Source organism: Dryas octopetala, chromosome 3 (genome assembly GCF_963921425.1).
Source record: "Dryas octopetala chromosome 3, drDryOcto1.1, whole genome shotgun sequence".
NCBI classification, from domain to species: Eukaryota; Viridiplantae; Streptophyta; class Magnoliopsida; order Rosales; family Rosaceae; genus Dryas; species Dryas octopetala.
The window spans coordinates 13,018,915-13,079,862 of NC_141368.1; the positions used below are offsets into that span (position 1 = coordinate 13,018,915).

At 36.1% G+C, this 60,948-nt stretch overlaps 4 protein-coding genes and 2 pseudogenes across 4 annotated transcripts; 2 read left to right on the forward strand and 4 right to left on the reverse strand.

Moving 5' to 3' along the window:
* The first annotated feature begins 8,932 nt into the window (after positions 1 to 8,932).
* On the forward strand, positions 8,933 to 12,275 carry LOC147291060 (receptor kinase-like protein Xa21). The gene is made up of 2 exons (XM_086236295.1): positions 8,933 to 11,633; positions 11,766 to 12,275. The coding sequence occupies exons 1-2, from the start codon at positions 8,954 to 8,956 to the stop codon at positions 12,164 to 12,166; spliced, it is 3,081 nt and encodes a 1,026-aa protein (XP_086092421.1). The 5' UTR covers positions 8,933 to 8,953; the 3' UTR covers positions 12,167 to 12,275.
* A 1,633-nt stretch (positions 12,276 to 13,908) lies between these two features.
* Positions 13,909 to 19,267, reverse strand: LOC147291061 (TRIGALACTOSYLDIACYLGLYCEROL-like protein). Its single transcript, XM_086237325.1, has 5 exons — positions 18,958 to 19,267; positions 17,796 to 18,045; positions 16,759 to 17,140; positions 14,895 to 15,211; positions 13,909 to 14,371 (listed from the first exon to the last, which is right to left on the reverse strand). Exons 1-5 carry the CDS (start codon positions 19,227 to 19,229, stop codon positions 14,174 to 14,176), a joined length of 1,419 nt encoding a protein of 472 aa, XP_086093451.1. The 5' UTR covers positions 19,230 to 19,267; the 3' UTR covers positions 13,909 to 14,173.
* A 2,050-nt stretch (positions 19,268 to 21,317) lies between these two features.
* Positions 21,318 to 22,045, forward strand: LOC147291062 (putative invertase inhibitor pseudogene; annotated as a pseudogene).
* Positions 22,046 to 33,116: 11,071 nt separating this feature from the next.
* Positions 33,117 to 34,205, reverse strand: LOC147291063 (uncharacterized; annotated as a pseudogene).
* A 5,858-nt stretch (positions 34,206 to 40,063) lies between these two features.
* MTACP-1 (mitochondrial acyl carrier protein 1) lies at positions 40,064 to 42,070 on the reverse strand. Its single transcript, XM_086237189.1, has 2 exons — positions 41,782 to 42,070; positions 40,064 to 40,521 (listed from the first exon to the last, which is right to left on the reverse strand). The coding sequence occupies exons 1-2, from the start codon at positions 41,989 to 41,991 to the stop codon at positions 40,345 to 40,347; spliced, it is 387 nt and encodes a 128-aa protein (XP_086093315.1). The 5' UTR covers positions 41,992 to 42,070; the 3' UTR covers positions 40,064 to 40,344.
* Positions 42,071 to 47,976: 5,906 nt separating this feature from the next.
* RAB6A (Ras-related small GTP-binding family protein) lies at positions 47,977 to 53,476 on the reverse strand. The gene is made up of 6 exons (XM_086235339.1): positions 53,172 to 53,476; positions 51,561 to 51,631; positions 50,027 to 50,115; positions 49,575 to 49,686; positions 48,920 to 49,010; positions 47,977 to 48,499 (listed from the first exon to the last, which is right to left on the reverse strand). The coding sequence occupies exons 1-6, from the start codon at positions 53,286 to 53,288 to the stop codon at positions 48,353 to 48,355; spliced, it is 627 nt and encodes a 208-aa protein (XP_086091465.1). The 5' UTR covers positions 53,289 to 53,476; the 3' UTR covers positions 47,977 to 48,352.
* Between the last annotated feature and the right edge of the window lie 7,472 nt (positions 53,477 to 60,948).

Genomic DNA, 60,948 nt, shown 5'->3' on the forward strand with positions numbered 1-60,948 from the left:
CCCGAAAATACTAAACGTTAATTTGATAATTTGACCCCATATAAAAATAGTAATAGTCAAGACGAGTCCATAGGAATTTTCAGAGAATTTTTTCATATGCTGAGCTATATTTGGCAACGACGAATTTTCAAAGGTTGTCTCTGGATCAAATTAATGTTCGGTGACAAAGATGAAGGATGATATTGAGTTAAAATGCACTTTAGAGACCAAATTGATGTTTTAGTGAAAGTTAATGGACTATTTGTGATAAAAAACCTTATTTAAATTTGATATTATGACTAATGAGGGATAAATTTGTACAATTGCAATTAAAGAATTCAAAACTTGTGTCAGTTGGTTTGTTTTGGCTATAGCTATTTTCTCTCTCCTTTCTCCCAAATCTAGCTAACCAAAAAACAAATCCTAATTAGCTAATTAGATAGATAATATGTTGGCATTGATGTTTCTATGGCATTGGATTATCTCCATAACCATTGCCATAAGTCAATAGTTCACTGCGATCTGAAGCCAAGCAATGTTCTTCTCAATGATGATATGATTGGACATGTTGGTGACTTTGGGTTGGTAAGATTCCTTCCCAAAGCTTCTGAAAGTCATTCTGTTAACCAATCAAGCTCCGTCGGAGTAAAAGGAACAATTGGTTATGCTCCACCAGGTGAATAATTTCATTAACATATATTATTAATTCAATTTAATTTTTCTTGATACTTATTAATAGTTTCAAACATGAAAGTGGGGCTTTGAGCACTTGATTAAAAATTAGAATCTGGTGTTTTGAATTTTCCAATTGCAGAGTATGGAATGGGACATGAAGTCTGGACACAAGGTTATATTTTCTCGATTCCCAGTACGGATTTGTTTATATTTTTCTTCTTGTTGTGGTCCCTAGGGATTGAAGAATAAGAAGACTCCTTGCTTCTCCATTTGTGAGACTAAGTAATCATGAAGGCCATTATGAACAGCCCGAATTCTTGCTACCCTTGCCCAGTCCATAGACTAGGTTTGCTTTAGTCAGTCAGTGGGTCATCTGATGCCGTGAGTAAAGCACCAATGAGGCAATGAACCATCATGTACAGCACTTGCCACTTGGGTCTTGTTACTCATCTCATTTCTATTTTTTTTTTTTTTTTTTTTTTTGGATTTTTTTCAAATTTGGTGCCAGAATTTTAGGCTATGTCCCAAGTTAATACATAAACTTTAATTTATTCACATTGCATATCAAATCTTTTATTTTGTATCTAATAAATACCAAATTTTAATTCCGTCAGTCAAAATTCTAATTCTGTTAGTCAATTTAATACGGATAAACGATAGTACAAATTAAGTCTTTTAGAGCAATTCCAACAAGTTTACCTATATTCTTGCTAAATTTGTGCAAAAAAAAAATTAGAAATCTATACTCCTTGCTTCTCCATTTGTGAGACTAAGTAATCATGAAGGCCATTATAAACAGCCCGAATTCTTGCTACCCTTGCCCAGTCCATGGACTAAGTTTTCTTTAGTCAGTCAGTGGGTCATCTGATGCCGTGAGTAAAGCACCGATGAGGCAATGAACCATCATGTACAGCACTTGCCACTTGGGTCTTGTTACTCATCTCATTTCTAATTTTTTTTTTTTTTTGAGTTTTTTTCAAATTTGGTGCCGGAATTTAGGTTATGTCCCAAGTTGATACATAAACTTTAATTTGTCTATATTACATATCAAATCTTTTATTTTGTATCTAATAAGTATCAAATTTTAATTCCGTCTCAAAATTCTAATTCTGTTAATCAACTTAATGGAGATAAACGATAGTGCTAAGTCTTTTAGAGCAACTATAACAAGTTTACCTATATTCTAGCTAAATTTGTGCAAAAAAAATTAGAAATCTATTTTAGCTAACTATTTTTAAAATCTTACCCCAGCAATGTTTTCAAATTCAGATTTAATTAATTATTTAAAAGTTTTTTATCACCAATAGTCCATCTACTTTCACTCAAACATCAAATTGGTCCCTAAAGTACATTTCAATCAATTTAATCCTTTATATTTGCCATTGAACATCAATTTAGTCCATAAACACACTTTGAAAATTCGCCAAAAATAGCTCGGAATACGAAAAAAAATTTCAAAAATTCATACGGACTCGTCTTAACTACAACTATTTTTATATAAGGTCAAATTATAAATTGATTTTCCAGAAAATTAGAAATTCCCAAACTAATTCCTCGAAAATACTAAACGTTAATTTGATAATTTGACCCTATATAAAAATAGTAATAGTCAAGACGAGTCCATAGGAATTTTCAGAGAATTTTTTCATATGCTGAGCTATATTTGGCGACGGCGAATTTTCAAAGTTTGTCTCGGGACCAAATTAATGTTCGGTGACAAAGATGAGGGATGATATTGAGTGAAAATGTACTTTAAAGACCAAATTGATGTTTTAGTGAAAGTTAATGGACTATTTGTGATAAAAAGCCTTATTTAAATTTGATATTATGACTGTTTGTCTCGGGACCAAATTAATGTTCGGCGAATTTTGGCTATAGCTATTTTCTCTCTCCTCTCACCCAAATCTAGCTAACCAAAAAACAAATCCTAATTAGCTAAGTAGATAGATACTATGTTGGAGAATGATTTCAGAAGAAAATCAACTAATATAAATAGGGAGGGAGAGATAACTAAGTTGTTGGAGATGCTTTTACAAGTTAAAAAAATAATAATAATAAAAATCAGAGTAATAAAAAAAAAATATAAAACAAAAAAGGAAGAAGAAAAGAAAAAGAATAAAACAATAAAAAAAGAAGATGAGGTGGGTACGGGTTGGGTGTGGGGATCTGTACTCTGTAGTAGTTTTCTTTTTTAATTTTATGGATTTGAAACAATAAGAGAAGAAGGAAGTAGGTATAGGACTGTGGGGGAAAGAAGAAGAAGGCAGGTATATGGGACTATGGACTAAGAGGGTGGGTGTGGGACTGTGATGGGATCTGCATTAGGTTAGGGATCTAATGTAGTTACAGAAGAAGAGGAAGGAGGAGTAGGAGAAGGTGATGGCGATGTGGTTGGGTGGGGGCAAAGAGAAGAATGGCACATGTGAAGGAAGATAATATTACCAATAATGCTAGTTGTCCCACATTTTTTTTTCCACATTTGTATCCCACCTGATGTGTCATTATTTTACTGGATATGTATTTCTTTTTTCTTTTTTAGGTTTTATTTTTTAATTTGTAGTGTCCAATGTATGAATGCCATGTAAGATGGTATGAAATTGTGGTATAAAAATGTGGTAAGTGTAGCATTACTGTAATATTACCCATGGGAATTTCCATTTGGGTAAACAATCTTAACTGCATTTACTGAAATACTCATGTATTTGACAACTTCCGTTATTGATTTAGACAGAAGTACCAATTAAATACAAATTAAAAGATGAGATATGCAATTTGGACAAATTAAAGTTTATGTACCAATTTTGAAAAAAACCTTTTTTCTTTTTCTTTTCTGCTTAAAGTATTGCTACATTTTGTAAATCTTTTAATTAAATTTTGTTCACCAAATAATATGCAATATCCACCACCATAGTGTTAACAATGTGCTTCTTTTATTTGAGAAAATTTTCGATTGAAATTTCAATAGAAATTTTCTCGGAATTTTCGATTAAAATTTTAATTTCGACAAAATTAGACAAAAATGACAAAAATTGCTATTAAAATACGAAAATTTTGAATAAAACTTGATCATATGATTATTTAACATATTATCTACTACATTAATAAAAAACATTGAAGAAACTAAATTATATAGTAGGTTTCATGTGATATAAGGTGAATATAATGCACGCTGAAGGCAAATACTGTTAAAAAAATGGATTACTAATTAATAATTATATAAATAACACCTCGAATTTATTTATATTACAATATTAAATTATGAATTAAATAAGTATTCAATAAGATGAATATAATGCGTGTTGGGGCAAATACTGCTAAATAAAAATGGTTAACTAATTAACAATTACATAAAAATGACTTCTTTTTAAGGGATATTTAATCATTTTGAATCCAATTATCCTTAAAACATATGTGGACAAATAAGAAAATGACAAGTATTGTTATTTTTTAAACCCCTTAACCCAATAACCAAACACAATCCAAATAGATTGTGAAATCTCGAAAAGTTGGTTTATAATTTATTTTGGAGTAAATAGTGATTTATTGATAATTATCTTGTTAATTTTGAGATATTAGAATTTTTCTGAAGAATTTTGAAAGGCACTAAATGAATTTGAAGTCGTAGAAAATAAGATTTATCAAGACGAGCTCACGGGATTTCACATAACGTTTTTCGAACCTCGAAGTTAATTTTGGTGAGTTATTTGGATTTTAAGTAATTTCGGTGGAGCATCGAGGAATAATAAAAATTAAGAAAGGCCCAGTCTTGATTTTAGTCTTGATGGAAAGGTCTCGGGTCAACAAGCGTGTAGACGCAAATGGAACATGTTTTGGAGTTACGGACAAACGAAGATTGAGGGGTATTTTAGTCTTTTCACCAACTAGGGTTTAGTACAAAAGAAACTCAAACCCAGAATTTCTATTTCATTCTCTCTTCCATTCGCCACACATCATGACCTAGACCTCATCTCTCTCATCTCTTTCTCTCTCCCCGACCTCATCTCTCTCTCTCGTTGTTCCTCTTTCCCCAACGATTTCGCCACCTCATTCTCTCTTCTAGTCGCCACACACCATGACCCCAGACCTCATCTCTCTCTCTCTCTCTCTTTCCCCGGCGATTTTGCCGCCTCATCTCGCCCCCTGCTGTCGAAACCCACTGAAACCCAGAAATCCCACCCCGAAGCCGATATTTTCGCAAAAATTTCCAAAATCTTGATGAAAATATTTTAGTATAATAAAAGCTCCCCTTCCCCAAAAAACAAAATTTTCCTCCTTGCTTAAAAGTAGAGATTCTCTTCTTTTCCTTCATAAACTGGCCAAAGTAAAAGTAGAGATTCTCTTCTTTTCCATTAAAAACAAGCCAATAATGATTCATGGACGAAAAGTAGGACTTGAGGCAAATTATAAAAATAAGCTAATTGATTCTCAATGTACACTCACATTTTTTTTTAAGTTGGATTTTTCTTATTTTTGAAATGGAGCTTTAAAATATTTTTTAAATTATTCAATTCTAAGATAATATAAAGGTCCGTTGACTTTAAGTACCAAATTGCAATGTTTTTTCATTTTAAATACCAAAATGTTTATGTCATTTCACTTTAGATACTAAATTTCAGTTTAGGTACCAACTTTAAAAAACATTCTTATACCGAGCAGTAACTGTCTAACACGCATAACTTTTTTATTGATTTGTTATTTTTTCAATATTTGCAAGGCTTAAACTTTAATGTTTAGTCTCTAAGTTATAGGACTTCATCCCCCAAGTCTAAATCAAAAGCATTAAACCCTTATAAATTTTGAATTTTAATGAATTTGAAACAATCACAACTGTATAGCAAGACATTATGACCTAATTCAAAATGTCTTGCTCTAGGTTAGTACCTAAACTAAAAAAAATTAGTGTCTTACTACTTTGCTGAAAAACTATTGATATTTGGTATTTAATTAATATTTAATCTTAATTTTCTATAATATAAAAGGTTTATAAAATTTAGGGTTTTTTTTTATCAACAAAATTAGGATTAAATACCAAATATAAGGGTTTAATGCTTTTGATTTAGGATTGAGTGATGAAGTCCTATAACCCAGAGACTAAACATTAAAGTTTAAGCCTTGCAAATATTGAAAAAACAACAAATCAACAAAAGAGTTATGACTGTCTAACAGTCATAGGCTCGGTATAACCATGTTTTTTAAAGTTGGTTCTAAACTGAAATTTAGTATCTAAAGTCAAATGACATAAAAATTTTGGTAGTTAAAATGAAAAAACATTGTAATTTGGTACCCAAAGTCAGCGAACTTTTTTTTTAAATATTCCTATATGAACTTTGACCACTGTCCCAATAAGTGCCCAAATTGTTGATTGAAGGCTATATACCACTTTTGCCCCCTGAAATTGCAACGAAATCTCGATTAACCCATTTCGTTTCAATTGTATCAATTTGTCACCTAATAGTACAAATCGTCTTCTAATGTGCCCATTCGGCTCAATTCCGTTATAACCTCCGTCAATTTTGATGACGTAGCGCCTACGTGGCAGGACATATTGGTCATTTTGACTCTTCTGGACCATTCAGTACCTCACTTTGCCACATAGATGCAAAAGTGGGACCCACCCTTTGCCATGTAGACAAAAAATAATAAAAAAGAATAAAATATTTAAAAATTGTATAAAATATAAAACTAAATAATTGAATTAAAAAAAATATATATATAAAATAAAAAAAGAGCCAGTTGCCTTCCTCCCCCTCTCTCCCCTGCCCCCAAACCCTCCTTCCTCCCCCTCCCCTACATCCACCACCCAACCCACTCACCTCCCTCCCAATCTCTGGCCACAGGGTACCTCATCCTCTGGGTCAGCAACCCCCCAACCAGCCTCCCAGCCGCATCTCTCTCAAACCCTTTCTATCTCTCTCTCTTTGTCACTTTCTCTATCTCTCTGTCACTCTCTTTCTCTCTCTACTAGGAGCGACACAGGCATTGAGCTCGTCCTCCGCGACCTCCACGCCAAGCACGGCCTCGCAATGCAAACCTGAGTCGGGGCTAGGTAAGGGGGGGAGGAAGAGAGGTGGGTGGATGGAAGGGGAAGGGGATTGGTCGGGGCTGAGTAGGGGTGGGTGTGGCCAGATCTGGGTGGGGAGGGAATGAGGGTTTTTTTTTTTTAATTTTATTTTATTTTGGTTTTTTAAAATATTAGAATTTTTATTATTATTTTTTTTTGTACACGTGGCAACTCATATACGGTCTAAGTGTCGAAATGACCAATAAAAAAAAAAAGAGCCAGTTGCCTTCCTCCCCCCTCTCCCGTGCCCCCAAACCCTCCTCCCTCCCCTTCCCCTGCATCCATCACCCAACCTACTCACCTCCTTCCCAATCTCCGACCACCGGGTCGGCAACCCCCCAACCAGCCTTCCAACCGCATCTCTCTCAAACCCTTTCTGTCTCTCTCTCTCTCTCTCTCTCTCTTTGTCACTTTCTATATATCTCTATCAATCACTTTCTCTCTCTATTAGGAGCGACACTGGCATCGGGCTCGTCCTCCGCGACCTCCACGCCAAGCACGGCCTTGCAATGCAAACCCGAGTCTGGGCTAGGTAAGGGGTGGGTGGGTGGGTGGGTGGGTGGAGGGGGGAGGGGGTTGGTCGGGGGAGGGAGGTGGGTTGGGGCTGGGGGGAAGGGTGGTTGCAGGAGAGAGGGGCTGGGTGGGTGTGGCCAAATCTGGGTGGGGAGGGAATGAGGTGTTTTTTTTATATTTTTTTTAATTATGGTTTTTTAAAATATTAGAATTTTTTATTTTTATTTTTTTGTACACGTGGCAACTCATATATTATCTAAGTGTCGAAATGACCAATATGCCCTGCCACGTCATCAAAATTAACGGAGGTTATGACAGAATTGAGCCTAGAGGGCACATTGGAACACAAAATATACTATTAGGTGACAAATTGATACAATTGAAATGATAAGGGGTGAATTGAGATTTCGTTGCAATGTCAAGGGGCAAAAGTGGTATATAGCCTTAATTGAATACTGGCGTGAAAACTGAGAATGGCATGATCTGTAATTTGTTTCAACTAATAATGCCCTAGCTTTGCTGAGTTGGAAAAAAATGGACCGCAATTGGAAACGCAAAACTAGCGGTTCACATCCAAGTTGGTAATTAGGAAGTGGGCCTAGTTCTAAAAAACTAAAATTTAAAAAATCTAAAAAATTGATCTGACTCTGTCTGTGTGATTACCCTTATCCAAGGGACTGTGGATTAGCCTCAACTAAAACCCATGTATCAAATTGTTGTCAATTAAAAATTTAGCTAATTTACCTATCAAAGTTTTTAAACTAGGCCAATGTGGCCCAAATTTTTAGGACGTCTTCCAAATTTTTATCTAAAAGATTGCGTTAGAATAAAACGAATAATTCACACTCAAAGTTTTAGATAGGTCAAGGGTGGTTTCATATTACCAAGATTTGTCACTTTTTTTGCAATAATACTAGTTGTCCCTTTTTTTTTTTTCTCACATTTGTTTTTCACCTGATGTGTCATTACTTTACTGGAAGGGTATTTCCTTTTTCTTTTGTAGATTTTATTTTTTAATTTTTGGTGTTCAATGTATGAATGCCATGTAAGATGGTATGAAATTGTGGTATAAAAATGTAGTAAGTATAGCATTACTGCTTTTTTTGGAATCTAATGCACAAAAATAAACAAAATTTGGTCGAATGGGAATGAATTCAGACAAACACACAAGACCTATGTTAAGTGAATTGTCCATTTTGCCCTCACTCGAAGGGCACGTGACAATGTTTTTAACAGAAATTTGGATGAAATCCTAAAATATTAGGTCATATTGGTATTTTTAAAAATATTAATGGGAGGGCAGTTTAACACACGGGTCATAAACTCATAATAAGAGACAAAATGACTATTAAGACGTCATTGACTTTTCAACTTGACCAATAGGACAGTTAATGACGTATATTCAGGGAACATCTTCAAATCTGTGACATCAAAAGTCACATTTGTTGTAGTGCGCGCATGCTGGCTCTGAACAAATCTGAAAATATGAGTCAAGAACTTTTGGCAGAGTCAAGATGCTTTTCTTTTAGAGAAGGTAGTATCTTTTTTCTCTGAAGTCTCAAGTACTGCCATTAATTATTGGTGTTTACGTTCTTCATGGGGTGCGTGTGGGTCCAAAGACTCCAAACTCATTAAGCAGCCTACTGCCTATATATTGGATTCTCCTCGAGTTGCTAGAGTAGTCACCGGTTTAGCTGCCAAATTAAGTTTCAGAAAATTGAAAGTATGGTGCTTTACAGGTTCATTTCATCTTTCTGCATGCATGCTCTTATTCTTCACTCATGCATTGGTTTGCCTCTCTCTGGAAATGAGACAGATCGAGTGGCCTTGCTTGATGTCAAAGCCAGGATAACTGATGACCCTCTTGGAGTCATGACTTCATGGAACGAAACCAACCACTTTTGCCATTGGCATGGTGTTACATGTGGTCACCGCCACCAGAGGGTCACGGTGTTGGACCTGCGGTCCTTGAAACTTGCAGGCTCTATATCACCACATGTTGCAAATTTGAGTTTCTTGAGAGAATTTTATCTCTATAACAACAGCTTCAGCCATGAAATTCCTCCAGAAATTGGCCGACTGCGCAGATTGACAGATTTGCAATTGGACAATAATTCACTTAGTGGCCAAATTCCCTCCAACTTATCAGGTTGCTCTCAACTCCTCACCCTTTATCTTGCTTTCAATTCTCTGGCAGGAACAATTCCTCAGGAGCTTGGCTCCTTGTCGAAGCTAATTGCAATTGATATTGACAACAACAACCTTACAGGAACTATCCCATACTCCTTTACCAACTTATCATCTCTTTTCTTGCTTTCTGCACAAACTAATAATTTAATTGGGAGTATTCCAGATATTTTTGGCCAAATGACCAAATTTGCGTTCCTTTCTTTGGGCCAAAATATGTTTTCTGGTCTGATCCCTCCCTCATTTTTCAATCTTTCTTCAAATTTTACATTTTTTGATGCGATAGATAACAAACTCCAAGGGACTTTGCCCACAAACTTTGATATCGCCTTTCCACATATAGAATTCTTTGTTATAGATTTGAACCAATTTAGTGGACGTATTCCTGTTTCAATATCCAATGCGTCAAATCTTGTTCATCTTGGAATGTTAAGAAACAAACTACATGGAGACGTCCCCTCTTTGCAAAATTTACATAGGCTTGAGAGATTAGTTCTTGGTTCCAACCATCTTGGAAGTCAGGGAGTTGGTGACTTGAACTTTCTTTGTGATTTGACTAATGCCACCAATTTACAAGTATTAGCCATTAATAAAAACAATTTCGGCGGTATACTACCTCAATGCATAGCTAACTTATCTTCTTCTCTAGGATACATTGGTCTATATGAGAATAAAATACTAGGAAGAATCCCAAACGGGATTGGAAATCTGGTCAACTTGGAAACTCTAACTCTTTTTGGAAACCAATTTTCAGGTCAAATCCCACCTGATCTAGGAAAGCTTCAGAAATTATATAAATTATATATGGGTATGAACTCTCTCTCTGGGAATGTTCCATCCACATTTGGAAATTTGAGTCTATTAACTAAATTAATCTTAAATGACAACAACCTCAATGGCAATATCCCTTCAAGTTTAGGAAAGTGTAACAATTTGGAAGTCTTAATTATTAGTAACAACAATCTCAGCGGCATCATTTCCCCAGAAGTCATTGGTGTCTCGACTTCAAAAATTCTTTTGGATTTATCTCGAAATCATTTGACCGGATCCCTTCCCAAAGAATTAGGAAACTTACTAAATCTGGAGCAATTAAATGTTTCTGAAAACATGTTATTTGGTGAGATTCCTCCAAGTCTTGGTGGTTGTATAAAAATAGAAGCTCTAGACCTGCAAGGAAACTTCTTCCAAGGGACAATTCCATCCTCTTTGGGTTCACTAAGAGGTATTCAATTCCTGTATCTCTCTCACAACAACTTGACGGGCAGAATTCCAGAATTCTTGGAGCATTTTGAATTTCTGCAAGTTTTGAGTCTATCCTACAACAATTTCGAGGGCGTGGTACCAATCAAAGGAGTTTTCAAGAATGCAACTGCCACATCAGTCCAAGGAAATGGTAAACTTTGTGGGGGTATACCTGAGTTTCAATTGCCAAAATGCAAATATGAACACCACCCCAAAAAGGCAGGATGGAGCACAACCTTGAAACTGATAATCTCTTTAGTTTGTGGTCTTCTTGGAGTCATTTTTGCACTTTCCTTTTTGTACCTTTGTTGCTTACGGAGGAAGAAAAAGGAGCAAACTTCAAGTGATGCATCAGAAAACTTTCTTAGACTGTCTTACCAAATCCTTCTGAAAGCTACTGATGGATTCTCCTCTTCCAATTTGATTGGTGCGGGCAGTTTTGGGTCGGTCTATAAAGGGGTGCTTGACCAAGGTGAAACCACTATTGCTGTCAAGGTACTCAATCTCGTTCATCATGGAGCTTCCAAAAGTTTCTCTGCTGAGTGTGAGGCCTTGAAAAACATCAGACACCGTAATCTTCTGAAGGTACTCTCTGCATGTTCCGGTGTGGATTATCAAGGTACTGATTTCAAGGCCTTAATTTACGAGTTCATGGTTAATGGGAGCTTAGAGGAATGGTTGCATCCAAGTCAGGCAATAAGTGAGACAAATGAGAGACAAAGGAGTTTAACTTTTTCTCAAAGGTTGAACATTGCAATTGATGTTGCTATGGCATTGGATTATCTCCATCATCATTGCCATAAGTCAATAGTTCACTGCGATCTCAAGCCAAGCAATGTTCTTCTCAATGATGATATGATTGGACATGTTGGTGACTTTGGGTTGGTAAGATTCCTTCCCAAATCTTCTGAAAGTCCTTCTGTTAACCAATCCAGCTCCGTCGGACTAAAGGGCACAATTGGTTATGCACCTCCAGGTGAATAATTTCATTAATATATATTTAATTAAATTTTTCTTGATATTTATTTAATAGTTTCAAACATGAAAGTAGGGCTTCGAGAACTTAATTAAAAATTAGAATCTGGTGTTTTGAATTGTCAAATTGCAGAGTATGGAATGGGACATGAAGTCTGGACACAAGGTGATGTGTACAGTTATGGCATCCTCCTGTTGGAAATGTTTACTGGAAAAAGACCAACGGATAACATGTTTCAAGGAACTTCAAACCTTCATAACTTTGTCAAGGAAGCTCTGCCTAAGCAAGTGGTAGAGATTGCCGATCCAATTCTTGTTCAAGAAAACCTGGGAGGAGAGATGAGCACAAACAATCGTTTAAATGAGGATAACATAAGGATTCGCATCAAAATTCAAGAAAGCTTGATTGCGGTCTTGGAAATTGGAGTTGCTTGCTCTGCAGAATTGCCTAGAGAACGGCTGGACATAAGTGATGTTGCAGCTGAGATGTGCATGATCAGAAACAAACTTCAAGTTGATAGAATAATTGCCTAGATATTGCTAGATTGTATGTAATGTTGTTTCATATTTGTTTAGATTGTATGCTAGATTGTCTAGATATGCTAAATTAAAGGTCTGCAGCAAAAGATTTCCATATTTGTTTGATCAAATAAACACTGTAAATTTTTGCCTCCACATGTTCTAGATTGTTCTGTGATAGTATTTTGTTATTTTAGACTAAAAAATCTGATTTAACAAATCAAGAATCTTTGTCCCTGTCTCCCTGATCATGGAAGTGAGAGCTGTTGATGGAGGTTGGATTTGATAAGCAAAGTTTGCCCTATGATGGCAGTCAAGAGCTGTGTGACCAGGCTTATAGCAAATTTGATAAACTGATCCCAACCGTACAAGATTCAAAGTACCTTGTGCAGAATTCACAGTAGACAGAATTTCTTGATTTATTAGTCTGTGATGGCATACCATAAGTACTCCCAAAATTACATGGGGCATTGCAGTTGTTACAATAGTTGTTGTATTTATTTTCTCAATATTGTCCTCTGCCTCAATTATATCTACCTTGATTTCTCCCTTTACCCTTGATCGCTCCAGTGATTGCCTCTGCCTCTTGATTGTTCCATGTTGGCGGCACTGATACCATGTTTGAATTACTGAATTGCAGAGAGAACCTTAGAAAATTGAATTGTATATTCTGATTTTCTGATCTTGTTCATGGTAAACACTAAGCATAAAGCTTAAATACAATCAGTTAAACTAAGGTTAAGCAAACCGGTTCAGTTATCCCAGAGTTAATATCCCTAAGTAACAGTAACAACTAATCCATAATAGCTACCCTTCATCTCTTTCTTGAATTGTCAATTCACATGTGGCTACATTCCAAAATGGGCTAAACTAAGGGAAGTGTCTTCTCTTTCCACGAAGTGTCTTCTACTAATTAGTGTAATTATATCCTTAATTTAGCTTAATTATTATGCTAATCACCATTTGATCTAATAGATAAAACCCAATCTCCCTTTGTCGGAGGTCATGCGATGAGGAACGCTTTACAGCTGATGAGTGATTAGCACCTTATTGATGAGGCAAAGATTGAGTCTCTTGGCTCGGTTTCACCTTATTGCTTGTGAGTACAATCCTAAACTCTCTATTTCTGTTATGATGAGCTTGTTGTTTGGAACTTTGGGTAGAAGAGGCTCCTCCTTGGTTGGAGCCCTATCTACAATCTGATATTGGTGTTGTACCTTGTAAGTGATCTTGCCATCAATAAAATTATATATATAATTTCTCTCCCCAAGACATTTGTTCTTTATTTAAAGAACGGATATGGACTTTTTTTATGAACTGACCCCAAAGAGATACTGTAACTAAAAGTTCTATTTAGTTCCAGCAATATCCGTAAGTTTTTACTTTTAACTACCACAGTACCACTAAATATTCCATAAATCTCGTATTCACTATCTGTCTTCCTTGGTCATTTATTCTGCTCAGTTGTGATTCGTTGTGGTTTGATTTATATCTGAATCTCGGGTTGCACCAATTAAAACCTAAAAAAATTAGATACAAACTATCTCAAAAGGATGAAGAAGTTTCAACTATAAATCAATGTCTGTTGAAAAATCTATGCATTGCCCAGCTATTACAGCCCTGTCAAAAAAATCTCTGCGACTAAAGTTTTGCAACTAGTTGTGTCCATTTACATTTCCCGAGCATTCATTTTTACTTGAAGTTTGATGTTGGGTGTAATTTTGACAGAACTACCACTGATTGCTATCCATCTTCATTCTTTCCAATTTTATCCTTAAGCTTCAACATATGTTACACTAGAACCGGAGCAAGCAGTATTGTCTCAAATCCATGTGATACAAATGCCATAACAATTAGCTCTAACCAAGCACAAGTGCACCTCTATCTCTACACAAAATATAGACAAGCAGGCACTTAGAGATGAAAGGCTACTTTCACTTTCTACTGTCTAATTTCCTTGTCAAAATAGGCTTCAAATCAAAACAAACAGATCCAAAAGAAAAGAAAAACAAAAGCAGGGAGTTAAAACTCAAATACACGCAACTCAATCATTCCTTCTTTTCTTTTCGGGGAATACCATGCAACAACCTTCCCTGACCGTAAAAGTCTCAAGGAGTAGTTCAAGCTGTATATGAAATCCTCAATATGTGGGCCACGTTTCCCAGGCAAAGAATCAAGCGAAACCCTGGAATCCACTCTAAAGACGATTGGTCCCGCGACCTATGAAGAAAGGGTATAGTATCAATAAGAATTGGCTGATTGCCTCCAGAGGCATTTAATTGTAACAACCAGTGAATTAGTAGTGTTTAATAATAAAAACCACTACTATGCATCTACAACAAAGTTCACCGCATCATGCATGAATATAGCCATAGTAAGGAGGTCAATTAGACCTCTCATTTTAAAGCTCTTGGTTGATCTAATAGTCAGAGATTATAGTACACGGGCAGTAAAATGGATGTACAGACTACAGACACCCACCAACAGAAAAATGGTTCTACTCTACAGATTAGATACTTATGATTAACATCACCAGGTTAAAGGACTGAAGCCGGACCCTTCCACACGTACCAATTAGCATTGACTATAACACTTTGCACTAGTTACATGTATTTAATAAGTTTTGTGTAGGGGGTGGTGTGTATTGGTTTTTTTTTTTTTTACCCATGGGTATAAATAGAAATACCTAATCTGCACTCATAAATAGAAATACCTATTTAGCAAAGGGTATAAATAGAAGTACCTGCTGTTGAAAGATTAGATTAAGCCTAGGGGAGGACATCGGATCTTTGGCACTACTAGCAGAGGAACTCTTGAAACCATTAATAACCCTATTAGCAACAGCTGAAGCTGAACAAATATCCAAGCGAGCATCTATCCTAGTTAGATCACCGTAGAGCTCTCTAAATTTCCCATGCTGGAACCTATAGCAAACTGAGCCAAAAAAATCAGCATTGAACGGACTCCTCTTCTTAGTACTTGTAGAATTGTCCCCATCTCCCCTCAATTCAACAGCCACTGAGCTGTGTCCATCCTGAAACCAGGCTTCGCAGCTGCCACCTAACATGTCATGCCACCATTGACAGAAGAAACAAGTGAGAAATAGCATTACAATCTTCATTTATAACATGTCAAACAAATTATATCCACTGGAAATTATTTAAATTAAAAAAAAAAAAAAAGCATAATAATTTTGATATGGTTTAAAAAATTACAGAAAAAAATAATTATTTAATTTTTTAGGCTGAATACCCATTAATTTTGACAAAAATAAAATATTATAATGGTCTGGTACAATGTATAACCATAATAAATGGTATAAACATCATGAAAGAGTAAAAGAAAAATAAAATAAAAAGAATGTAAACTGTCAGAAATTACCTAATCTGCACTCAAACAAAAAAAATAATAATAAAAAGAAATTGAGTTGTTTTGTTTGAAATTTTGTTTGGTTTTGGCAAAATGATCATTCATCTGGCATAACTTTGTCCCATCATGGATAAAGCAAAAGTAGTTACAAAAAATCTAGCATACATGCACAGCCTTTACCAATGGCTTTGAATGGGTAAGACCTTTTATCAATAAGTTTCAACCAACTTAAAATGTAGAAAGACATGTTCTTAAGAGTGCCTATATGCCTAAATGCTGAAAGTTAGAACCACATCAAGGTCTCCCCCCTCCATGGTTCATAGTTTAATGGGGCCTACATTAAGTAATGATAATTTGTATAATATCTATGTATTAATGTATGCAACATCAATCAGCCATAGTCCACCCTCATCGGATGTGAGCTCCAATAAGAAAAAAAAAAGTCACATTTTGATCAATTAAAGATGAAAGGGGGTAAATTCAATAACAAAGCCAAATATCAAGTTGTTTACATACATATTCAGAACCCACAACCCTTAATCCTGACCACAGGGTTATTATATTCTTAACTCTTTCATCCTTCTTTTTTTTGCCGCATATTTGGGTTGTCTAAAACAAGCACATAAGACGTACTGATTATGTGGACTAAAATAAGCACACAGCGTCTATCCTTTTTTTTTTCTTTGTCCAACATGTTACCAAGAGCCCTAAAAAATTATGTGGACTCATTAGAATTAATTTGACCAAACAGCAAACAGCAAGAAACAAAAGCAGAGAGCCTGAGTGAGAGAGAGAGAGAGAGAGAGAGAGAGGGAGGGAGGGAGGGAGAGATCACGGCTAGGAGAATTGGTGAAAGAAGGTAACCAGAATCCTCTTTGAGAAGACCTTAATTTTAATTACCAGTAGTAAATATTCCTCATTTATGATGTTTCTTCCACTGACTTCACGCTTACAGACCCCAAACATATGAAAGGAGGTGATGTCCTTAAGTAATAACTGACCTCAATATACTAAAAGTAGAAACTTTCCAGAAAATAAAATATAAATGAAAATAGGAGATGTAATCATTTTTCAGCACAACATACACACTAAAGCACATATATAAAACAAATATATAATGAGGCAAGTTTATAAATAATGCTTAGAATTTTTTTAAAAATAATGCACCTGATTTTATGTAATGAAACAAGACAAATTATTACAGAAAGATTGAGTAACTTGCAAGGCAGTAAGATTACCAAAAATTCCAGATACTGCAGCATGAGGTTCTCTGAGACGCACATCATATGATGGCCGCCAAAACCAACCCTTGTCTTTCTTTACCATGACATCCTTTTGTGTCTCCTTTTGCCTCCAAAGGTCTATACTTTTTTCATAAGAAAAGGCAGCCTTCGCACACAATCCAGGCATTAGAGAAGTAGGTGCCTCACCATTTATGGCATTAATTGCCTGGGGATGACCACTATTTTTATGTATGCCAATGCGGTACCGCAAACCAGATTCAGAAACAAGTGATGACAGGTCTAAGGAAATTGACTCTGGCACGTCCCAATATTGTCCATTATGGTCGATGAACTGCTCAGGCCATGCAGCCTCAAGTGTGATATCATGATAAAGAAGCTGTAAAAAATGCAAAGGTTGAGAAAACAATTAAAGGATCCAGACATGAGCTTTGTCACAAAAACAACTTATGCAGTATAGCCTATATGTTCAGTGCAGTTCACATGTTCAATTTGATTGATTCACATAATCCATACATACAAGCCAGATATGTAAACAGTTAAAACTTGTACGATAAGATGTTTGAAGCATGTTTCATATATATGCCAACTATATCCCATATTTCAACTTTCAAGAAAATTAGGGAAATAATACTGGCAAGTCGTATATTGAATCTGGTGAATCTATTTACCAGAAAAGAAAAAAAAAACCCACCACATGTTCAGATTAAAGACCAGATCATGTTCAAGTGATTAAGATCTTATAGATATATCCCTAGGATTATTTACATTTAACTTTAATTCACATAAGAAAAACTTGTTTTCAGAAAAAGAAACAAATTATTAGTTGGATACTGGATGTATGACATGGTACCAAGGCAAACCATAAAAACAAATTTGCATCTAACCCTACAATACAGTAACAAATCACCCACCTACCTAAAATAATTATACAATAAATCAGAACAAAAGACAGAAATTCTGACAGTTCCAAAATTATTATTTAAATAATTTGATTAAATATTAAAATTACGAATGCAAATGCAAATGCGTGCCTTGTGAAAGAGCATCATTTTGTTGCGGCGTCCTTTTTTCTCACCATGCCCCTCTGTGCTCAACTTTATGGATGATGAAGGAGTCAAAAGAAGCTGTGTGCATAATCCAAGCGAATAAAGTGACTTGTCCAAGAAATGCTTTGCCACATCTTTGACCGTAGGGACCTCCATCTCATCGTTAGTAGAAAATTCAGCTTTTATGGAAGAAATAAGTTTCTTCGGGCGGAACTGCCCAATTAATCCAAGCCACCTACACTCATGCAAAAACAAAAAAAAAAACAAAAATTAGTATGTCACACACTTGAGAATACTAGGCTTAATTGATAGATGTGAAAGATGGCTCTGGTCTATGACTCTAAACATTATGACTCAGAATGAATTCCTTCTTTAGCATGAGACATGCTCAAGGAAGTAGGACATTCAACTCCACAATTTCAGACATTTGGATCACTAATTTCATAAACCTGATGCATAAGAAGAACCCAGTATGCCCAGGCATGATGGAATAATAGTGAGAAAAATGCAGAACGGGTTGAGATGAGTTTCTGGTAAATTCAGTCACTTTCAATATCAATTCAAGCATCATATTTGTGACACTGAGACAGTACAAATTAGATAGTGCATTCGTTAGATAGGATATTGTGTGAGCTGCCACCTCAGTTTGTAAGGAAAATTTTGTACAACTCTTTGTAACTCTACCATTACTCGAACATATCCCCGGGGCCAGTTTGCAAGGCAGAATATAACTTCACTCTCAATTTGTACAACAGCCAATTCCATATCTAAACATTTTACTTTTATTCGTTAACACTCAATACCAATATCGATTAATTCATCAATAACCCAAAGCATATACGATATAACAATATTTTCCTAGATATCAAACAAGACTATTCATCAGTTGGTGACATAAAAATCTTTGACAAAGTACGACATTAAAAAACAAAAACCATCTGCTCATTGCTGAGTAAACAGAAGAAAAATTCTCAGTCTTATCCTTTTGCCTCTACCTAATTCAACTCCAGAACACAAATTTTTAGTCCCCTTTTCACCACACCTTCCCAGCAACCAAACAAACCACGAACCAATCCTTATAAACATTCAAAACCAACAACAACAAAAAAAAAACCAATAAATAAGCAAAGCATGTACAGCAGTGTACCAGTTAGAGGTGGCTGGTCTGAGCAAGAGGGACTGAAGAGAGAAAGAACCTAAGTCCTTCTGAGAAGTGGGAGAGTAAGAAGGTATAATACCCAAAGGGAACCCATTTCCCAAAAGAGAGAGCTGCTGAATCCTGAGGGCTCGACTAGCTCGAGCCCCGTCGAGAGGAAATGGGTCCCCAGGCACGGCCTTGGCTGAGCCCTCAAGGGTCTGAGGCGACGCCACGTTCAAGTCCCAGAAGGCTGAGTCCATTGCCGTCCTCAGGTTCGCCATTGCTCTTGCAGAGTGGGGGATTGAGTGAGTGAGAGAGGGAGTGCGAGTGTTTTTCTTGGCAATGGGTGGGTTTGTGAGGTTTTATTTGTCTCTTCCTTTGTTGGGTCCGGGGCTTCCATTTGGATTGGTTTTTACCGGATCGAACAATCGAATTTTTTTGATTTAGTAAACCAATTTTCTTAATCCAAAAATCAAAAATTTGAAACCGAAATATATTAAAAAAAAAAAAAAGAAGTTTGGTTTAATTTTGACAAATTTCAAAAAGAGTTAAATTTTACCGGTTACCAAATAATTATTATCGAAATAATTATTTATAGTTATTAAAGTACCAATGGTTACTGTTATTTATGAAATTTGAATTTAGGACATCTTTCCATAAAGTAGTGTCATTAGACCAAATGATCATGGCTATCATAATTAGTAAATTCACGTATTATATGCGTACGTACATTTTTAAAAAAAAAAAAAAACTTTCTTTTTTTCGTATTTTTCAATCCAAACATATAATACACATATTTTTCAATTATATGCGTATCAATCTCGTATTAAACACATATTATTCTTGTATTATTATGTATTATTTTGTATTTTTTAAGTATTATCCGTGTTTTTTGAAAAAGATAATAAAATATACATTCAGTAATGCTACACTTACCACATTTTTATACCACAATTTCATACCATGTTACATGGCATTCATACATTGGACACTACAAATTAAAAAATTAAACCTAAAAAAGAAAAAGGAAATACATATCCAGTAAAATAATGACACATCATGTGGGATACAAATGTGGGATACACATTATATCCAAATTTTTCACGGTACTTTTAGAGCAAATATTTTAAATAATACATATACATATTTTATAGTATTTTTGCTATCTCGTATATTACTAAGGCCCCGTTTGAGATTGCGGTGGAGAACCCAAAAGCTGCTGTAGATAACAATTTTCAATCACCTACATCAGTTTTGGTGTTTGGTAAAAAAATTAAAAACTGTTTTTCTCCACAATTCTCAACTCCCCATAGCAAAAACAGAAAGTAGATTTCTACATGCTTTTGAAAACTACAGTGAATCACATCAACAATTTTTAGTAATTATACACATCCACAACACTTTTACATTAACATTTACCAAACACTTTTTACTTTACAACTGACTTTACTTCACAGCTGTTTTACTTCAATACTGTTTTTCTTAGCAGCAATACCAAATTGGCCCTAACTATGTTGGCTATTATGACTAAATGTTGAAATATTTAAAAGAGTAAGGCTATGCAGACCACCCTTAGCTGCTGAGTTGACCACTCTAACATATTTTTTCCAACTTTTTTCCTATTTTACCCTTTATTGTAAAAACATGATGAAATCACCCAGATCCATTCGGTGGTCATCTACCGAAACATCCACCAATGTTCGGCAGATAAGTGTCAAATAAATACAAATATTTCGACAGATAACTGTCGAATGCCTTTTTCATTTTCATTCGGTGGTTATCTACCAAATAATCCATCAATGTTCAGCAGATAACTGTCGAATAACCATAAATATTTCGGTAGATAACTGTCGAATGACCCGACGAACAAAATTGAAATTTTTTGTTTAAAGGGTAAAGTTGAAATTTTGAAATAGGGTGGTCAACTCAGCAATTTAGGGTGGTTGGAATAGTATTGGCCTATTTAAAAAACTCATATTTTTAATTGTCAAACATTGGGCCTGGGCTAGGCTTGGGGTAGGTTGGACTAAAAAAATCTAACTGTCACCTTATTCTTTGCACAAAGGCCCACCCATAACAATGAATCGAGCCGATTATGGCCCAAAAAATTGAGTGCGGCTCGGCCGATCCATTGGGTCTAGCCTGTTTTTTCAAGCCTAAATTAAGTGACATTTGCACTCTCTCTCTCTCTCTCTCTCTCTCTCTCTCTCTCTCTCTCTCTCTCTCTCGATGTGCTTCCTTCAAAAATCTCTTTATTCATTTTCTGAAATAATAATTTATTCCAAGAGTGCACTCCTCTCCGATAATTTCTAACACTTATCCAAATTACCTATAAATACCCATTCTTAAAAACACAAACTCCTCAATTTCTCATTCCCACACAACACAAAAAATGAGAACTTCCACATTCTCTTTCACACTCCTCCCTCTCTGCCTCCTCCTCTTCACCTTCCATGCCATAACTGCCAACAATCTCATCACTGAAACTTGCAAGCAATGTGCCCAAAACGATCCAAACCTAAACTACAAGTTCTGCATTTCTTCTCTCCAAGCAGCTCCGAAAAGCCACTGCGCTAATGATCTCCATAAACTGGGCATGATATCAATGAAGTTAATCCACAACAACGTGACCAACACAAGGCATTTCATCAAACACCTTCTCAAGAACCAAAAATTTGACCCATTTCTAAAGGCGTGTTTGGATGACTGCTTGGAGCTTTACACAGATGCCATACCCACCATTAAGCAAGCCATCAAGGATTACAAGTCCAAGCACTTTGAAGATGCCAACATTGAAGTGGGTTCGATCATTGATGCCTCCTCAACTTGTGAAGATGGGTTCAAGGAGAAAAAAGGGTTGGTTTCTCCATTGACAAAGAGGAACAACCAAACGTTTCAGTTGTCTGCTATAGCACTTTCAATAATCAATATGCTTAATTCATCATTTGATTAGATAATAAAGAAGGTATGCATGGCTGTCTTTGTTTAAATAATTTGTTCTTATTTTGGGGTTTTTTAAATTATATTAGTTTTCATAATCATTCCTTGTGAATGTTATTGTTGGGCTACTGGCTGCTTCTTGTTATTTGTATGGTTCTTTCTTAATTCTGCTTGCTGTAATATGTACACAAATGTAATTAATCAGAAGAAATAATTAGAAAGTTACTAATGGTGAGCTTTGAAGCTAACATCAAGAAAGAGTAACTTCTAATTAATCCTTTTATATTGAATTATTTTCTAAGACAGATAGAAGTAATTAGAATTAAGTTCATAACATTCTTGTATGATCACTGCTCATCAGCATAGAAGAAATAAAAATACCCATATGTTTTTCTTTCGTGCTTGTAGTTTATTACTCATTATTGAGTAGAGGTTAATCCACGCTAATTTGTGACATTTTGAGTTTGAATTTTATTCCAACTCTATGTGATTGGTACAAGTGGTGGATCCCAACTTAATCTCTAACAAACCTGATGGAGGTAAGGCCACAATGAGAATGGTTCAAAGAGTTATAAAGGTATTTAGTCGGTGGAATAATGCTAGGATTTCAATTTTGTCTCCCAAATTTATAAACTAAATTATGTGGCCGGCAGTGTATAACAGTATAAGTCAATAATTTACTATGAAATAGTGTCACATGTATTTGGAATCCTTAGCCCTATTCCTAAACTCGAATTGAAACCTTATAAATACCATATGCCATGTCCTCTTAAAAAAAAAAAAAAAAAAATACCATATGCCATTATTTTTTCCATGATTATTGACGTTGATCATGTATGTGGGATTTCAGTGCAAATCTTTAAGTACATCAGCGATGACAATTGCATACATGCATGTGTATAAGCGATTGTTAAAATCAGATCTCATAAGTCATAATTAAAGTATGTGGCCGGGAGAGCCTTGTAGCACAAGTCTTGTTTATAATAGATTGCTTCGAGGATGAAATTTTAGCTGTTGATGCAAGAATTCTACTTATTGGCTTTGGTTGTTAGATGACAAAATATATATGGCCTATTAGCATTTAAGGGCCTCCTAACTTTCGAAGAAAACGTCAAGAAGTTAAACAAACAAACCCCCATAATCCCACATGATATTGTGAAGTACAAATCATTAAATTTACTAAGAAAAGTCTTGTCCATACAAGACTTCCACCGACATAATAGTTGTTAGGCTGAGAGATCGAAGGATAATTAATTAGCTCAAACAGAGAGAGGCCAAGAAGAAATGAGAAACTAAACGAAACCTTTTACCCATGGATTGCCAATAAAATTTGGAAAATGCTTTAAAATCCAATTTCTCTTTTCCAACACCCTTAAATTTTATGAATTTTTTTAGGCGACCGTCATATTGTCTTTAAACATATACTTGAGTCACATCATATATAAATGTGAGTACAAAAAAATATGCGGATTTTAATGGAATTGTGAACCTATGTAGTCCCCACACCATCTAAGAGTGAAAAAATTTATTTCTATTATGTCTTCCATAAAATTTAGAGTAGCCTTTATTTTCAAAATTAAATAACAACTTGGAAATGTATATGAGATTTTTTTTCCCATATTTTGTATACCCGCGGTATGAATAGATTAAATTTTTACCTGAGAATGAGATAGTGATAAAATGAGAAATAAAAATCTACTTGGGGTTGTCATTCTCATTCATAAAATGAGTTTATAATAATTTTAATTGACTATATTACCAATCGACCATAAATTAAAATATCCTTTAATTATATACTTTTGAGTCCAAAAAAAGAAACCCATGATTGGCCGGCCCATCTACAAAAACACATGACAGGCCGGTCCACTTTCCTTCTCCTTCCTTTCTCATCTCCCCCGATTTTCTCTATTCTCCTTCCCTGATCACAATTTCTCTCGTTGACCCTCTCTGTTCGGCGTTATTGCCGGTGATCTCGATAGCAAAAAGACAGTCGTCCTTCCCTCTCCCTCTCGGCGTCTATCTCTTGCCAAGAAACCGGCCAAAACTCGCAACCTAAACCCAAGCTCAATTGGCCCCCTCCGCCATTGACCTCCTTTTTCGGCGGAATCAGGACAGGCCACTACCTCCAGTCAACTTCCCTCGACGAGTTGGTCACTCTAGTGTGTTTAGATTCTTCATCCAACCACCTGGGAAGATGAATTGAAGCTCCAAAGTCGGCGGCTTTTCCGGCTAGTTTCTAGCGGTTCCGGCAATGAAATTCGTCGAGTGAGGTATGGATTTTGATCCTTTCCCTTTATTCTAGTTGTCTATATGCTTAATTTGATTCAATTGTTGCTCAAAATGAAAAACCCAATTCAGAACCCGCGGGCTCCGCCGCAGCTAGTGGCTGGGTTGGGTTTCCTTGTTCAATTTCGATCCCCTTTGAATCTAATTGAAGTATTTGTGTTGAATTGGGCTTGAATTGTGTGATTTTTCCCTGTCCAGGTGACTGGTCGCCCACTGCCACCGCGATCTCTTGATACTGTTCACTGAGCGCTAGGCAAATTGCCACTGTGCGCTCGTAAATTGCTACTGTGCGACAATAACTATTTGAATTGCAAAAAAACTCTATTAATTGCCATTGTACGACGATAGTGGCAATGACAATGACAATTTGCCTAGTTTTCAAAATAAAAAAATTTACGCAAAAAAAATAATATGGACTTTATTTGTACAAAATGGACCTATTTATTATTTTAACTTTTTAGGTGGGTTTGTTTATCATTAATTAAGAGCTATAAAATGAATTTTAGAGTAATTTACTGTATCACTTTTTTTTTTTTTTTTTTTCAGAGCTAGTGGCAAATCTACATTAGGTGTTTTTTGTTTTTGTTTTTTTTGCTATGCATTAACCATCATTGTTGACTTATTAGTCACGTGGGATGTGGAAAAATTAACCAAAAAATAAAATATTTGTTTTTTTTTTTTCTGCTAAACATTAAACAAAGAATAAAGTTTCATAAAAAATTTGTTTCCTTCTCAAGTTAATTACATTTATACCCCCTGAGGTTTATCGTCTTTTCACACACCCCCTGGGGTTTCAATAATTACACATACACCCCCCTGAGGTTTTAAAACTATTGCATATAACCCCCTACAAGAGAAAAAAAGAAATAAACAAAAAATAAAATATTTGTATTGAAGTTGAACCTTACACCTTGAGTAATCTTATTAGGCCATTTTACCCATTAGCATGTCTTTTTGCATAATTTCTCATCATTTTTCGTCTTACTATAGGGGGTTATATGTAACAGTTTTGAAACCTCAGAGGGTGTATGTGTAATTATTGAAACTCCAGGGGTGTATGTGAAAAGACGATAAATCTCAGGGAGTGTAAGTGTAATTAACTCTTCCTTCTCCCTTCCCAGTTCCCCCAATCCCCAAAAGGCAAAATGGACAAAATAGAAAAGTTCAAAACTTCTTTGCAAACAACAGGCAATAGCAACACAGATATTTCAGATATCTCTCTCTATCTCTTAGTCCCCACAGACCCCACCGGCCACCTCACATAGTTCCAACTCCAAAAAGGTATTATATGAGTCTTTAAAATTAGGTGCTTTGATTATTTTTTATGATAAAATTAGGGTTTGATTCTCTTTATTATTAAATTATAGCTTGATTATTCTGATGATTAAATTAGAACTTGATTATTGAGGATTTGCTTGAATTTTTCTACCATTGAAGAAATTTTTTTAGTAACTTTTAGTCTTTTACCTATTAAGTTGGGATTCGAGGAATTGGGAACATAAAAAAAAATACACATTCTAAACATAGTGGTGTGTTGCTGGGGTTTAATTGCTACTCACACAAGTTTAAATATATTAAAGTAGTGGATATATATTTGATGTTTCATACTTGATTTAAAAGAAAAAATAATGAAATTGTATACATCTTACAAAAAGAAAAAATGTAAGTATTGGTCTACAAATTATTATTGTCGGAAGCCAAGTAAGTTTGTTTTTACTTTATGACAAAAATATTTGGCAAGCTAAGTTTAGCCTAGTTTACTTAGAAATTCTAGATTCACCCATGTTTAGAGCAATATCCTTTATATCCTAAAAATTAGGCTCTTTAGAGTTTAGAGAACTTCAATAATCTTTTTTCAATGTGCAAAAAAAATTAAAATCTTTTTTAATTAGTAAAAAAACTATTAATTAATTGATAAATAATTTCAGGAGGACATAAGTCATTACGAGTTTGTCTTCTTGAATAACTTAAAGAAATAATAACTTCAAGAAAGAGTAATTTTGATCGATGTCTTGGACTTTAATGCTGAACAACATTATGGGCTGGATAGTGACTGCTTTAGGATCACAAAATAACAACTCCGCCTCATATATTGATATATATACGTCAACAACCTACTTTTCACAATTGACCAGGATTATAAAGCGATCCTCCAAACCCTACAAGTACCTATCCTCTCAAAAAAAAAAAAAAAAAAAAAAAAAAAAAGGACCTTTTGAGACTGTTATGAGTGATTCATGAGGTGGGTTTCTGGGCACATGCATATGGCCGGTGATGTTCTTTTTAGATGAACTCAAAACACGACATGTGTGCAAATGTGATAGCATCAAAAGAAAAAGAAAAAAAAGTGTATTACATGACTAGTTTTTTTTTTTTTTTTTTGGGTCTGAATTTTAGATGACTAGTTGAGAGTGTAATTAGCATATTATCTTCAGTTTATTAAGTTTAATATAACAATTTTTTAAAATAAATAATATTATACGTGAGATTTTCTACATGCTGAATTATACAAGTAATAAACGACATCAAGAATTTTATCTTGGTACAAAGAATAATTTTTCTTGGGTACTGATGCGCTCCCTTTGTATTAGTATTCCTGTTGCAATAAAGTTCTTCTCTTCGGAGTCTTCAAAATTAGAGTCCTTGGCTTTAATAACTTCCTTTTGGAACAGGAAGCCCATCTCGGCTGGAGAGTGGCTGCTATAAGATCGCAACCTAACTCACTCTGTGTCTCTCTCTTTCTCTTAGAGATATCTTCAAACACCTGTTTACTCATGAGGTATATGCTTTATGAGCTTTATGTAAATTTCGAACCAGCTTTAAAAATGCTCCACTCTGCATTTTTATGTGTTCCTGTTCACATTTTTAAAAGAAAAAATAAACTTTGTATTGTTAACAAGAATACAAGTTAGTAACAATACAAATTGTGAGAAGAAAATAAGTCATACTATTTTGATGGAAAACATTTACTGGAAAAGGCTATTCAAATCTTTCTCTGTTGGCAAATCTTCCACTTGCCAGGTCCTTTGCCTATAATACTCCTTTGTCCAATTGCTAGAGGTTTGATCCATGAAAATGTCCAAGGCCATACACAGATGTTACTGGACCAAAATTATGAGTATTGCATATATGACGTACGAGAAATAATTAGTTTGATACAGAGAACAAAACCTAGCTCCCCTCTTCTTTTCTTTTTTCTGGCTGGGCTAGACAAAGGCACCATATATTTAGCCTCAAACACAACTAACTACACAAAACGTGCCCTTGGAATAAGTTGATGCATCTTCTTCAAATTTCAAATCAGGATTTTAATGATGTTGGTATTACTCTTAATTGTTGTTAGACTGTTCTGGTGACCAGCCTTGAAATACTTGAAACAACCAATTAGCTAAATTGGCAAAATATGATCTCATGCACAAGGGCACAATTTTCCAATATGGGGAGCAGTAAGTCATTTATGCTTCAAAAAATTTGTCAAATTGTGATCAACCAAGTCATTTATGGTTTAGGATTTAACTCTCAATTTTCAGGAGAAGCATAAAACTTCAGAGCTAAACCTTAAACTACAATTGATGATATAAGTAAACGAAATAAATGAATAGGGACAGAAAAGCAAATTTGTTACAAGTACACTATAAATGTAACCGTCTTATGGGTGTCAAAGACCAGAAAAGAAACTAAAAAAAATGGGTAGGGGCCGGGGAACAAAAGTAAAATGCATGGAGGTAGAAAAAAATAGAAAAAATGGTTGGAGAGATTAGAAAAGTCTGAGGCATTTAATGGACTATAACAGGATGAACTCAAAACACGACATATGTACAAAAGATAGCGATCCAAAAGAAGAAAAAATGAAGTGTATTAGATGAAAGTGTAATTAGCAGATCATCTTAAACTTATTATTAATATATTATAATTGTTGATTTTCTACATGTTGATTGATACAAGTGATAAACGACATCATGATTGATGCAAGGTCATCAACACAACTCCCCCAATGTATCTCTCTTTCTCTCAAAGATGTCTTCAAAAACCTGCTTGGTGTAATCAAAACTAAAAACTCATTCTCTTTGATTATTTACCACTAGGTGAATTTGGTGATTGAGTGAATCTTGGATGGTTGTATTTGTTTAGTCTTGAATTTGGGTTTACCTAATGTCATAAATGAGGTACGCTTTACTTCTGGGGTATTTGATTATGTTGCTTAATTGCAGTTTCCAAGACTTGTTGTGTGTGCTGAATTGTCATTTTGAAATGTTCAATCTGGGAGTTTTTTTTTTTTTTTTTTGAATGGAATGTTCTAGTTTACTTATATCAGTGGAAATATCATTGGAATATCAAATCTAGTTACTTGGTAGCGAAGAAGCCTCATATAAGCCAACTACTTACTTTCATAATTGACTAGGAATGCTACTATCTTGATGTTCTATAAATTTCTTGCCTTCTTGGAATTATCAGTAGAATTCTGTAGATGTTGTAAAAGTATGTGAAAATTAGGGTTTGTGGAAAGGAGGAGACAGAGAGAATATCATCAGTCTCCTTCATTCATGTTATAAATATCCTTATATAGAGGTAGGGTTTACTAGGTTTTAAATATTTACTAGTATACCCCTACCACTAATTACAGGAATAGCCACTTAATTATAACAATATATTTACAACACTCCCCCTTGGATATTCCATGTCATTAGTGTTGTCTCTGCTATGCGCTTCTAAGTTGCCTCGTTAAAACCTTGCCAAGTAATAAAAACCCTGTGGGAACAAAAACAATCTTGGTCGAAGGAAAAAGAGTGCAACGCGCTTGAGTGTGGAGTAGTCACATCAGAACCTCGAAAGTAGGTGAAGTCATATCTTCTGGATCATAGGCGAATAGTATGTCAATGGGAGCGGGGTGCATTAGAGTTGCTACACCAAAACCTTGCCCGGTAAACCCAATGGGAAAAACCCGTGGTCGAAGGGAAAAGATGAGCAAATGCATATATATCAGATCAACACATCTTCAGGATGTAGTATGAGTAGGGTGACCATGCCAAGATGTGCCTCATTAAAACCTTGCCAGGTAACAAAACCCAGTGGGACAAAATAACCCTGGACGAAGGACAAAAGAGTACACGATGGTCAAGTGAGTATGCTTCGGGATACTCCCCCTGATGTCGACTCCCCCTGAAGATTACATACTAGGTAAATCAGCCAATCTACGCAAACCAATACCTCGAACATGCATCAAGAACGTGGACTTTGGTAGTGACTTGGTAAAGAGGTCTGCATGGTTGTCTTGAGATCGGATCTGCTTGACTTCAATCATCTGATGCTCTTGTTGCTGTTGATTGAAGAAGAACTTTGGTGCAATATGCTTGGTGTTGTCTCCTTTGATGAAACCCGTCTTCATCTGTTCGATGCAAGCGGCATTATCCTCATAGATAATCGTTGGTTCATTAGTGGTGAAATTCAGCCCACACGTACTTCGAATATGTTTGGAAACTGCTCTCAGCCATATACATTCACGAACTGCTTCGTAAAGGGCTATAATCTCAGCATGATTCGAAGAGGTAGCAACAAGGGTCTGTTTCGTTGACCTCCAAGATATTGCTGTATTCCCAATGGTAAAGACGTAACCAGTTTGAGAACGCGCCTTGTGCGGGTCTGATAGATACCCTGCGTCAGCATATCCAACAAGGCGGGCATCGTTCCGAGGATCGAGGGGGTTCGATCCATTCCTTGATGCATAGGGATAGAATAAGCCCATATCCGTCGTACCTCTAAGGTAGCGGAAAATGTCTTTTATGCCATTCCAGTGGCGGCGTGTTGGCGCAGAGCTATATCTAGCTAACAAGTTCACAGCGAATGAGATGTCCGGTCTAGTACATTGAGCCAAGTACAATAATGCGCCTATTGCACTTAGATATGGGACTTCTGGTGCCAATATCTCTTCGTTATCATCTGCGGGACGAAACGGATCCTTCTTAGGATCTAGACTACGGACGATCATGGGTGTGCTAGAAGGCTTCGCTTTATCCTCATTAAAGCGCCTTAACATCTTCTGGATGTAATTCGATTGATGGACTAGAATTCCATCTGCACGGTGCTCGAGCTCCAGGCCGAGACAGAAATTCGTTCTCCCAAGATCTTTCATCTCGAATTCCAACTTCAGGTGTTTAGCAGTTTCCTTGATCTCTTCAGGAGTACCAATTAGATTCATGTCATCGACATAAACAGCTACAATAGCAAAACCAGAACTTGTTTTCTTAATAAACACGCAAGGGCATAGATCATTATTCACATATCCCATCCCGATCAAATACTCACTTAGACGGTTATACCACATCCGTCCGGATTGTTTCAATCCATATAGTGAACGCCTCAAACGAATGGAGAGCGTGTTCCGTGGTCTGGAACTATTTGCATCGGGTATCTTAAGTCCTTCGGGAACTTTCATATATATCTCTGTATCAAGATCCCCATAGAGATAAGCAGTGACCACATCCATAAGCTGCATACTCAGTTTTTCGGAAACTACCAAACTGATAAGGTAGCGGAACGTTATCACGTCCATTACGGGAGAATACGTTTCCTCGTAATCAATCCCAGGGCGTTGAGAAAATCCTTGCGCCACTAGACGAGCCTTGTATCTTACAATCTCGTTTTTCTCATTACGCTTCCTTACAAATACCCATTTAAATCCTACAGGTTTAACATGGGAAGGTGTAGGAACGACAGGCCCAAACACCTTTCTCTTTGTCAAGGAATCTAATTCGACCTGGATTGCTTCTTTCCATTTTGGCCAGTCGTCTCGACGTTGACATTCATCAACGGAGCGAGGTTCGATGTCATCGCTAGTTATGATTTCGGTAGCTACCGCGAATACAAATATATCATCGATGATAATCTCGTTTCGATTCCAGAGCTCACTTAAGCATGCATAATTTATAGAGATCTCTCTGTTCTCGGGAGTGGGTTCAGATGTTGGAGCGTCCCCCAACACCGTCTCTTCCAGGACGGACCCATAATCCGGAACTATTTCGTGAGATGGATCGGTTGAGATTGCGATGTCAGGAAGACTCGTTTGTGCCAAATTTATCCTCTTCCGGGGATAAGAGTCCTTCGAACCTAGTGGTCTACCTCGCTTCTGGGCAGGGACATAAGACTGGTTAGCCGCTATGGCCGTACCTCGTCCATCTGGGACGACGCGTCCTTCAGGGACAGATATCCTTGCAGGCACGTTTGCAGCAGGTATATGTGATCTCGTCACTTTAGCTAGATCAGAGAAAGCGTCTGGCATATTATGAGCTACACTCTGTAGATCTAGAATTCTCCGCACTTCACTATCACATTGTGCGGTTCGGGGATCGAGATGAGACATAGTGGGGACATTCCACGTCAATTCACGTCGTTCTTCAGGAACGGTGACGTTCTTATCTCCCCCTAACAGCGGGAAGACTGTCTCATCAAAGTGACAATCCGCAAATCTGGCGGTAAAGAGATCGCCTGTCAAGGGCTCTAAAAAGCGTATAATAGATGGGGATTCATAACCGACATATATGCCCATCCTTCGTTGAGGACCCATTTTGGTACGTTGTGGCGGCGCAACTGGCACATAAACTGCACACCCAAATATGCGTAAGTACGAAACGTCAGGTTCGTACCCAGTCACCAGCTGTAACGCAGAGTAAGGTTGGGTAGCAGTGGGCCTCAACCGGACCAACATGGCTGCATGCAAGATTGCATAGCCCCACGCAGAAATTGGAAGCTTGGTGCGCATAACCAAGGTTCGTGCGATCATTTGTAATCTTTTAATGAACGCTTCTGCGAGACCATTCTGGGTGTGAACATGGGGAACTGGATGTTCAACATCAATCCCAAGGGACATGCAATAATCATCAAAAGTTTTCGATGTAAACTCTCCGGCATTATCAAGTCTTATAGACTTTATGGGATAATCCGGGTGGTGAGCCCTCAATTTAATGATCTGGGCGAGGAGTTTAGCAAAGGCAGCATTTCTTGTGGACAATAGTGTAACATGTGACCACCTTGTCGATGCATCAACCAAAACCATGAAATATTTAAATGGTCCGCATGGTGGTTGGATAGGTCCACAAATATCCCCTTGTATCCTTTGCAGGAAAAGGGCGGAGTCTTTACTAGTCTTTGCATATGATGGTCTAGTATTCAACTTTCCGAGCGAGCAGGCTTGGCATAGTGTGTCACTAAACACAAGATCCTTATTAGTAAGGGGATGCCCGTGTGATGAATTGAGGATACGGCGCATCATACTTTGACCTGGGTGTCCCAACCGGTCATGCCATAGCAAGAAACTGCTCAAATTGGTTAACTTCTGGTTAACTATGTGATTTGCCTCAATCGATCTAATGGTGATCATATAGAGACCGCTCGATAGGCATTTCAATTTCTCCAATGTACGCTTCTGGCCATATAAATTGGAGGTTATGCAAAGATATTCCACTCCATTTTCCTCAGTGGTTTCAACGTGATAACCGTTGGCTCGAATATCCTTAAAACTCAACAACGTTCTTCTGGAACATGGAGAATATAAGGCCTCATTAATGGTAAATTCGGTACCATTGGACAACATAAAATGGGCTTTGCCATGACCCTCTATCAGGTTGGATTGGCCTGATATGGTTGTCACAGAGGTATGAGTAGGCAATAAGTTTGAAAAATACTTCCGATCTTGGAGTATGGTGTGCGTAGTAGCACTGTCAGCCAGACAACAAACTTCCCCACAAAACATGCCTATTCATAAATTTAATTCAATGGATCACATGTATGAAAATAACTTAATTGAATTAAATAATATTCGAGCATAACCAAATTTTCCAAAAATAAATAATCCAAGTCATAAATCACCAAAATAATCCAAATAAGAAAAACATTATTCAGAAAATAAATACGGCACAAGCGCCGATCATATCCATGTCATCGAGTTTCTAATCCTCGAAGTGTCCAGTAGCAGCCTGGAAATCAGTGACCTCTAAGGTGGTATCCATAGGAAATGATCCCTCAACGAGATTGGTCTCTCGAGTTTCGCGACTGGCGTGATACTCATTTACAGCTTGCGCTGATGCACGGCAGGTGCGAGACCAGTGATCAGTTCCTCCACATCGGTAACATAGATTATTCTGATTCTGATTCTGATTTTGGTTCTGATTCTAGTGGCGACGGGCCGGACCAGTGTTCCTCTCATCTCGAGTTCTTGGGGCCGAGGGACCGCGGTTCCTACCACGTGGGCCTTGGCCACTAGAATTCGGGTTTCGTGGGCCATGACCGCGTGGGCCTTGGCCGCGTTGGCCTCGATCATACGGGCCATTCCTCTGAGAACCTTTCATTCCATTTCTCGGGCGGTCGGACTTCGTGCCCTTTCCATGACCTCGGTATCCTCTATCGCGGTTTGAGTTGCGATGAGCAACAGCATTTGCTTCAGGCAATGGTGCTGCTTTAGTACCGACAGGTCGGGCTTGATCATTTCTCATTAATAAGTTGTTGTTCTTTTCAGCGAGCAACAGAGTAGTGATCAATGCCGAGAACTTGGTAAAATTCCTCTCCCTGTACTGTTGCTGCAGGACCAGACAGGAGGCAGGGAAGGTGGAGAAAGTCTTCTCCAATAGGTCAGCTTCGGTGAGCTCCTCCCCACAAAATTTGAGGAGTGACCGGATCCGGCAGATTTCCGAATTATACTCATTCACGGATTTGAAATCCTGGAAACGGATGTTCTGCCAGTCATGTCTTGTTTCAGGCAAGAAAATGGTCTTCTGATGGTTAAACCGCTCTTCCAGAGCAACCCAAAGAGCTCGTGGATCCTCTTCAGCGAAGTACTCAACTTGGAGTGCTTCTTCCATATGCTTCCTAATGAAGATCATGGCACTTGCCTTAAGGGACTCTGCAACAACATTGTCTGCATTGATTGTCGACCTCATCTTCTTGGCAGTCAAATGAAGCTTAACATCTTGAGTCCACTTTAGATAGTTTCTTCCGGAAACTTCCAAAGCGACGAAATCAAGCTTGTTGAGATTTGACATTCTTTGGTTGAAAGGAACAAATAATCATAATTAGTGCTTCGGGCAATAATATCCATAAACAATAAATAAGAACTTCAAGTTCTGTAACATGGTATAGACATGTAAAATCTACTGGTTTTATCATGTATGGTGAATTTATAAAGGAAGCTTCAGGTTCCTTATATGGCATTATTGAAGCTACAGGTTCAATATTTATGTATGAACTACTGGTTCATTAATTACCTGCAATTTCTACACATATACTCTAGTGCGAAAATTAAACAAGTAAAATATTCATATACTCAAGAAGAACACAAAAATATCACAAAATTGTTTGAACAAAATTGTTTGAATATTTAAAATATAAAAATATTCGTGGGGGTGACGTGGCTGCCTGCGTGGCAGCTAGGTGGCTGCCTGCGTGGCAGCTAGGTGGCTGCCTGCGTGGCAGCAAGGTGGCTGCCTGCGTGGCAGCTAGGTGGCTGCCTGCGTGGCAGCTAGGTGGCTGCCTGCGTGGCAGCTAGGTGGCTGCCTGCGTGGCAGCAAGGTGGCTGCCTGCGTGGCAGCGTGTGCGCTGCTGCTGGCAGCGTGTCGCGCTGCTGCTGGGCTGGCTGGTGGGCTGCTGGCTGGCTGGTGGGCTGCGTGCGAGGGACTAGCAGCGGGCTGCTGCAGGCAGCAAGGCTGCTGCTAGGCTGCTGGCTGCTGGGAGGCCTTGGCAGCAAGGCGCGAGGCACTGCTGCTGCTGGCACTAAAGGGCTGCTGCAGGCAGCAAGGTGGCGCTGCTGCGATGGCAGCAAAGAGACGCTGCTACGCGCGCGAGGGGCTGCTGCTGGCAGCGCGCGTGGGTGAGGGGGCTGGCGATTGCTGGCCGCGCGTGGTGGTTTCCAATCACCCCAATAAATTTCCTCTTTTTATTATTTAATCATTCAATTCAAGGAAGCATGTATAAAAATATATAAACCCAAATAAATCAATCTCATAAATTTAGGGTTCATGCTTCATGGAGGATTTTTCAATCAATCAAAGGTTTTAAAACATAAACATAAAATTGTTTTATAAAACCTACTTGGTTGAAGAACAAATTGAAGGATGATTCTCTTTCGTTTATCGATCCACAATCCACAATCCAAAGAGCTTCTCGTGCTTGATTGATTGAAGAACGGATTGAATGATGATCCTCTTTTGTTTGGCGATCCACAATCCAAAGAGCTTTTCGTGCTGATAACGTGTTGTAAAAGTATGTGAAAATTAGGGTTTGTGGAAAGGAGGAGACAGAGAGAATATCATCAGTCTCCTTCATTCATGTTATAAATATCCTTATATAGAGGTAGGGTTTACTAGGTTTTAAATATTTACTAGTATACCCCTACCACTAATTACAGGAATAGCCACTTAATTATAACAATATATTTACAACAGTAGACAATTTTTTTAACATGTCTACCCTCAAGTATGAAAGAAAGAGAAGAGGTGCACAAGTTTCCAAACACATGCCCCAAGAAATTATTTTTTAAATCCATGCAAGATTACCTGGGAAATCTCTTTTGCAGTTCAGATGTGTAATCAATCAATCAGAAAATTCAAGAGACTTCCCAAAGGCCTCATCTGTGCAAGGCACACTAGTACCAGTTTCTTTGCTCTTGGGTTTGCACATTGTAGGGGAAATGATTATAAGGTTGTGAGAATTGTGAGGTTTGCACATGAAAAAAGTACCTTCAATATATGTTGAGGTTTACAGCCTTAACTAGGATTCTTGGAGAAGAATTAGTGCAGTTCCATGTTGATTTGGCAGCAGGTACTTCGATGCTTATAGAGAGAGTCGATCTAATTTTACTCAACTCATGATCAGTTGTGATCGACTTCTGTTTTGGGGTTTTTATACATTTCTTCGGTTGAATTTGTCTTCAACACTTCTTTGGTAAATTATGTTTGCAATGCTTAATTAGTTGGTAAAATCCGTCTTTAAGTCACAACAAGTTGTGAGTTTACATTAGAAATTGATATATATCATGTATTTGGTAGATCTGTCTTCACTGTTTTGCAAACCCGAAGAATGTTCGTATTTGTCCACTTGCTAGGCCTAAGATGTCAAGATGTTTGATCCATGAAAATGTTCAAGGCCATATAAAGAATTTACTGGGCCAAAATTCAAGTGGAAAGGACTAAATTATGAGTATTGCTATTTTGACAAGAAAGTTGATCAATGATTACAGAGTACAAAATCTCTCTTTCTTCTTTTTGGGCTACACAAAGACACCATTTACTCTCAAACACAACACAAGACACTACTAGAGACTAGAGTGGCCTTCATTGAATATGAGTTTATTTTCAAATCACATAAAATATATAAGACAATTGCTTAGCAATATTAGAGTAAGGTCTATTTGAGAGTGATTCTATGTGAAAGCGTTTTAAATCAGTAATGCTTTTGTTATAAAGCCATATAGTTTCACTGAGGAAGCACTTGGTTTCTCCAAAAAGCACCAATTGTGTCTATAACTCAGAAATACACTTTAAGTATTTCTGTCAAACACTACCAAATGAGCTTTTAGGACTTCCAAAAACACTGTCAAACAGCCTCTAATGGTAGCAATAATAGCAGGAGAATAATGACCGTAGTACTAGTAGGAGTAATGAGAATAGTAATTAATAGTTTATAGTAGTAACAGCAGTGGTAGAGGGTTGTATCAAGAAACAAAACGAGTGGCAACTATTATTAAAGAATATCAGTGCACATACAAATTATGAAAGGCAGCACTTTCACAGTAAATTCGAGACATTCCAAATTATGTTTTCATCATATGAATCTTACATGTTCATATACACAAGACATACTTTAAAGCAATTCGATAAGATGGTAGGTACGTTGTGTCCTTTATATACACATCAAAATAGAAACACCTTTGTGAATATTCAGGTTGTCCAAATTAAGGTATGTTTGAGAGTGCTTTTGAGAGTGTTTTTATTTTTTATTTTTTATTTTTTTTTGGCAGCGATTGACTGAAACAAAAGTTCTTTTTGGGGTTAGAGAAGTACTTTTAGTGAAACAAGGGTAAGATACTTTTCAAGGAAAAGCTTCCAGATCAATAAGCAAAGAAACACTCAAGTTTTTAATGAAGTTCTTTTATATGCTCTAGCCTCTAACAGAAGTGCTACTAGAAAATAGAGAAACACTCACAGACTCTTAATTATTGTTACATTGTTCTGGTGACCAGCCATAAAATACTTGAAACAACCAATCAGCTAAATAAAAAAAGGAATTGGCAAAATATGATCCCTCAAGAGCATAACTTCCCAATATGGGGAGCAAAAAGCCATACCACTGGTCCATCTAATATGCTTCTAAAAAGTTGTCAATTTGTGATCAACCAAGTCATTAAGAATTTAGGGAAAGCATAAAACTTGGGAACTAAATCTTAACTACAAACTAGATTCTAAAAATAGATACAAGTAAAACTGCAACTCTAGAAGTGTAATTGTGTCACAATTTGCATATGTAACTGTGACACAATTACATTTCAACTGGTCTTATAAGAGTCATGTGTTGGAAAAGAAATGTTAAAAAAAAAAAAAAAAAACGGATAGGGATGAAAAAACGAAAAGGAAATGCATGGAGGCAAAAAAAAGTGATTGTGGTGATTATATAAGAAAGTAAGAAGCCTCATATAAGGGAACTTCCTACCTTTCACAATTTACTTGGAATTCTATAGGACATCAACCCTCTATATAAAGCCTCCTCCAACCCTTTAAGTATCTCTCCCCTAAAAAACCCTACAACCTGTCAATGACGTTCTTGCTGACACTGCTGCTCTTGAGGCATTCTCTGTTGTAATCATTCCTCTATAGTATTATCAGTGGAATTCTGTAGACATTTTTGCTTTTAACATGTTTACCCTCAAGTATGAACTTCCATAGAAGAAGTGCACGAGTGTCCAGAGACATACCCCAAGAAATCTTGTTTGGAATCCTTGCAAGATTACCTGTGAAATCTCTTTTGCGCTTCAGATGTGTTTGCAAATCATGGAACACTTTAATTAGTAGCCCAAGTTTCATAAACACCCATCATGAAAGGAATGTTATGAAAAGTGCTTGTGATTATGTACTTGTCCAAACTACCAATAAAAAGTGCTTGTGATTATGTACTTGTCCAAACTACCAATAAAAAGTGCTTGTCACTCTTCTGTAAGTGTTTGGATTTAGAGCTTCCCAGGCACAGGAATGGTTTCTATTTCTCCGTTTACGGTTCGTGCAATGGGTTGCTTACTTGCTTTGCATATCTGATAGTACATATGGGGGTTTCAAGAGTCTTATATATTTGTGTAATCCATCAATCAGAAAATTCAAGAAACTTCCCAGAGGCCTCATCCGTGTTAGGAACACTAGTACCAGTTTCTTTGCTCTTGGGTTTGCACATTGTAGTGGAAATGATTATAAAGTTGTGAGAATTGTGAGGTTCGCAAATTGGAGAAGTGTGAAGTGTCTTCGATGTTGAGGTTTACAGCCTTAACAGGGATTCTTGGAGAAGAATTAGTTCAGTTCCCCCTGTATCACGTGATACTTATTTGGTGCAGGGTGAATGTGCATGCTTGGATAATTCAGGAAAATGATCCACGATGCAAATCCATCCTTTCTTTTGATATGGACGGTGAGATTTTCCAGAAGGTGATGATTCCTGAAGGATTGCAGAGCTTGAGTTGTGCATTCAGTATTCGATCGTTCGAGAAATCACTTTCTTTGCTCCATCTGAGACCATCTCTGTGGGGGTACTATAAAGAGAGTCTAATTTTACTCAACTCATGATCAGTTGTGATTGAGTTCTGTTTTGGGGTTTTTATACATGTCTTTAGTTGAATCTGTGTTCAACACTTCTTTTTTAAATTATGTTTACAATGCTTAGTTGGTAAAATATGTCTTTAAGTTCCAAGAAGTAGTGAGTTTACATTAGGGACTGATATAATTCATCTATTTGGTATACAACTGTCTTCTCTGTTTTTCAAACCAGAAAAATGTTCTACTCTGCACGTTTGTGTGTTCCTGTTCCCATTTTTAAAAGAAACAAACAAAATAAACCCTTAATAGTTAACAAGAATACAAGACAGTCTATTCTTTGGACCTTCAATATATTATCTTTTTAACAATACAAATTGTGAGAACGATATAAGTTACTATTTGTCTACCAAAGGATGACATTTACTGGAAAAGGCTATTCAAATCTTTCTTTGTTGTTCTAAGATGTGAAGAGGTTTGATCCATGAAATTTTCTAGGCCATAACAGAGTTGTTGCTGGACCTAAATTAAAGTGGAGGCGACCTAAATTATGAGCATTGCACATATGACGATAAAGTTGATTACAGAGAACAAAATCTCTCTTTTTGTTTTGTTGGGCTAACAAAAAGACACCATTTTAGGCTCAAACTAACAAGTCGAGACAACCTTGGAAGTTGATGCATCTTCTTCCACTTTCAAATCAGGATTTTGGTGATGTTGGCATGCCATATCATGACTAGATAAGCAGCTCTCATCGAATATGAGTTTATTTTTCAAACATATGTAAAGGTCTATTTGAGAGTGATTTTGTAAGATATGTTTTTATTAAAAGTGTTTACTATAAATGTACTTGAAAACACTCATTGAGAAAGCACGTGGTTTCACCAAAAAGCACTAATAAGTGTTCTATAAGACTATAACTCAAAAGGAATTGGCAACATACGTGCTCCCTCAAGAGCACAACTGGCCAATATGAGGAGGATCGAGGCATTTCACTGATCCACCTAATATCCTTCAACAAAGTTGTCAAATTGTAATCAACCAAGTCCTTAACTATAAGGGTTAATACACTTTCAAATCCAAGAAATATTAAGCACACAAACCAGCAAGTGTAACCATGTAATGAAAAATAGCATTGAAAACATGGAGAAGGAACACAACCAATCTAGCAGACTGATTGGATAGAAGATGTCACTGTTTACAACCGAAGCATTGCAAAGGCATTTAATCAAATAAGTTTAGTTCCGGGAAGACTACTCTTTTTTCCAGACAGATGCAAATTATTTTCAGCCAACATGGCGATCAAATTTCTACAAACGTCACATGAGCAAAAACAAGAATACGTTTGAACAGTTCATGCAATGAGGAAAAGTCAAGCTGCTCCTTGAGAGGGTTACCCAGCCATTGGATGGTTATAGATGTACTCAATGGCCAGATTGCACGAGTCAATCTTATCAGCTTCCTTGTCTGGAATCTCTAGCTTGAACTCTTCTTCCAGAGCCATTACAATCTCTACATTATCCAAGCTGTCCAAGCCCAAGTCCTTCTGGAAATGTACACTAGGATTCACCTGCACATAATTGCAGAAAAATCAGTAATCCCAGTAAATTTCAGCCAAAACAAAACTATAATGCTTGATTGATGGAACATTCTGAAAGGGAGAAACAGAATTATACTTGTGAAATGAGACAGATGAAGATATCAGATCCAGAAGTTAGGGGGAAGGTTACTAACAAATAGGTTATAAGCACTAAAATAGATCCTACAAGTAATATAAATTTGGATTCTTCTAGTTTATCTTTTTTGGGACGGAACAAAATTTAATTTCATAACTACTACTAACATATTGTTAATGATTTGTAGCCTTGTAGGGGATTGCCTGAATTGTAATATAAGACTATTGAAGCAAAGTCATCAGGAGCATGTGCAATCCATAAGACCTCTCAATCATAATCCACTTTTCTCTATAAAACCCAACACCTTTCAGATCTTAACAGTCAAGGACATAATATGTAGTAGAATTTGATTACAAAGGACCAGAAAATGTATCATCGTTCTAGCATGGCTGATATCCCTCTTCATTATTCAATAGAATTTTCCTCACCAAAAAACCTAGGCAAGTCTAATGGTCAAACCTATGCCTCATACCAGAGTTTGCAAACATGTTAAAATGTCACAGTTGAGAAAAGTGTGCACTTTACTTGGATGCTAAATTGTAACAAAATCTCACCAACCAGTGCAAGCCCAACAAAAATAAAACATCCACATTCAAGCATCAAGGATTTAGGATCAGGAAAAATGTTCATTACATGCCCCAAACATCAGTTATAAAAGTTCAACTAATGAGCTCATATCAAAAGCCTTAAAAGGTCCAAATCGCCATTAAACATTCCAAGTGGAAAAACAACATCCAGCACAATATGTAAATGATTAATAGTTACTTAGCCGTATAACCATTTAGAGCCTAAAGCAAGAAGCACGAATGAAACAAACAAACACAAAACTACACCAACATTTCTACATTGAATAGATGCTTGGACACTGAACTCCACAAACAGCTAGAAGACAGACAATTGCACAAAAATGGTTTGAGATTAAACAAACAAAGGAAAAATTAGATCCAAAACCTCAATTTTATGTTTTATTTTGGCGTCATTTATAAACCCAAATCGAACCCAATTACAATTCATCAAATAAATAATTAACAAATCGAAGTTAATTAACAACAGCACTACCGTTCAGAAAACGGATGAAAAATAATTGGGATTTCGATACAATGTTTTGATTTTCTCGGAAAGCAAACAGAAGATAAAGATGGAAGAAAGCTGACCGTGGAAGGATCAACTTTGGGGAAGCTCTTGACGACGGAGAGGACTCGGTCGGTGACCTCGTCTTTGGTCAAATGGTCGTCGCCGTGAGACGACATCCACCGGAGAGAAGGTGGACCCCATTTTACTACTCCTCCGGTTGGGGTCAGGCTTGGGTTTAGGGTTTGTACTGGGACTCGCACGTGGCGGAGTACGGCTGCTCTCAGCGCCATCTCTCTCTCTTCCTCTCTTGAAGTTCAGTCTATTGGCTGCTGCTGAGAAATGGGCGTGGTGAACAAAAGCTTTGCTAGTCCCGTGCTTCGGGCGTGATCTACTCATATGTACTTTTCTTTTCTTTTTTATTCTTCGGAAAATGACCGAAAAAAAAGAAAATTTGGTCTGTTACACTTCAATTGTATACAACGAGTGTCTTACATTCATCCATACATCTCATAACTAGAAGTTAAAACATAATCCATTAGTATAAATGTAGGTAAATTTGTCTCTATTGAGTGTAAATGAGTATAGAGTAAGTTTTTCTAAATAAAAACGATTTCATAATCTGTCTGTCTCATTTAAACTATAATATAAAACATCACTAAATGAATGTAAAAGACACATTGTAAATTGCTGTAGGTAAGTTTCTCAATTGAGTATCATCCGCCAAATGAGTATAGATAAGTTTTTCTAAGTAAAAACAATTTCATAATGGGCTCGTACCTCATTAAATTAGAACATGAAACATGACTAATGAATGTAAGACACTCATTTGTAAATGAGTGTAGATAAGTGTATGTAAGTTTTTCTCGATAAAACTAGTCTCATGATGGGCCCGATCCTATCCCAAAGTAGAGGTGTCAAACGGGCTGGGCCAGCACGAGCACAACATGGGCCAAATACGATAAAAAAATAGACCCAAACTAAGCACGATTCATTTAACATTTTTTCCCTTTTTAAGAACTTTTCAATTAAAAATTTTGATTTTTCTAGCTAAAATGTTAATGTTTAATTATAAGAAAGAAAAATTATCATACATTACTTTTCTCACCCTAATAAACAAAAAGAAAAAAAGACCTACTGGACAACTTGTTTAAGGCACTATATGAACACGAATGGGCCGCGGACCGTAGGTTGTCCCGAACTTAGGTATTGGCTCTTTGGGCCAGTACGAACATGGTACAAAAACAAAAAAGGCCCAACTTAAACAGGCTGAGCTGACATGGCATGGACTATTTGACACCTACAAAGATTTTGTAGTCAAACTTGCTTCGGCTAGACTTGAGTCACATAAGCTTAACATAGGCCAGATTAGGATAACCTAATATTGGCTTAACTCGTCCATAAAGATCCGAGCCAGTCATGACAATTAGACCGGCCCGATGGACCTATTCCAAATCTATTTTGGGCTTTTATATTAATGTGTAGTTCATACTGTTAGATCCCCAAGAAAACCATTGCAAACATTCAAAAATTCAAGGAAAAATGTATATTACTAAACAAGTTTCTAGCATGAAAAGAACTTACTTATCCTCCTATATAATATCACATGGTATTACCACCCTTTTTCATTGGCCCTCTCTCTTCTTTCACTCTCTCTTTCTCTCATCTCTTATTTATATTTATCTCTTCAAGGGATGTCACATCACTACAACATGAGAATAGATAAGTTTTTTTCTCCTAACTTTCTATCATTTTTCTTTATAAGCGGCTCATTCATTAACCAAATAAGAGAGGTCACAACATCATTGCCTAGAATGGAGCGAATTTGGTCCCTCCTCCATCCAAATAGTATATTTATAACATGGAAGAGCAAAACAAGCTATAAAGAACATCAAAATCACAAGAATGAGGCCAATATATTAGCATTCAAAATACTCTAACCTCCCAAGAAAAGCCTTTACTTCCTCCACCAAAGCCCCCTCTAATAGTTCTCAGGCTTCGATAACTCGAGAATGACCTCAAGAGCATCTGATTCAATAATTGCATGTGATTAGCAATTAGACAATATATTAACCTTCCTCACCAACTTAATTACCATGCAAGGCGTACCCAAATATTTTGCCATGTATGCAGCCATGCAGCCTGCAGGGTCTTAATTTGCCACTTATCTTCATAAAAAAATATATATAAAAATTGGGTCGATCTTAATTTCTCTAGAAGAACAATTACGCGTTAATATCTTTATTAAAGAAAAAAAAAAAAAAAAAAGGCTGCTTGTATCTTTTCCGTGATTGCCATTATCATTGCCCCTTCTCTCTTTGTTTTTTTTTTTTGTTTTTTTTTCTGATAAGTGAAAATTTCTTGTATTTAATATTTCATTCTTAATCAAATTACAAATGGATCGCGTCGTGGTGGGGGAAAGCGGCCACTTGTCTTGGAGCTGGAACCGGATCTGTCGGTGCCGGAAAGAGGAGAGGGATGGGTGTGGGCTGTGCATTGCGTCGGGGTTGGGTTGGTTGACTATTTTTTTTTAAGTTTTAGTTAAAATTAATTGAAGTGTAGAATAAGAATTTTTGTTAAATAAAAATTATTTATCATTTATTTTATTTTTTAAAATGTTATTTATATATTGAAGGGCAAGGTAGAAAGTTGGTAATTTATTTAACAGAAAAGTGGACTTAGGTGTCACATTGTTACACTTATATAAGTCTGGGTGGCAAACAGTAAATTTTTTTTGTTTTTGGTATTTGTGCACACCTCTTATAGTCTTTGTGATATTTTCACTTTCCTGATTTACCTCTACAAGTAAGAGTTCAATTTTTGCCTCTTTTCTCTAATTTGAAAAAAATAATTAATTTTTTTAACAATATCATTATGGTCTAAGTTTGTTTCCGATCATAAAAATTGAGACTTTCATTAATTGTAGATATTGTTTTTGAGTATAGGAGAGAGGGGAGGGTTCGAACCCGGGTGCGCAGGGGAAAGCTATTGTCGTCGGCCAACTAAGCCAACCCTATTTCACAGTCTAATTGTAGATTAAGTGGCCTTTTTATAGGCATTTAGCACTTGGGCTCCAAGTCTTATAATCATATTGATCATGAACCCACCCCATCATCCATGATCACATTCATCAAGTCATGATCGAGTACCGTAAGGGCGGTGATTCATGGTCATCTGGGCTTCTTGCCATGGTCATATATGTAATTAAACCTTGATCATGCATGTAAGCACTTATGCCTTGATCATCAAATTCCAACCATGAGTCTCGGACTTCACTCATATGGTCATGGTAATGATGGTGAATTCTTCCTTTTGTTATAGCTCCACTTCCCCAATTGTAGAGTGCATAAAAAGTGGTTAATATATATATATATATATCTCTGTGTGTGTGTGTGTGACAATTTATGGTCTCACACTTTCATAATATTTTTCTCAAAATATGTCTTAAATTTAAATCTTCCTCCATCAAATAAAAGGAAATTATGATTTCTTTACTCAAAGAGATGAATACCATTTTATTTGGCTCAAATGCTAAGATGATGTGGTGGGGGTGATGGGAGCCATGGCACTGGGAAGAAAGATATATATGATATGATAGGGATGACCAATAAAATAAAACAAAATAAGATATATAGAATTAATAATTCTTCCATTCTCATAAAAGAAAAATATTATTAAAGTACTACATCCATCAAACTAAAATTCTATCAAAATTTAAAATAAAAATCGAAATCCACAAGCCTCCACCAGTAAAAATTAAAAACTCTCCAACTAATTTAAAAGAAAGAATTAAATTAAAATAAAAGTAAAACTCATACTCTCAAACTCTCAAAGTAACTTCTACTAGCTCTTTAGAAAAATTTCTTTGTTTGAGGCTCCTGTTTTCGGTGCGGGTCGCTAGACTCCAATATTACCGGTGGTTGTGAAAGCTCCCTGATTTGCACCGAAACACGTTCTACTGATTTCTTTGCATTCCTGGTCCCCTCCGCCTCCTCTTCTTCCGCTTTGGTCGGGAAAAAATTGAAGTAGAAAGTTTTCTTCGTGTTAGAAGCCATGAGATCTCAAGGTTTTTCTTTTTCTTTTTCTTTCTTGTCTATGAGACCTGAAGATTGAAGGTTGGAAAATTAATTAGGGTTTTAGCTTGGTTTATAGCGATGCATATATGGTTCATAATGGGAAACAATCATTATTACCGGCTATTTCCAGATTAGGGGTGATTGCAATAACACAAAAATTGACAAAAAATTTATGAAATTATGAAACTTCATCGTCAAGCAATACTTACAAAATGCTCTATAAATTTAGCATTAATTGTGCCCCTAAAAGATAAGAAACAAGAAAGAAAAAGTTAGTCAACCATGAGAGATCTCACTAGGTCAAATATTGATTCTTGATTTATATATTTTTCCTGTTTAATTATAATAGGAACATATATTTGCATGTGATTAGCAGTTAGCCAATATATTAGCCTTCCTCACCAACTTACCATGCAAGGCGTACCCAAAAATTTTGCAATGTATGCAGGGTCTTAATTTGCTACTTATCTTCTTCAACAAAAATATAAAAATTGGGTCTTAATTTTTCTATAAGAAAAATTAGGCGTTAATATCCTTATTAAAGGAAGAAAAAAAAAAAAAAAGGCTGCTAGAATCTTTTCCTTGATTGCCATTATTATTGCCCCTTCTCTTTTTTTTTTTTTTTAATAAGTGAAAATTTATTTTATTTAATATTTCATTCTTCATCAAGCTAGTTAATTACATATGATTCCATGAAATAAGATTTGGATTAGTTGTTACATAGATCCATTCAAATTTTTTATTCTTTATTCTTCATCAAGATTTGGACTGTTTTACATCCGCTACACCAATTTTTCTCTTGATCCATTCAAAAAAAAAATGATATAGGTTACATGATAATTGTTATGTTTTAGAAATAAATAAAGTTTGATATAGATAAGTTGAGAATATTTTATATACAATTTCTTATATTTTAGAATCAATTAAAGTTGATATAGAAGTGTTGAATATATTTTATTGACAATTCTTAAATTTAGAAACAAATGAAGTTTTTCTTTAATTCAACATAAATTCCTTTATAGTGTGTTTGGATGGAGAAAAAAAACTTGGAATTTAAACAAAACTCAGCATTTAAGAAATTACATGTTCTAATTTCCTTATTTGGCTCCATAAATATAGAATTTCGTAAATTCTATATGGAAAAAAACTTGGGATTTGAAGGCTGTAAATTCCAAGTTTAAATTTCACCTAAATTGGTGTCATTTTCAAAATTCCAATTTTTATAAAAAAAAAAAAGTCGTGTCCACCCATCACCTTGCCAAATTAATTACAATACCACCACCACTACCACCATGTCGCCGCTACCACCACCACCACTGCCACCGCCACCGCCACCTCTGCCGCCACCATCACCACTGCAACCACCGACACCACCTCCGCTGCCACCACCACCACCTTTGCCACCACTACGACCACCACCGCCGCCACCTTTGCCACCACCACTACGACCACCACCGTCGCCACCGTCGCCACTGTTACCACCACCACCACCGACACTGCCACTGCCACCATCACTACCACTACCCGCTGCCACCACCACCAACACCACCACAGCCGCCACTATTACCACTACCATCGCCGCCACTGTCACCACCACTGACATCGCCATCACCGACACTGACACCGCCGCCGCCGCCTCCATCACCAGTGCCATCACCATCATTATTGCCGTTGCCGTCGCCACCACCTTCACTGCCAATGTCGCCGTTGCCACCACCTCCAATACCCCAATTTTTGCCATCACCATTTCTCCCCTCGCCCGTGGGCCATCACCCCTACTACCATCATCAACTTACCACAAACATCATTTTTATTGTTGCCACCATCACCATCACTCTTTTATAAAACTACTATAAATTTCGTATTTAAATTCCATTATAATTACATTTATCCAAACAAGAGAATTTACAAATTCTAGAATTTTAAATCACGTCATTTTTAATTCCGTCATTTGTAAATTCCTTAATAGTTTCAAATTACTTCATCCAAACGCACCATAAGACATTTTCTTTTTCCCTTTGAATTACTTTTGTCCAATGATTATTTTAGGGTGTGGCGAAAATATTAGAAATGAATAAATTTTATTAAGGAATAACCTCAGGGTGATAGCAATTTCTTAACAAAGCGTACAATGTTAAAATTAGATATAAAAAAGAGGGAAAAATTGGCTGTCTTATTTTAGGGCGCGGACAAAATATTACAATATTTCTCCACATCCTCTTGTGAATCCAACCCTTTGCAAATTGATGAAGATAATGTTACCACCTAATGCCAGACTTTAACGACATACAATACAAAACCATAAAAAAAAATTTATTACAATAACTTTGCAAAAACTGTTCTCTTTTAATTACTTCTAACTGAAAGTCCAAAAGTATGTGACATTCTTCTAAGCTTAGCCAAACAATGCAAAAATCGCTTAACCATCCTTTAACAATCAACCAAACACAAATCTCCAATGCTACAAAAAGGTGAGACTGGGAACTGGGACAGTAACTAAGCTTTACAGACAGTTGGTGGATCAAAGAAGCATCATATAGGAATGGGGCACACAAGTTCAGTTTAAAACCCATGTTAATTAACAAGCACATCCGCCTGACTGTGCCTGTGACTGTGATGAATTTGCATTTGAAGACTTGAGGTTCACATCAACCATATCCTCTTGCTTCGTCGATGAGAGTGTTTCCATTCCAGGTAGAGCTGCTGCAATCTTCCGAAAGAGTGCCTGCAATTGGATTCATAAAAATTATAAAAATGACCTCTCTATATACGGATCAAGTAGCAAACAACTAACAAACAAAACAAGTAGCTAAAGTTCAACCAAAAGACAACAGCAGCATGTGTAAGTATGCCTAGCTTGTCTTGCAATGATTAAAGACAATTTTCCAATTAGTTACACAGCAACTAGCTAGTGATCATGAGGGGGCAGTGTTCTAATCAGGAGTATTCTTGACATCCAATTAGTGACTACTAGGAAGACTCTCACCACATCTAGATAATAAACCTCTGTCAACCTTCGGTGAGCAAAAGATTAGCTTCACGGAGAAACTCATGTCGTTCACCAAAAGTAGTATTTTCATTGGCCCCCATTTTTTGAAGCATTACATTGCTAAGATATAACTCACTTAAGAGAAATGTAGCTAACCTTGATATTGAAGCCAGCCTTGGCACTGGTTTCGATGAACATAACATTGAGATCACGAGCCTTCGCTTCTCCTTCCTCTATGGAAACTTGCCTGTCCACAACATGCCCTAAATATGAGCAACAGAAGTGGCAAGAAAAATCACATGCAAGAAGCTAGCCTAATTGGCAATGAGATACGACTGGAGGGGAAAACTTGTAGTATCACCCTAGTTGTTCCCAACTACAGTACCAAAAATTTATTAACTGTACATCCACACAGCTTCTTTAAGTTCTCAGGTTGGTCAGGGCATGCAAATGAAATAAATACTACAACAAAGTTGCAATAAATGAAAAAGTCATCATTTTCCTTTGTCATATATTTTGGTTAATCTGTCATTCCGTGTCACTGAACTCTAATTCAGCCTATAGATATTGAGATAAATGTTAAAGTTGCAAGTGTCACAAATTTTGGTTTTATGTTTCTTTCATTTTCCTTTGTCTTCACCTGTCTGACAGTACTATTAATAATGTTCCTTGTATGGATGAGCACAAGTGAGGATGAGCACTAAATTTAAAGTTTGACAGTCAAAAGAAGAAAATTCAACCAGACTTTTCAACTGAAAAGTGAAAATGGAGAAGGAAACAAAAGAGTAAACTTTCTTCATAACATTACTACCTTTTGTCTACAAGGTCAGTTTTGTTTCCAACAAGTACAATGATAACATCGCTTCCCCTCTCAGTGCGAACCTCTTCAATCCACTTGGATGTGTTTAGGAATGATTGCCTGCCTAAACCATAAGAATGTCCCAGAAATTATTGGAGAAATTCGTCAAACATTGAACATAAAACCCAACAATGGAATTAGAAAGATGTGAACTTCAAGTTCATCCAAGTTGATTTTGACACGAATTTTGAAACCAAAACAGATTGCTTAAGGGTTGGGACTCTTAATAAGATCTTCTTCAAAGGACATTGAGAAAGTAATTCAGCACTGGACAATAAATTTAAGGCCCACCAAGTTTAGATACAGCACGCGAACGCGCACAGAGAGAGAGAGAGAGAGAGAGAGAGAGAGAGAGAGAGAGAGAGAGAGAGAGAGAGAGAGAGAGAGAGAGAGAGAGATCATACTTGCAACATCATATACAATGACTGCCACAGAGGAATCCCTGATGTAGCTCGGAATGAGACTCCTGAACCTTTCTTGCCCAGCAGTATCCCTGTTCAAAATTTCAAGATTTTATGTTTCAAACAAGGTAACGAAATTTTTTCAAACTGCCAATCTTGTCATAGACTTAAGCATGAAATCATGCGAAGAACAGAACATGTCTTTGTAACCAACAAGGACGAAATACCCCTCATAGCCAAACTCAACAAGCTAACCACTGAAAAAATAGAGCTGTGGCATCAAGTAACAACAAACTACTAGTCATGAAATTAATGAAGCATCAGTAACATATTTTGATAAGACTATCCCTTTATGGGATTGGGAGCCTAAGCCTGAATTTGAATGATGCATACTTTATTTCATATCAGATCTTTTTCTATCAAGTCAAGCGTAATACAATAACTGTGTATGTGGGCTGTAGTTGTGAGCCTTGTGGCCCATGGAATTTTCTTTGACTATGATTAGTTGTTAGCTCTTCATGTTGGTTTTTTCATTCCCAGCTTACTATTTTAAAACAAAACTTCTATGTCAACAGTTATAGCAGAAAGAATCCAAAATCTACATATCTGCTCTGTTGTGCTCAATGGAAATTGATATATTCAGTAGGTTGGTTTATCAAAGGCCTTAAACCCTATTCAATGCACTCCCTACATAGCCCTAATGTCCACCTTCTGCACCCTCAAGCCTTTGAAAAAGGTTTATAAATCCTAGAATCCACCACAATAGCAATTGTAGGGTGGTTTTTTAATCTGTCTTACGATAACACCTTAATAGAATAGTTATTTTACTACCAGGTTCTAGAAGACCCCATGGAGCCTTTCGATCTTGAAAGTTTTCTTCCAAAGAAAAAAGATAAGAAAAAAAGAAAAAGAAAAACTGGATTAATTAAGTAATAATTTTCACCCCTGACACTATATATCAGTAACGAAATAATGACACTATGGATGTTGGTACCTACATTTTACACCCGCAAGACTAGGGAAGAAGCACTAATCCCCATCCAAGCAACAAATAGTACCGAAACTTTCAGTCACCAATTCAACCCTTAAAGCAAACAGCCTTCATGAGGCACAACTTAAAAAATGAAAACAGAGGGGCAAAATCCATCCAAACTCAAAGTATCACTCAATCACAACATTAAAAGACTTCTACAACGAAACCTAAAGCTAACTATTAAAACATAAAACTGTTAATATTGGAAAATAGCCCCATAGCTTTAAACAAATGTTCATAAAAGAAAAGTAAATCTCCTTAAGTACCTAAGAATGGAAATGTCATTAATGAGAGTACTGATGATGACTAACTACTAAGAGACAATATCTTTTATATAAGCAACCTAGTAACCATTCATCAAGTCATCACTGAATGAGAATGCTGCCAAGCTCATGTAAATAAGACTCTAACTTTATACATTGAAAAGTGAGTTATAATCCATCAACTGAACACAAAATGGTAACATCTACAGACCCAACTAAAAAAAATAGTTAGAAGACTGACCAGAGCTGCAATCGAACAGTTCGATCTTCAAGGTACATTGTCTTTGACAGAAAATCAATGCCAATGGTAGCCTGGTCACCAATAAACAAACATATAAGCTAAGAGATAAACTGAATAAAAAAAGTAAGAACATGTGGCTTACGCATTGAGGATATAATATATATATATATAGAGCAGAATATATGTAAGAGAAATTAATGACATTTAAAAGACATACGTATAATTATATATGCATATCAATACGCCGAAAAATAAAACATTCACGGGAATCCAAACCATAAAAAGAAAAAAGAAAGAGAGAAGATAATCCAGGAATCTTGTAGAGTGGCAGAAAAATAGACAGATAAATATACATGGAGAGAGAGAGAGAGAGAGAGAGAGAGAGAGAGAGAGAGAGTTATTCTCTAATAAGTTTTTTAAATAAGGACCTGTTTTCGGCCGTTTTCAGAGTTTGATGACTGACATATATTGAATGCATGCCATCCACTTACATCTCAGTCATTCATATCTGATATAATGACGGAAAAACATGTTCTTACTTAAGGATCTTATTAGAGAATATATATATATATATATACATACATACATACATACACAAAGGACTGACATTTAAAATAATAATAATGTCGGAAAAAATGCATCCACTAGAACAACTACCAAAACAAGAAAAGGAAAAGGTGAAGGTAACAAACTTGTAAAGCAATTTTTTACATTTGAATTAAACATTTAAAATTGAAACGTGAGGAAGTATTGGTGAAAATCCACTGCCAGTGTTCATGGCTCAATAGTAAAGCATTTGGCCAAGACAAAAGGTCTGAATTGCAAATTCGTATTTAATTTTAAATATCAGCCCCACCCCATACCCATTTGGAGTAAAGTCACCCAATTGAGGCCATGCCAATCCATGGTTTTTTTTCTTAATATGCCAAGCCAATCCATGGATGTTTACCGTTACAATATTTAAAGCAAGTATGGTAAGAATCTGGTTTAATCCTTTTCCCCCACTCCAAACTGAAAAAAATGATCTCTCTTTTCTTTATTTTTGTGTCTCAACCATCATTATTTAGACAACTCTCCTGTCTAATTAAGATTTATCAAACTTCTACATAAAAAAGGAAAATGCTTTAATTTACTAGGCACTTGGCACTTGGCAGGGCATCACATAAGGTTAGTTGCCACATCAGTTTCTAAAAGAAAGTTGAAATACTACAAGTGAGACTGCTCAACTATACAGCAATCTGTTTTCGATTCTAATGGCAGAACCAGCTCGTGGTTCCCCAAAAAAGTTTGGATCAGCATTTTTCAAAAATTTCACAAATATGTACTACAGAAGTATATCCCCTTGAATTTACAAACTAACGTGGCGATCACGGAAGCATAAAAAGTCCAACAAAACGTAATGAAATTTGCTATACACCAAAGAACTCAAAATTTGATACCAATCACAGCCCTGCTAGTTTGAAATTGCGATTGAAAGCAATCGCAAACAAAGCGAATTAACAAAGCCAATCAATCCAAGACATTGCCAATGCGCACAAAAACTAATAAACCAAATTCGAAAACTCGAAGATCAAAGAAACTCTAGAAAACTCGGATCGGAAATTGAATTACCTGGTAGGTGTTGTCGAACTTGTCGTACATGAAGCGGGTGATGATGCTGGTTTTTCCGACGGACTGGTCCCCCAGGAAGACGAGCTTGTACTTGGCGAGAGCCGAGACAGGAGCCATGGCGGGTTCGGATCTATATATATGTAGATCGGATCGGATTCAAGGTCGAGATCTCGCCGGAGATTTATCGGACAGATCGAGATCTCGGAGCCTCGCTCTAAATTTTCTTTGTTTTTCCTTAGTTTCGGTTTGGGACCTTGGGTGGCGTATTTATATCGATAATCTGTTAGAGAGAGGGAGAGAGACAAGAGAGAGACTGTGTTTTGCGCGTGAAATTGGTTTGAAGAGGCGTTCCACGAAAAGAAATGGTTAATCTCAAAATCGTTGTTTTACGCGATTAATTTCTAAGGCCAATTAATTACACATACACTTGAAGTTATCGTCTTTACATGTTTACCTTTTAAAATTTTAAAAATTACACATGCATCTCTTAAGATTTCAAAACTATTACATATAACCTCTTATAAGAAAAAAAATTAAATAAACAAAAAAAGAAAATATTTGTATTGAGGTTGTACCTTACACCTTGAGTAATCTTATTAGGTCATTTTATCCCTTAGTATGTCTTTTTGCATCATTTTTCATCATTTTTCGTCTCACTATAGTGGGTTATATGCAACAATTTTGAAACCTTAGGGGTGTATGTGTAATTGTTGAAACCTCAGGGGGTGTATGTGACAAAACGATAAATCTCAGGGGGTGTAAATATAATTAACTCAATTTTTTACCCAAAAAAATCGGCTACCGAAGGGTTCGATTTTGTTGTTGTCTTTTTTGTTTCGGTTGGTAAACCGTTCCGAACCGCCATGATCAGGATCGGAAACGACATGGAAACCACCCCCTTCGGAACACTAAAAACCTGACCGATCCTTCCAATATTGCCGACCGATCCCTACAGATCTCGAAAAGTCGGTAATCGACATGAGTTGAATCGGCAATGGATCTTTTTTGTTACATTTCGTCTCCTTTGGTTTGATAGTCGGCTCCGATGTTTTGGTTCAGTTACCGAATCGATTCCACCCTTGTTAATTTCTGCATTATGAGGTTATTAGTATATAGTTGTAGAGTACTTTACTAATTTACCTCTAACTATTATAGGCATGAGAATATTTTTGACGCTCTAGTCTGCCAGTACCAAGAGAATATTTTTCATACCTTTAACTGTAGATTAAGTGGCATTTTATAGGCATTTAGCACTTGGGCTCCAAGTGTCATAATCCTTGATATTCATGAACCCACCACCATCCATGATCACATTCATCAAGTCATGAGTACCCTAATGGGCGGTAGTGATTCATGGTCATGTGGGCTTCTTGCCATGGTCATACATGTTATTAAACACTTATACCCTGATCATGCATGTAAGCACTTATGCCTTGATCATCAAATTCCACCCATTAGTCTTATGACCACTCATATGATCATGGTAATGATGATAGTGAATTCTTCCTTTTGTTATAGCTCCACTTCCCCAATTGTAGAGTGCATAATAAGTGGTTAGAATATATATATATATATATATATATGCCCTAAGGGATCCCTTATGGAGTCCGCTCTATATTATATTTCAACTATCGAAACCGTCTATTTTGTAGGTCTCTATTCCAAGATCATCTATGTAAAAAATTAAACAAATCGAAAACCAATAAGATATTTAATTTTGAAAAAATTAATAAACGAACCAAATGCTTTTGATAGATACTTGAAATGGTGACCATTTAATCAACAGTCAAATAGTTTCCGATTTACCTAATTTTTTGCAAGGAAGAGCCTTCAATGGAGACCAAAAAAATATATGGTTTCGATTATCAAAATACAATATGGAGTAAACCCCACAAAGGATCCCTCAAATAAGCTTATTTAGGGGATATATACATATAGTCCTTCTCTAGAGATAATGTCAAAAAATTTCAAAATTTGATGATACCGACATAGTATCAACATGGGGTAGATAGTATGTCGACACGAAATTTCAAAACTTGCTGCAGCACATCAGAACTTGTTGCAACACATCATCTGTGTTAACACACTGTCTACCTCGTGTCAACAATATGTCGGCGTTCGCAAATTTTGAAAAATGCAATCATCCGCTCTAGCTTTGTATTAACTTACTAATTTGTAGTTTTAGAGCATTTTTGTATATATATATGTGTGTGACAATTTATGGTCTCACAGTTTAATAATATTTTTCTCCAAATTAGTACCCAAAATCTGTCTTAATTTGAGGATGTCCCCAATTGGGATTTTACTGGATTTTAAAGAAGTTTGCAGATTTCATAGATTCTATAGATTTTTATTGACTTCCTTAGAATCCATCAAAATTTAAGAGGGAAAAGTTGAAATTTTCATAGCCCTTGTTATTTGAACAAAACCCATCAAAATCCACTGAAAACGTCACTTAATGAAATCTATGAGTTTTTTAGAACATTTAAATTTCTAAGGAATCTATTAAAATCTAAGTTTGGGACACCTAGATTTCTATAGAATCCATACAAATCTTAAATGAGAACATTTAGATTTTGTTGGATTTTTAAAATCCATTAAAATCCGAATTGGGGACACCCCCTTAAATCTTCCTCCATCAAATAAAAGGAAATTATGATTTCTTTACTCTAAGAGATAAGTACCATTTTATTTGCTTCAAATGCTAAAAGGATATGGTGGGGGTGATGGAAGCCATGGAAGATTTGCCATGGCCATAGGAAGAAGGATATATATGATATGAGAGGGATGACCAATAAATTTTTATTTTTATTTTCTTTTTAAAGCAAAAGTAAAAAGATAAAAGAAAATGATGGTATTTGCTTTTATCTTTTTATTGGGCCACATGACAAAAGAGTCCTTCTGCTAAAGTACCTTGTATGAGAACCAAATGATGGTATTTGCCAAATCCTAGTAAGATTTAAACATGAAATCTCATTTTAAAGCTCCACCTAAATAAGTGTCATTTCAAGTATCTTTACAACTTGGCTTTGTCTAAACTTAGACAAAAAAAACACGAAACTCAACCAAAAACCCCGAGCATTAGACTTAGGACTCAAGATCTCAAGTCTTATACGAATAGAAATGGAACGGGTGGGGCGGGGCCAGGTTTCGCCTCCTCATCCCCGTCCCCATGAAAAATCTCCATCCTCATCCTCGCCTCATTCCCCTTTAGGGATTCCTCGTCCCCATCCTTGTTGGAGAATCAGATTCCCCACAAAGAACGAGTTCCCCATTTAGATTAAAATATAATAAAGATTAAGTAAAATTAACATATCAAACTATTATATGCTATATAAAAATATAGCATATGTATAATAAGTAAACATAAATGAAAGTAATACAAGTATACTATTAAAATAATATATACTTGAAAGTAAACATATATAACATATATGTATAATAGTGATTGACATGCATGTTGCACAATATATTTTATATTTTTTGTATTTATATAATATAAATTATATAATTTATAATGTATAAATATATAAATATTATAAATTAATATAAAATTTGAATTAGAACACTCAAACAATTATATAAATATATAAAATACAATAAAATGTTAAATGGGGATAGGGACGGGGACGGAACTCTATTTCTCATCCCCCCAACTCGAACCAGAGTCGGGAAATGAAATTTTTCCCATCCCTACTTTTTGTTCCCCAAAGATGTCCCATTTGGGGCGGGGATCCGGTTTGGTAGGGAGAATTGTCATCCCTACTGATAAATCGAGACTCCATAGCCTTAACCTCATGACTCGGGCACCAGGGTCCGTACATGGGACCCCTGTGCGAGGACGTCAAACTCAAGACCTTAGGACCTTAGACTCCGAACCCCTTAGAATTGAAAAATCATACCTAGAATTCAGGACCCAACTCAAGACCTCAGACTTTGAACTTTGGACCCAAAATTTCGACAATCGAAAACCGAAAACCAAGAACCAGGACCCCGGATGTACGCATATAATATGGTATTTAATAACTATACGCTAATCATAAATGAAATCTTGAATGAAACAAATTTTCAATTAGAAAAAGAAATAGGGACGCTATGATAACATCAATTATATAGGGCAAAACACTCGGAATACCAACTTTTTATTTATTTATTACTTTTTTCTTTTAAAAAAATCACAAAGACCCGATAATTTGTTTTTGTAACTATATTAGGAACCATATCTAGGCCCTTTTTTTTTTTTTTTTTGGCAAGTTATTTTGGTCCACTCTACATGGTAAGTTGGTGAGCCTTCTGACCAAAAGTAAAAAGGTTGAGATATTACTTCCTAATTGACACCCTGGCAACTATTTCCAATTATCACCAATTGATGTTTATCCTAGTCTCTCATCGATCACTGGATAAGCATTTCTTTCTTCTTCTTTTTTTGAGTGAATTAGATTTTAATACCTCATGTCTAAGTTGTTTTGCGACTTAATACCTCAATTCTAAAAAATTAAAATTAAATATCTCAACTTTAGTTTTTTTGACAATTTCATACCTTCGTTACTGCCTCCATCAAAACATGAAATCATTTTTAATTTAGGTCATTACTTCATATTTGAAAATATCCATTAATTTGAACAAATAGCTTACCAAAATCTCCATACTCACTTTCCAATTATACACTACAGACTCATTATAAAACCCAAGTTAAAAACCCTAAATTCTCAACCGTAAAACTTCAATTCTCATTTTCGGCAAAAAAAAAAACTTCAATCCTCACCATGGTCACTATCATGAAGAAAATTTTCTAGGGAAAAATTTTCAAACAGGACACCTATTTTGGGGTCAATCTTAGTTTAGGACACCACTTTGGGTTTGTCTTAGTGTAGGACACATATTTAGGGTTTGTGTTAGTTTGGGACAATCCGTCAACTCCGTTAACTTTTCCGTCCAAAAAGGGATAATTTGGTCATTTTATATTTTTAAAACAAAAAAAAAAACCAGTGACACATTGGATCATATTTTTCGATATTGGTCTATCGACCAAGTCAACTTTGTGTCAAAAGGTAACAAGTTATTAGTTAGAGTATGAGATGTTACTGATACTAATAGCCCTATTTGGAGGTATAGTGGTGAGAACATATTTATAAAATTAATGGAAAAAGGGCCTTATCATGATGAATATTATGTTTTTGGGTGGATGGATTTGGTCCATGTTAGGTGTATGAAGCAAGGAGATACAATTGGGTTGGCTTGGGATAATAGATTTGGAACTTTTCAGTTTAAGTTATTGAGCAGAATGAATGGGGAAAGGGTGCAATCATTTTAGATCAAAGAGTGTGAGTTCTATTTTGTATTTCTTTGTTTTCATTCATTATGAGAGTTTTTAATTTCCCCAATTGAGCTTAGTGAATTTAGAATTTTGTCTTTAGTTTGACGGATGTAGTACTTTAGCAACTTCTTTTATTGAATGAAAGTGCTATTTTATTTCATACTTTTTGAACAAAACTACATCAGAATTAAGGATAAATATAAAATTTCATAACATCTTTTCACTGTGAGTGTTCTAATTAACGATGATAATTGATGTTTTTCTCATGTGTATTTTTTATTTATAAAGACTATAACTAGATGTCTTAATATAATTTTACTTTTTTTTTTTCTTGTACACATACAATTGAGCAAGTTAAATTTTTAGTACCTAAAGTTTGAGTCGTTTTTAATTTGGTCCCCTAATTTCAAAAAGTTGCAATTGAGTACCACAACTATGATTCCGTGTCAAGTTCATACCTCCATTATCCATTCCATCAAAATGATCGTAAATTACTTATGTGGCGCATGATTAGGTGTCAACTTAGTCCAAAACTTGGGCCATGTGAACAAAAAAAAAATGAAAAACTTATTTGCAACCTTTATACATAAAATAAATAGTAAACTAAATTAATTAAAAGAGAAAAATTAAAAAAACCTAGTAGTCCCCAATTCGCAACCCCTCCTCCCTCTCTACAATAATCGGCAAGCCCCCTCCTCCTTTTATTGACGATCACGGGTTGGTGTGAGGTGGCTTTTAATCTTTTTTTTTTTGTTTATGTTTTAATCGGGTTGTTTTTTTAATCTTATTTTTAGTTTGTTTTTACTTATATAAGTTTTAGAGAAAATTAAATTTTAGTACCTCAATTATAATATGTTTTTCAAGTTAGCACCTCAATTTTAAAAAGTTGCAAATTAATACCTCAATTTTCATTTTGTGGCAATTTCACACCTCTGTTACACATTCCGTTAAACTGACCGCTAAATATTGCTGATATGGCCATTATGAGGTATTGACCTGGCTTTTTTTTAACTGTCAGCAATAAACTCAAGGATCTCGTTAATTTTTACATGTTATTTATTGTTTATGTGGCTTCATTAATACACGTGGCTTAAATTTTGGCTAAATCTAAATCGAAACCTAAGCATGCAACACATAAGTACCACGTTAGCAATTAACAATCATTTTGATGGAATGGATAATAGAAAACTTGACATGAAATCATAATTGGGTTACTTAAATAGAACTATTTAAAATTGAGGTACCAAGTTGAAAAACAACTCAAACTGGAGGTATAAAAATGTAATTTGCATAATATAATTTTACCATTTATTAAAAAGTGTGGTGTCAGTTATGAATTTTGTGTTTGGATGAAGGAGGGACCTAAGTGGTTGTTCTCTATTCAAGATGTATGATATATATATATATATATCATTCAATTATATAGGAGAAAATTGAATCATGGACTTAAGACGCTAATGTTTTGATTTTTTTTATCATCAACAATTAGCGTTCATAGTTTTGAACTCATGACCTCCTCCCACAAAGGAGACACTAGGTGATACCATTGGACTAAATAGTCATTGCAATGTTTTGACTTGTTTGACTTGGGTAATATAACATTCAATTAACAAAAAGAAAGCCTTATCTACCTAAACTTTGGGCCCGATCTCACTTCATTACTTACTAATAAAACTATGCTAATTTACCACCTAAATTTAAATTTTTTGCAATTTTCTCAAGATTTCCGTCCAAATACAGTCAATTGCATTGCACATGACCTTTATTTAAGGGATATTTAGTATTTTTATGCCACTATGAGATTTTTTAGAAGTTCTTCTATATATACCCTAAAATACTATCTCAATACCCAAAAGATCTCTAATTTACCCACAAATCATATTAAACCCCACTGCCTTACCCTAGGGGTCGGCAATGGGCCCGACCCAAATTTTTCGGGTTCGGGCCGGACTCGGGCTTGAATGATAGAAGCCCAATAGGGCTTTCGGGTCGAGCCGGGCCTGGCTTGGGCTTTAATACACAAGCCCAAGGCCCGCCCATCGGGCTTTGGCTTGCGGGCTTGGAGGGCCGGGTCAGGCTAGGCCCGAAAGGGCAGCCCAAAATGGGCCCAAAGCTTGTTTAGACACATATATATCTTCAAAAAAAATATAGGATTTTGGCTATGTTGTGATTTAAACATGAGACCTCACATAACAAGGTTTAACTCTCAACCAACTGAGTTGACTAGTTTATTTGTTAAGTTTGTGAATCATAACATATTTAATAGCTCTTTCATTTGTTTACTTCAATAAATTATTAATATGCTTATTAAGTTATTATATAATACAATTATGTTAGTAATAGTGTAATGCCATAAATAATAAACTTTTAAAATTATATACAACATTACAACTATAATAAAACATAAATGTACATATGTTTTATTATATATTTTATTACATATTTTTATAAACAAACGAT

Coding starts and splice junctions, on each gene's coding strand:
- MTACP-1 (XM_086237189.1), bottom strand. CDS start 41,991: ATGGCGCTGAGAGCAGCCGTACTCCGCCACGTGCGAGTCCCAGTACAA. Junction 40,522..41,781: donor CCAAAGTTGATCCTTCCACG/GTCAGCTTTCTT, acceptor AATTATGTGCAG/GTGAATCCTAGTGTACATTT.
- LOC147291061 (XM_086237325.1), bottom strand. CDS start 19,229: ATGGCGAACCTGAGGACGGCAATGGACTCAGCCTTCTGGGACTTGAAC. Junction 15,212..16,758: donor TGCAGTATCTGGAATTTTTG/GTAATCTTACTG, acceptor ATGACATGTTAG/GTGGCAGCTGCGAAGCCTGG. Junction 14,372..14,894: donor ATCTAATCTTTCAACAGCAG/GTACTTCTATTT, acceptor CTTTCTTCATAG/GTCGCGGGACCAATCGTCTT.
- LOC147291060 (XM_086236295.1), top strand. CDS start 8,954: ATGGTGCTTTACAGGTTCATTTCATCTTTCTGCATGCATGCTCTTATT. Junction 11,634..11,765: donor AATTGGTTATGCACCTCCAG/GTGAATAATTTC, acceptor GTCAAATTGCAG/AGTATGGAATGGGACATGAA.
- RAB6A (XM_086235339.1), bottom strand. CDS start 53,288: ATGGCTCCTGTCTCGGCTCTCGCCAAGTACAAGCTCGTCTTCCTGGGG. Junction 51,632..53,171: donor AGTTCGACAACACCTACCAG/GTAATTCAATTT, acceptor ATTGGTGACCAG/GCTACCATTGGCATTGATTT. Junction 49,687..50,026: donor CATTGTATATGATGTTGCAA/GTATGATCTCTC, acceptor CTTATGGTTTAG/GCAGGCAATCATTCCTAAAC.